This window comes from Pimephales promelas, chromosome 4, assembly GCF_988280905.1.
Source record: "Pimephales promelas chromosome 4, fPimPro1.hap1.1, whole genome shotgun sequence".
NCBI lineage: Eukaryota > Metazoa > Chordata > Actinopteri > Cypriniformes > Leuciscidae > Pimephales > Pimephales promelas.
In genome coordinates, this window is record NC_142772.1 from 32,358,033 (window position 1) to 32,418,980 (window position 60,948).

Here is a 60,948-nt window from a genome sequence, read left to right on the forward strand (position 1 = left end):
AATACAATAGGAACTTGTGTTTGGCACCTAAATAAAGGGTCAGTGGGACCTCTTCCTTAAATTCATCTTACAAACACATTTTTTGTAAATAAATTACAAAAGTTTTTTTTTTTTAAAAAACAGCATGCTTCCCCAGTTTTCGTCTATAATACAGACTATAACAACTGTTTTCATCTGCCCTAATCCACACACTGAATCTTAAAATCACTTGCCTTTTGTCCTTGAGACCAGATGAAATGTTCACTATACCCTTCGATTAAAAAAAAAATGTATTAATACAAATAAAAACACAATTACTTTGAGTACAGACACATAAGTGATGATGTTAAATTCCTGTCAGTCACAATCAGCATAGGCTCTTACCACTTAACTTCTGATGGAACTTCTGAGGTCTCTGCATCTCTTGGTCTACCCTCTTGGCTTTTATAGAAGTTGATCATGCACACTAAGCAGAATCTATACAAGGGTAACCTCATATTTTGATATGATGAGCTTTCTTGGCCCATTTTTTTGACCCATGAACTTTGTTGACACAAGAAATGTATGGACAGACTCACAGACATCCTACCTAATGAAATCAGTTATAAGTCAAACATTTATTTCTTCAAAATATATAGGTCACAGCTTCCATCTCAAAGTTCATGTGTATTATAATTTATTTTTAGCCTATTAATATCTTACTTTGACATATGACACACACTGAAGTAAATAAATCCTTTTTTGGGATGAGGTTACATTAAGTCACCCCTAATTTAAGTCACCAAATTAAAGAACCCCAGTGCACGCCAAAGACCACAGCACATAAAGTTAATACAATATATTGTACCAATTACACAACACACTTTAGCTCAAAATGAACTACATGAATGAAACTAAACCCAAAAGGTCTACAAAATAAAATGTTTCACAATATTATCAAACAAAATAAATCAATTCAAACGAAAAAAATAAACTCAAGACTCAAATTAAGACAGAGAAAGAGAAGCTAAATCAACTAAATTCAAACGATAACCCACTTTCACATTTATAGAAAAACTCAATTACAATACACAAGAAAAAGAATCAATACAAAAGATTTATAACTGATATACAAAATACAAACTGATTTGAATTAAATCAATGGTGAAAAATGAATGGGGAGTCCAAAACAAATTTAACAAGACTAAATACAACACAAAATAAAGCCACTCAAAGCTTTTTAAGAGACAAAACTGAAATTATAAAAACTGATTATTTTTTTCCCCCAAATGCAATAAATCCATGATAATTCTGTTTTCAAAATGCAATTAATCCATTGAATCAATATAAAAATTATTTTTCATATTGAAACTGTTGAAATACACAAAGTAATTTGATCCACATATGACAGCCTCTGAACTAGGTCAATACTAATCTTATATGCAGGCACTGGACTATACATTCAATCAGCCATCGCTACTAAAATGATTTCGGGTCATCTTGTTACGATTGCTATGACAGATTTTTCAATACTTTTAACAATTTTCCAAAACTTTTAACACAGTTAGCATTACATGTTTACTGGCAAATTTACCAATTACAGTTTTTTTCAATTGCTAACAAGCGCTTACCCATACTTCAGATACTTTTTCTAAACTCTTAACACAGACTCACAAATACAAAACACAATTGGCCAAATGGATAATGTTCTTCTCAAAAACATATTTTGTTAAATATACACTAACTCTTCATTTCAAAATAGAACACATCTTTCTCTGCACACACGAACTTTACCAAAACACTGGAAATATGACTCAAAATGAAATTATTCTGTCAAAGAATAACACTAGTTTTCACTTCACAAGGCAAATGCAGTCAATCAAAGAACACCAGGTTTCAAAATACTGGCTATTGTTGACATTACAAAAACTACATTGACGTTGATGTTTCAGTTTTACAAGTATTTGCATGAAAAACATGCAATCCACCTTTTTAACACTACATTTCTTTATCGGGAACTGTCCACATGTACAGTAATGTTCATATTCAAAAGCATTCCAGTAAAAAACAAATCAGTTTTTTTCACCTCTCACTGTATCTCTCACTGCACCTCTCACTCTCACTGCATCTCCCACTGCATCTCTCACTGCATCACTCACTGCATCACTCACTGCATCTCTCACTGCACCTCTCACTCTCACTGCATCACTCACTGCATCACTCACTGCACCTCTCACTGCACCTCTCACTGCATCACTGACTGCATCACTGACTGCATCACTCACTGCACCTCTCACTGCATCACTCACTGCACCTCTCACTGCATCACTGACTGCATCACTGACTGCATCACTCACTGCACCTCTCACTGCATCACTCACTGCACCTCTCACTGCATCACTGACTGCATCACTGACTGCATCACTCACTGCACCTCTCACTGCATCACTCACTGCACCTCTCACTGCATCACTGACTGCATCACTGACTGCATCACTCACTGCACCTCTCACTGCATCACTCACTGCATCTCTCACTGGGGCTGCTCTTCTACCTGGGCCCCTTGCTCTTACTCTTCCTCGTCCAGACGTTACAGTGTTTGTCTTTTTCTGTTTTCAAAAACATTACTCTTTACTGTAAAGTCCTCCTTTTACTGTATAAGTGTCAATGTAATAGAAAAATAAACCCTGCCACTGAATCTAAGCCAGACTGAAAACAGCTGTGGTTGGCCCAATTTACCCAACATAAATAAGCTGTGGGTCAATTATTCAATTGTTTTGTTTATTATCAGCTGAGATATATTGTTTTTGAACTGATATCATTGCAGAAGCAGAGGTTTTTATACTGTATCTAAGGTTTGGAATATTGTTTTTGCTATTTTGGAATGGTGTGTGTTAACATTTGTAAATACTACAAAAACAATCCATAATTTTGTTGGGAGGTATTGCTTGTCTGTTAATAAAATGTAAGCATTGTGGAAATGTGTTCACTGACTGCATATTGTGTGAAAACGACATGAAATGTGTGAATGGTATGGCCACAAATGATCGATGTTGTGCTAATTGTGTTTAGAGTTTTGAAAATGTGACAACTGTTTGGACAAATGCTTGTTAGCGACTGAAAAAAACTGTAACATTTGTAAATACTACAAAAGCAATCTAAACAAAAACAATATTGTTGGGAGGTATAGCTTTTCTGTCAAGAAAATGTAAGCATTGTGGAAATGTGTTCACTGACTGCATATTGTGTGAAAACGACATGAAATGTGTGAATGGTGTGGCCAGAAAAGATTGATGCTGTGCTAATTGTGTTTAGAGTTTTGAAAATGTGACAACTGTTTGGACAAATGCTTGTTATCGACTGAAAAAAATTGTATCTAACACTGTGTGTCCAACCCGATCTCACAGGAATTCGTACGAATTTTACGAGGTGGCTAATTCGTAACAATTCGAACGACCTCACTCATACGAATTAGTGCGATTTTGCTAAATCGTACATATTTTACGAATTAGCCAATTCGTATGAATTCATACGAATGACCTACCCCTGACCCCGCCCCTAAACATAACCGTCACGTGGGTTTAGACAAATCGTACAAATTTGTACGAGTGAGGTCGTATGAATTAGTACGAATTATCCACTTTTGAATCACTCGTACGAATTCATACGAATTGGTCGTGAGATAGCGTAGGTGTGTCAGATAACACCTAACCTTACAGGCTAAAGTCAAGGTAAACAGCTATGTGGGGAAAAGGACGGCCGAGGGACGTGAGAGAATGGCGCAAGGCCGGTGGTGCGATTGCTAATGAGCAACACCTGTGAGCACACGATCTCACACAATGAAGTAGGGGCTGTAGAATCCGGACCAATTCAATTGGTTCCTTACCCGGTTCGCAAGGAACAGCAGTACACAGAACACTACTGAGAGGCTCCGAAGAAATAATCGTCATGCATTGTTTACTTCCGCTTTTTATATCCGTGCTAGTAGGCGGCTTGCGGAATGCAAATCTTGCATGCCAATATTTGTTGGCTCGTTTTTAATTCTCTCGAAGGCAATAGGCTCCCTAGCGTGATCCCAATTAGTCAGGGAACTCCCCAACGACACGTTGGAGTTCACAGGATCAAAGGGAACTGACTTTTTAATACTGATACCAATACCAGATACAATACTGATTTTTTTTTTTTTTACATTATCACGTTTGAAAGCAAACTCTTCAAATTCTAATGTGTTAGGCCTAAGCTACAACATATTGTAGCCTTATATTACATTTAAATGCTATTTTTTGTTGTTGTTGCAGGCTTTTACTTAACTGAATACCATCATTAGTAGCCTAAGCCTAGAGACTGTGAGTAGTTCAATCAATCTTCACCCTCCTCTCTCATGCCTATGGGACTCCCTGATGTGAATGCCAGGTCGGAAAATGGGCGACAGCCATCTATATACGGATTTCCCACTGAGTGCTGAATTGTAGAGATGAAGTAATGTGATGTGATGCACTGCTTTGATGTGTGAAGTGTGAACTTAAACTCGCTGGATGTCCATTACTTACCTGAGTTTTCTATCACGTTCTAAATACATATGAAGAGGCCAACACTGTTGTGCTCCACAGACATTTGAGTATATTATCTGACAGCCCATGGTGAAGAGGGACACATAGGTGAATGCTTAACCAAACCTTCAGCTTTAAGTTCTCTGTCTGTCACATGTTATGATGGTGAAGTTACAAATAATGAAAATCATTAAAGTACATTTTCATTGGAAGTGTCAGTGAGTAAAATAATTTATTTATTTCTGTAGTTGGGAAAATTTTAGTGTAGCAGCAAAACTTGTAAACGTGTAATCAAAAATGTTTTGCATGCAAGCTTAGAGAATGTACACTTAACCAGGAATAAATGGACATCCTCTTATAAATAATGGGTCTGGCTAATAAAAAAACTGCAAATCTAAATGCTATACAGCATAACATTCCAGATAATTTTGGCCTTTCAATATTTAGGCAACTGTTTGGAATATTCTTTATTTAGTGCTCTTCTGGCTATCATAACTATAACTGCTCTTTCTTAAAGGGCTACTTTACATGCACTGGTGCTCTTTCTACATGCACCTTTACTGAAACAGAATTGTACTGAAATGTGGGTTGGCAGTGCCTGTACACAACCATCATGATAAAAATCCATCCAGGGTTTAACTTATGTTTTTGACTGAGTATTAATATTCCACAAGTTCAACATCAGTGCTTTCATGTTTGCACAAATCATTTCTCACCAAACTGCTTTATAAACGAGGGTCAGTAAAAAGCTGGTTTTGCTAAGAAGTTGCTCCTGAAAAAAAGAATCGGTACCAACTATTCGTGTTACTGCTACACCTCCAGAAGAAGTGAGTTTAAAGTTTTATTAACCATTATATTAATCTTTGCCAATCACAAAAAAGGTTTTCATGACCATCAGAACATCAACCTGTTAATCAACTAACATATGATGTTTCATCAGTAATCACAAAGCGTTCATATCTCACTACTCTACCCTGCCAGTACATTACATAAAAATATAGATCAACGTGACATTACATTAACCAACCATTCAGAAACGTCCTGTTCTGACCAACAGTCCTGTTTTCCCGGGACATGTCCTGTTTTCAAGCCCTGATCTGGCTGTCCTGGCTGTTTTTTTTATAAAGTGATAAAAATGTCCTGTTTTTAAAAAAAAAAAAAAAAAAAAAAAAAACTGCTGGAAAAGATATAGATGGGCAAACAAGTAGAATGAGGAAGAAAAACAGGATAAAGAGGAAGAAAACTGAAGATATAAATAAGTTAAGTTTAACTTAAGTTTATCCTAACAGAACTGAATTTTTCCATTATACAGATGATTACAGCAGGGTCCTGCTTGGAGACAGGTGTTTTATGACCCCATTTTCTGACCAGTTAAAATGGCACTCTAGCCAGGACAAGGGCACACAATGAAGTGAACTTTAGCCAACTAAAGTGTCTGAAAAATCTGAGGGTTGCACCTGGCAGGGCCTGTGACTTTGCATGAGCCATATTACACAACATTGCACCATCAGAAAAACTATAATGTTTCTTTTGTTGTGCTGCAGCGCCCGTCAGTTGCTTGGCAACCATTCCACTTCTGAAGAACTACATTGCTTGGCAGAAGAATATTTTGTTTATCAATACGCTGATTTCACACAGCCACCATTTTGAAATCGAAGGCGAGGCTCCAGTGGGAAGTGGGAACCCCAGAAGTACATATAAACAACAATGCCTTGGACTACCAACCTGAAGCTGCTGCCGTGATTTACACTATTGGATGTTTAGATCCAATATAGGATATGTGTGTAGTTTGTTCTTGCTTCTTTTTACGAACTGAATTATAAACAAATTGTTTTATTTATAAATGAATTTTACTGTATATATTTTGATTTCAGAAATCAGTGTATAGCTTTACATTTTTGTGTCTGCGTGTTTATTTTATGAAACATTGCAGGTATGCAAAATAAACGTTCTATAAAGGCTAAAAGCCAATTTAAGCTGTGATTTACAGTGAATTTAGAACAGCTAAGAGTGTTTACGTGTATTTGATAGTTGATGACCCTTAGCTGTTCTAAATTACTGTAAAGCATGGCTTCTTGGGGCTTATTGCTTATAACAATGTATTGATTAATTACACCATTAAGGTCCTTAATAGCACAGTTCAAAACATAATTCTTTATGGGGAAAAAAGGAGTTACAAAAATAGTTATATGTTACACAAAGGCTATGCAACTTTTTCCTAATTGACCTACTTTTTAGATTATAGGAGACACTGATGGTTTGGAGAAGTTTGACTCAAAAACACTGAAACAAATAGTTTCAAATTATAAGGCTGCGCTACAAATATCTGTCAGTTGAAGATGACATGGTGTGATAAAAATATGGCAAGAACTCTTTTATTTTTTTTTTCTCTTTTCTCTTTTTTTCTCTTTCTTTTCAATTTTTTGCACATTTATGATCTGCTCCCCCGATTTATGAAACTAAGAATCTCCACAAATCCTCACATCTCCATTCAGGTTTTTTTTTTTTCACATATGTATTAAAATGTAATTTTCTACCCTTTTCACTTGTGATGTTTATAAGCAGTGTTTACTGTAATGCTTCTCAGGAAACACAATATTCACTGTCAGTTAAAATTATGGAAATCAATTATATTATCACTTAATGTTCAAGTTAATTAATATTTTTGATTAAGGCAACATATGTTGCATTCATTCCAGCACATTCTTGAACAAGCCCCATGCAGTGCATTAAAGCTTTTTGTCATTGTTATCTGTTGGTTTCAAACACCTTTTTGCCACATTTAAATAACTCTTTATTTTTTTTATTTTGTATCAGTCATCAAGTAAACTTGCCAAAATGACATGTAACTTAAGGCAATGCTTGACTATATCACTGACCTGAATAGTTTAACTGAAAACTTCTTACACGTCACATTGATTTCTCATACTCACACATTAACACACAAACTTTTCTCATTTGTTTCTGTTGAACATGTTGTTATTTTATACAAATCAATAACTAAAAAAAATTCAATTTCAAAACAATGGCTATTTAAAACTTTTTTTTTTTTTTTTTTTTTAAATAAATAAACCAGTACAATATACTCCATGAACTTGCAATGATGGAGGGGCCCGGTCTAATGAATCTTGTAGAGACTTTGGGCTAGTTGACTTGGGCCAGAACTTAATAACAGCAATCACCCAGCACATTCTAACAACCACTGAAAACACCTTAGCAACTGGATAGTAACACAATTGGAATCACCCAGAACAAGTTTGCATGGGCTTGCACCACTGACATTTTCTCTGTAGATTTTCCCAAAATTCTAGTCGTATGTTACTTTTTCCATTTTTGACCTTTTACTAAATGTATTCCCACAATATACCTACTTGCTTTTATATATATATATATATATATATATATATATATATAAGCAAGTAGGCTTTTATATATAAATGTAGGCTTTTATATTATAAAAGCAAGTATATATATATATATATATATAGTTAGATAGATTTTTTATATTTACTACCAATTAGTAGTGAAAAAATATATTTTTAGTAATATTTTTTCCAACATGCATTCAATACTAATTGGCTTTGAGTAATTATTAATTACATTTGTCATTCCATGCAAAAGTCTATGTTATTGAAGAAATTAAATCTGCTATGCTTTAAGATCTTTACCGCATTCAAAGCCATTTCCTTAATGTTTCAAAACTTGCTTGGCATCCTATTTGCACGTTCCTGCAAATGTTGCCAAATGCCAACCGTTGTTGTGCCCTGAATCTCAGTCTTGTCTGAGCCAAACAGTCTACAGAAACATGTACTATATATATATACTTGCTCTCTTGCCCATTTCTCTTACAGGACGTGTTATATATGTCTGTGTGATGTAAGTGGCTCAAAAGAAATTCAGAGGGTGGGGTCAATTGATGTTCAATTATGGTAAGTAATGCTAAAGAAAAAAAAAAGAAAAAAAATATTAATTTAAAAATAAAATGCTATTCTGAATGTTATCAATGTTAGTCATGTTTACAACCCTGCCTGAAATTAAAATGTAGGCACTTTTTTTCTTTATATGAGACAAAAAGAGAAGAACTATATGAGACATTATCAATGTATGTTAAAGGCTAGATGTTTGTAAGGGACAGTAGTGGGAATGACCTGTACAGTACATATATGTTAACATTTACATTTATTCATTTAGCTAACGCTTTTATCCAAAGCGACTTACAATTGCTATGTCAAAGGTTGCACGCCTCTGGAGCAACTAGGGGTTACAGTAAGTGTCTTGCTCAGGGACACATTGGTGTCTCAGTGGATTCAAACCTGGGTGTCTCACACCAACGGCATGTGTCTTGTTCACTGCGCCATCACCACCCCATGTATGTAAAATACACTCAGGCCTAAATTTCAATGCACTCAGAGTGAATGAACTGTATGACAGTACTGTCAGTTAGATGCCAAAACGTATTACAGAAGTATGCAGGAAGCTTGGCTTCATAGACGCTTTAACATTTAAAACACTTTGAGATGAGAGGTTGACAACTTCACACCTGCTGTGTTTTAACTGCTTTTGAATAGCTCTCAGTCTGTAACTGTAAATATTACAGCAGCTCATTGAGGCTTCTCTACAGCCACAAACAGCCAACAACTATCAAGCTTCTCATCACTCACAGCCCTAAATGCCTTCAGGGGATAGAGTGTTTAGCTCAGAAAAAAACAGATAAAGCAGAACATGATTTACATTTTTACATTTTACAAATTAAAGAAAAGTGCATTCAATGTTTTAACACGTTAAATGTCAAAACTCATGGAACCGCCCTAATTTAGAGTTGATACATATAAATTATTTAAATTTGTAACAATTTGTTTATTTTTTTTTTTAATCAAAGTTAACATTTTAAATTATCCACAAACTGACAAACTGACTCAGCTGCATACGGTTGCAGTAGAAAGAACAATATTTTCAATCTACAATTTCTTTAAGCAATAAATGTTTATTTTTTGTGTTTATCATGTTTGAAGGAAAGAAATGTTTAATACCTTTTTATCAAGACAGTCATCAAGACATACAAAGTTTGCTTTTATTGGTCGTGTTCCACATACGGTCCTGAATTATGACACTTGGGTACAGTGACCTCAATCAAACGACTCAGGTCCTGACACATGAAAAGCAATGAACCGGACACCCACATTCCTCTATCTAGTTTCCGCTGTCAAAGCTACGTTTATTTCTGACCGTGCCAACTGCTAACATGGACTATAAGGAGTTCGAACAAACAGCTGCAAGCTTAGATCAGCACCAACTAATTAACTGGCATAATTTAGTTAACTGCAGTCCCAAGCTTTGTATATTAAATAATTTCATATATTATTAATAGCAACACGTGTTATGACAAATTAGGTCTGAGAGGCCTTCATAAATTCACTTTCTTGATAACCAACCTAAAGGCAACATATAGTTGAATTTAATGGTCGCTTCTTTTTTGTATATTGGATTAATCAGAAACATATTTCGCTGAATTGCTTATTAGTACACCTCTCTAGTGGAGGACTTTAAAGATTACTCTTCTTTCCAGATTCTAAACTACTGGAGTGTAAATTAATTACTTATTATGACTCATGGGTCATTTGATTTAAAACTGGGTGTATGAATTCCTTACAAATGTCTATATTTTAGACAATTATTCTGTATTTTGAATGCAATCTTTTTTTTCTTCTTTTTTTAACATGAAAATTAAGAAAATGTATTGTAGACTCCAAGGGGAAACAGAAACCAGTCATCCTGTTGACTGATACATTTAGACCACATTTTAGAATAATAGTAAAGGAAATAAAATAGAAGTATTAAAAACAGCTATTATGCAGTGTAATCAGGTCACAAAAGTAATTGGTCCATTATGAATGCTTTTTCTTAACTCTAGTCCAACTTAACCATTTAATTATTTCTTAAATTAATTTTAAATTTGTAATAAGTCTAAATGTTAAGCACTGAACAATACATATTTACTGTAGATCATAGGGTCAGATTATTAGAAATATGCAGTGTATCAGAACTTTTGGCTGGAACTGTAAAAGAGAATCAAACACAACATTTCTTTATTTAGAAATCTTAGCGTGCTCCCTCATGTGGTCAAGTAGGTTAACTGGATGGTGAATGTTACTCATTAGCAACCTTTTCTTATGGGAAGACAAACAAAGTAATAGGAGCTTAAATAGCAACATTCTCGTTTCAAATATCAGGAGGTTTGTTTGTCTCATTGGAAGCATTGCTACAGTGAATTGTAATATGCTACTTTAAATCCTTTAATAATTCCTACACAATGTCGGCACTATAGGCTATACAACCAGTCAGGACCGAGACAAGAAATATTAATGTAAGTCCACCCCAGTAAGAAGAGTTAGATAAATATTCAAAATTGACTTCCAATTACAATAAAGAAATATTGTGCATTCCCTCGTGCATTCAATACTAATTGGCTTTGAGTAATTGTTAATTACATTTGTCATTCCATGCAAAAGTCATATGTTATTGGAGAAATTTAATCTACTATGCTTTGATGCGATGATTTCATTAATGTTTCAAAAAATTCTTTAGTATCCTTTTTGCACGTTCCTGCAAATGTTGCCAAATGCCAACCGTAACGACTGCCCTGTTGTGCCCTGCAAGGGATGGACATGGTCAGAAACAATGCTCAGATAGGTTATGGCATTTAAACAATGCCCAATTGATACTAGGGGGTCTAAAATGTGCCAAAAAAACATCCCCCACCCCATTACACCACCACCAGCCTGCACAGTGGTGACAATGATGGATCCACGTTCTTATTCTGTTTATGCCAAATTCTGACTACCACCTGAATGTCTCAACAGAAATCGAAACTCTTCAGACCAGGCAACATTTTTCCAGTCTTCAACTGTCCAATTTTGGTGAGCTCTTGCAAATTGTACCCTTTTTTTTGTGGAGATGAGTGGTACCCAGTGGGGTCTTCTGCTGTTGTAGCCCATCCACCTCGAGGTTGTGCGTGTTGTGGCTTCACAAATGCTTTGCTGCATTCCTCAGATAATGAGTAGTAACTTCAGTCAAAGTTGCTCTTCTATCAGCTTGAATCAGTCGACCCATTCTCCTCTGATCTCTAGCATCAACAAGGCATTTTCGCCCACAGGACTGCCGCATACTGGATGTTTTTTTCTTTTTCCTTTTCACACCATTCTTTGTAAACCCTAGAAATGGTTGTGCGTGAAAATCCCAGTAACTGAGCAGATTGTGAAATACTGTACTCAGACCGGCCCATCTGGTGCCAACAACCATGCCATGCCAATGGAGCAGAAAAAAAACTCCAAAATTTGGAGTTCAGGAGATTGTCTTGACCAGGACCACACCCCTAAATGCATTGAAGCAATTGCCATGTGTTTGGTTGATTAGATAATTGCATTAATGAGAAATTGAACAGGTGTAACTATAATCCTTTAGGTGAGTGTACATATGTATATTACAGTTTTTCTCGATTACTTAAACATATTTCTTGAAACTATGCCTCTTATTCTCAAAACAGTAACACAAATCCATAACGTCTCACACAGTTTCCCAAACAACCTATTTTCAGGTCAAAATGAAACTACACTCAAAACCATTCACTCTTGCTGAAAAAACAAACTTTGCCCTCAGACAGGACACACAAGCCCTCAAAATAACACCTACTGCAACATAGTCTAACACACTGGTGCAATAAATTCAAAACAACATTTCCAAAACTGGTAAGTTTGTTACTTGTGCGTTCCCCTCCTCACAAACCTTTTCACATGATGAACAAAAGACACAACCAATGGATACATTGGCACAATCTTATTCATACATATACTACACAGTACAACACACACACACACACACACACAGAGACACACAAAAAGAAGAAAAAAAAAGATAATTCCGCCTAAGCCTCCTGTCTTTGGTCTGGGTCAGGCCAGAGAATCACATCCACGTCAAAGGCTATATTAGCCCTAGCCAGGCAGCGGGGGTAAAATCTTCTTGCATGCCTGATCCACCCCTGTTTTCCTGTTGTTGTTTTTTTCATTATGGTTATGAAATTTTTGTTCAAAAGCCTGGTTATAGTGTTTAAGCAATTGAGAAAAACTGTAATATGCATGAATGTACAGTCTTAGAAGAAAAGGTCCTATATAGAACCTTAAAAGGTTCTATCAGCACTACGTATTTGGAACCCCTATAAAAGGTATACAGCACCCTTTTTAAGGGTTCAATAATAAGAACACTTTAGGGTTCTTTGTAACCAGGAAAAAGGTTCTATATTGAACCTTTGGGTTCATTCATAATCGTTTGTTGTTGTTTTTTTTTCCTTTCCGGATTAACATAACATATTATTGAAAAACATCAAGACCCTAAATTGTATTTATGAATGCATGTGAATGATCACAAAATTCAAGATATGGGGGTTAGAAAATGTATATAGCCTATTTATTAAATTTCATGTTGTTAATCAATATCACACGAAGAGTGCCATTTCAGTTTTTCTCCTTCAAAAATCAGCATGATTAAAATGTGATATTAAGTTACTACAACAGTTTAACAAACAATAATTTAATTACAACTACAAAATTTTGCAGGATATTATAAAATTTAAATGAATCTTAGCCTATAAAGAACATTTGTGCCAAAAGGGTTCTTTCTTGTCATTATAGAACCTTTTTAGCATAAAAGGTTCTTTAGAGTTGAGTAAAGAACCCTATGCTTCATATAGAACCCCAAATGAACCCTTTGTTCTAAGAGTATATATACAGTATATATATATATATATATATATGTTTAAAAATCAACAACTATTCTGAATGTTGTCAATGGCAGTGATGGTTACAACCCTGCCTGAAACGAAATAAAATATATATATATATATATATATATATATATATATATATATATCCGAGACAAAAAAGTTGAGAAATACACTGCTGGGCCAAAAGAAAAAAAGAAAAAAAGAAAAAAAAAAAAAAGGTTGGGATCGCGGGAGCATGAAGTAGAATTTTCACACATGAATTGGCATCTCTGAGTCAAGACCTAAATTTATTGAAAGTCTTTGGGATGTGCTGTAGTACTGATGCACCTCTTGATGGAAATAACATATCAGTTATTTCCATCAAGAGGTGCATACATTTTTGGTCAAGATCATGTATTGACAATGCAAAAGTCAAACACTCTGCAAAGTCTAAATCAGGACACCAGTGACATTTTTTGGTCTGGGACCTTTTTGACAGTACTGTCAGTATAACATGTCAAAATGTATTAGAGAAGTATGCAGTCAGGGAGCTTGGCTTCAAAGACCCTTTAACATAAAAAAAAAAAAAAAAAAACAAACAAAAAAAAAAAAACATTAAGAGGTTGACAACTTTACACCTGCATTGTTTTAACTGTTTTGGAATAGCTCTCATTGTGTAACTGTAAATATTACAGCAGCTCATTGAGGCTTCTCTACAGCCACAAACAGCCAACAACTATCAAGCTTCTCATCACTCACAGCCCTAAATACATTCAGGGGATAGAGTGTTTTGCTCAGAAATAAACAGATAAAGCAGAGCATGATTTACAGACAACATGTATTGTGTTTTGGGTTCTAAAAAATACATTTTACAAATTAAAGTGCAATCAATGTTTTAACATGTAAAAATCCAAACACATTGAACTGCCCTCGTTTAGAGTTGATACATATAAATAATTTTGCTTTGTAATAATTTCTAACTTTTTTAATCAAAGTTAACATTTTAAATTATTCACAAACTGAATAATTCAGTTGCATACGGTTGCAGAAAAAAGAACGATCTTTTAAATCTACATTTTCTTTAATCCTTCAATGTTTGATTTTTTTATCATGTTTGAAGGAAAAAAAAACATTTAATACCTTTTTATCAAGACAGTCATCAAGACATAAAAAGTTTGCTTTTATTGGTCGTGTTCCATACAAGGTCCTGAATTATGACACTTGGGTACAGTGATCCCAATCAAACAACTGTCCTGACACATGAAAAGCGATGAACCAGACACCCACATTCCTCTATCTGGTTTCCGCTACCAATGCTACATTTATTTCTGACCGTGCCAACTGCTAACATGGACCATAAGGAGTTCGAACAAACAGCTGCAAGCTTAGATCAGCACAAACTAATTACCTGGCATAATTTAGTTAACTGCAGTCCTGAGATTTGTATATTTGTATATTAATAATTTAATAAAGAATAATTTAATAAATTATTAATAGCAACACATGTTATGACAAATTAGGTCTGAGAGGCCTTCATGAATTCACTTTCTTGATAATCAACCTAAAGGTAACGTATAGTTTAATGGTAGCTTCTTTTTTTGTGTATTGAATTAATCTGAATCATATGTTGCTGAATTTCTTAAAGGAACATTTCACCCATTTGCATTAAGCTTTGTATATTTATAAACCCAGTCATATTTTTGAATGGTCATGGATTATTCCCTTATTTTCCCCTGAGATGGGGGAAATAAGGATTTAAGTGTTTTACTTGCTGCTTATTATGACGTAAAAATCATCATTTGCATCATAATAAGCAGGAAGTCACATTTCATTGAAAAGTGTAGAGACTACAAACATTAGCTCATTATTATTCATGGATGTGGGACCCACTCACCCTACAGGCCATATTACAGATCAGTGGGTGGGACTTCACTTGCAGAAACTGACATCAATATCCGTCATCTTGTTTTTGGAAGCTAAGCTAACAAGCGCTGTGGAGATAGGAAGTATGACAATGACAGAAGAAACTAAACATGATATGGAAGAAGAGGATTTTGAAATTCTGCTGCTCAAATCCGATGTTCGTGGCTATCTTTACAAGCCACAGTATAGTGAAGAGCAGCTGAGGCTGATGGAGGAGCAGGAGGCGGCTGCCTGTCACAGAGCCCAGACTGACTCGAGCTAAGGCTATGGCCTACAGACACAGAGTCCGTCTGCTGCAGAGAACTTCAACAATGGCAATTTCTCCTAGACGAAATCTCTGAATCAGACGAGCACATGGACGTTTGTGTTGTGAACCATTCTAGTTGAACTGACTGAACATCCAGGTCTCATGCAGTAATACACCATATTTAAAGAAATACAAACAAGGAGTAATTCAGTAATGAGTTTGCCAATGTAACAATAACGGGGTTTGTTGTTGTGGGAAGGATGAGGCGGGAATTGGCGAACGTTTAAAAATTTTAATAGTAAATTGAACAAATACAAAATGAAAATATAAGCCAACAGCCCCTAATTGACGACTGATGTCCACACACAACATAAAATCAGACCTGTTTCTCTCTCGATCTGCCATTTATGCTTTCGCTCCTCTGTGAGAGATACGAGACTGGTCGGTGTGTCTCTTGTCTTTCATTATCACTCACGCCACCGGCCCCGCGCCGTCCTCTTATGTCCCTCGCCCTCGCTTGTCCTGCTCGCCACTGCCAGCTAACTATACATTTTGCTTGAAATTAATTTCAAATTGTGGCAGCTCACGTTAGCCTTGTTGACGAAAGAATGATTTCTCTGATGTGCGCGCAGTTCCCTAAACGTGAACAACTGGACCATATTCTCAGGAATTCAAATATATTGACGTATTAGGCCTATCATAAATTTGGCTTAAAGAATAATGCCCTGAAGCTGGTATATTGTTTTTCCTGACTAGCCAATACTGTGTTTTGAAGGGATGGAGTTAAAGGAATAGGTGGGGGTGTATTGCTGTATGTGAAAAATAATTTGAAGTGTTCACAACTAAGTGTGCCAAGTGAGGTCAAAATTTTAAATGTTTCAGTAAAGATGTCACTCTCTGCAGAGATGACTTTTACTTTGGTTTGCCGTCCTCCATCAGCCAAAGTTGACTTCTGTGAACAACTGCAGTTAGCCTACTACTTAAACATCATACAACACACAACAAGTCCAAAGAAATTATTGTAATTGGAGACTTTAGTGATTTTCCATCCTTCTTACAGTCCCAATTCATATTAAACTACATCATGGACAATCTAATTTTTCTCAACATGTTCAGCAACCAACAAGGATTATGAAGCATTCTAAAACTAAAATAGATCTACTTTTCAGCAACAGAACAGACCTGAAAGGATAATTAGATCCTACAATTTTTTGACTGGTCTTCAGACCATATTTTTTTTTTCTAGGAAACTGTCTAGGGTTAAAAAGTCAAGGGTTAATAACAAACAAAAATAACTGATCGCAGTTCTCGCGCATGCATCGTGGAAATCTCTTGAACTCTCGTCTCAGGCCTACAAGGAAGAAATGGAGTAGTCGAATAAAGTCGTTATTTTTGTTTGTTTTGTTTTTTTTTGCACAAAAAGTATTCTCATCGCTTGATAAACTTTTGTACTTGAGCAACTGTTGTCATATGGAATATTTAAACATTTTCTTCATTGACTTTCTGGGCCGTCAAGTTTCGATCCCTTAGGCAGCCTATGTAGCAGTGATCCACCTCTCAAATTTGATAAAAAAAATCCTTCATTTGTGTTCCGAAGATGAACGAAGGTCTTACGGGGTACAGCATGGGGGTCAGTAATTAATGACTTAATTTTCATTTTTGGGTGAACTATCCCGTTAAGTCATATTTAAAAAAGAAAAAAAAAGTAGCACAGGTAGTCAAATTGAATCTTCAATTTTTCCGGTATATTCAAAATAATTTAACCATGGGTGGGGCCAAAACATTTTTATTCAATGTTTATTTCTCATTTTGATTATTGCTTGACTACCTGGGGCCCGTTTCAATATAAAGGTTCAACCAACTCGGAGTTAAAACTTAAAAGTTAAAACTCCCTGAGATGGGAAATGAGTTAGTTAAATCAACTCTAAGTTGACTGACTCTGAGTTAAAGGGACACTTCACCCATTTGTATTAAGCATTGTATCTTTAGAAACCCAGTCATATTTTTGAATGATCATGGTTTATTCCCTTATTTTCCCCTGAGATGGGAGAAATAAAGAAGTAAGTGTTTTACTTCCTGCTTATTATGACGTAAAAATCATCATTTTGCGTCATAAGCAGGAAGTCACATTTCATTGTAGAAACCACAAACTTAGCTCCTCATTATTCAAGGGTGTGGGACCCACTCACCCTACAGGCCTATTACAGATCATGGGTGGTGTCACAGATCAGTGACTTCACTTGTAGATACTGAATCAATATCAGCCATCTTGTTTGGAAGCTAAGCTAACAAGCAAAGATAGAAAGTATAATGACGGAATAAACTAAACCTGATTTGTAAGAAGAGGATTATGAAATTCTGCTGCTCAAATCCGATGTTCGTGGCTGTCTTTACGAGTCGCAGTATAGTGAAGAGCAGCTGAGGCTGATGGAGGAACAGGAGGCGGCTACCTGTCGAGGTCAAGGAGCCCGGACTGGCTCGAGCTGGGCGGACTGCTGGTGCATGTGCTCTTGCTGCGTGCTATGGACACAGATAGAGTCCGTCTGCTGCAGAGAATTTCAACTATAGCAATTTCTCCAGAACGAAATTTCTGAATTAGACGAGCACACGGACGAGCATACATCCAGATATCATGCATAATTCACCATATAGAAATAAATACAAATGAGGAGTAATTCACTAATGAGTTTGCCAATGTAACGTTAACAGGGTTTGTTGTTGTGGGAAGGAGGCTGGAACCGGCGAACATTTTAATAGTAAAATCAACAAATACAAAACGAAAGTATAAGCCAGCAGCCCCTCATTGACGACTGCTGTAACGTTACTCACAACAGAAACAAAACACATAAAATCAGGCCTGTTTCTCTCTCGATCTGCCATCGTTGCTCCTCATTTTATGCTTTCGCTCCTCTGTGAGAGACGTGAGGCCGACGCGCGCCTCACAGGTGTCTTTCACTATCACTCACGCCACTGGCCTCGCGCAGCGCGCCGTCCTCCCTCGCCCTCGATCGTCCTGCTAGCCACAGCCAACTAACTAGAAATTTTGTGTGAAATGAATTTCAAACACTGGTGACAGCTAACGTTAGTGGGAGTTGCATTGTGGGAGTTGTTGTCTTACATACAAATGCGTCCCTCGGTTATTGTCTGTCTTTTCTCGGTCAAGAGGGCACCAACTTCAAAAATTCTTTTACATTTCGACTACATATATGATCCACTTTCAATAAAGATTAATGTTGACATGGGTGAAATGCTCATTTAAGCGCATGCACCACAACTATAAAAAGCCATTATCAATGGATCGCAGATATTATCGCAGAGTCACCATGGTAACAGCGCAAGACCCTAGACTGTAAAAAATGCACCACACAAAAAGAGGTCTGCATATTTCTCACCAGCAGAACTTTTTAAGCTCCGGAGAAAATAGTTGCTGGAGTCAATGCTTAAGTTTACATTTTAATCACGGTTATACAGTGTTGGGTGTAATAAATACCAAGTAATCTAAATACTGTAATTCAATTAAAGGGATTAATAAAATAACTAATAATCAGGAAACAAGATGGGAGTCAACACAATGACAGGAAAGCACATATGGCACAAGGAAAAACACATGACAATCACAAGCCATGTGCTCATACCAAACATGACAAAAACACATGACCAATAAAACAAATTAAAAAGCAATTGTGCTCACACAAAATGAGCACAATCTCATAAGACACGTGTTCACACAGAACATGACAACATGAAAGCACACAGCTAGTGTAAAACACAAGCTACACATGACAAGACAAAACATGACATGAAAGCACGCGGCCGATGTAAACACAAACCATGTGCTACACAACACACTGAACAGAGCGAACACGACAAGACAGAACGCTAATGTTATGCATGAGTACGACCATAAGGTCACCCTGTGCACTCACAACCGAAAACAAACACGCGGAGAATGCATGTCCGAATCCCAACACAAAACTGAAATCAAACTAGACAGATGTGCCGTGATTCAAACACCACGCCCGCACATGTAACAAGACACCTGACATCGACGGAAGAAATGTGGGAATTAGGTTGAACTGTGAAATATCTGATGAAAATTGCAAATACTAAGAAATATGTTACAGCAGTTCGTCTTTCGAGTAAAATACACAAAATCTGCGTGAATGCTGGAGCCTGAATGCTGGAGGGCCAATGGCTGAGGGAATTCCTGGAGGGGCTTCATCAGAGCCAGTCACTCCCCAGGATTAAAGGGCCTTCATAAAATTTAAGAGGTGCTGAGCATATGTGTTATTTTTATATAGGCTATTTTTGAAATTTCCATTTATTTTACTTTGGTTGGGTTGGGTTTTTTGTTAGTCCCAACTGATTCTGATTGTAATATCATTATCATGATTTGACATACCTCCCATTCTGAAATGGAAAACGAATCAGTTACCTAACCTAACCTCGGTTCTATCTAGAGAATGGAAACGAGTATTGCGTGAGCTACAGTAGCTTACGCTACGGGAAAGATGAATCTTTTCAGAGATATTTAAGCCCAAAAATTATCTGTAATTTCTGTATCCATTGTCAATGCAGTACAGCAGCTGCAGACCATGAGCGGGCTAGCTAGCGAGCTCATTGGTTGCTCTGCGGCAAACTGCTGCAGCCTATAGACAATCTGGAGTGAACTCGCGTCCAATGAGAGGCGCTCACGCCATCATTGCATCATAGCCCGCCAGAGTTTATATAAGTGCGGTTCGCAGGCTGCATCACTGCTTTCCATAGAATGAAGCGACAGTCGCTCGTGGCGTGAGTACGGCTGGCTACACAATACTCGTTCCCTCATCTATTATATATAAGTAAGCACTATAATACATAAGCACATAGTGGGAAGGAAAAAACAGAGCAGAAATAAACCAGTCCCCCTGGGGCACGTGCACGAGGAGTTTCTTGACTGCAAGTCTTTTCGCAAGCACTCGGTTCAAAAATCTGAGATCTAATATCGGTTTTCTTGGGGACAAGAAAATAACGGCTGTAAATTAACAAGACCGTCTTTCTTGGGGACAAGAAAATAATGGTGGTCAGTGGCAGCTGTCTGAGCGCGATCTAGGGCGGCCGCCCTGATGACTCTGGGAAGTCTGACTGTGCTGAGCTGGGTGCTGTGTGAGGGCTTGTGCAGGAGGCTAAGATCCCGCAGAGGAGCTAGTGTGACGAGGCAGGAAGAGGTTCATGGCTTGAGTGGCTTTCTGGACTTCTGAGAAACGGTCGACAATGCCACTCACCGCTGAGCCGAAGAGACCGAAAGGAGAAAGCGGCGTGTTGAGAAATGTGGCGCGTTCAGATTCTCCCATGTCGGCTAGTGTAAGCCACAGATGTCTCTCGGTCACAGTCAGTGTGGCCATGCATTTCCCAAGGGCTTGAGCTGCAGATTTCGTGGCGCGAAGGGAGAGATTCGTCACGCTACTTAAATCCGTAACAGCTTTGCGGATGCCTGCCTTTCTCATCCCACTCACAAAGGAGATCTGCTTGGGGGATCTGTAGGACGGCCATAGAGTGCAGAGCGGATGCGGCCACTGACCACTCCTCGCTGTCCGAAGCCATGAGAGAACAGCAGTACTCCTCCTCCGCCTCGTCATCCGAGATGGCAGTAGTGCAGCAGCTCGGCCGCAACTGTGCGCTTCTTCTTGTGTGGCAAGGTGAAATGCGGCACGGTGGCTTCGGCTTTAAACGCATCGAGTCGAGCCCGCAGGGTAGACAACGGAAGCTCTTCGCAGAGGTCACATCCGCTGTCAGCGAGAGCGAGCTTTGCGTGTTCCTTTCCCTTTTTCCCTTTCCCCTTTCCCATGCAGAGAGCTTAGATGAGATGGCGGTCTCCAACGCTGAGAGGGGCGCGGCATGAGCCGCAGGTGGTGCGAGGCATCTTCAAAAAGACACTTGCTTGCTCTTTTGTGAAGTTCACTTGGAACTTATGCTCTAAAAAAGATACGTCAACCAGATGGCTTGGTTCGCAGGATGGCTTAAGGTGGCGAAGACGGCCGGGATCCAATTTTAAAAATAAAAATAAATACATAAAATTAAAATTTAAATGTCTATAAGAAAACCTAAGTTGGGTATGTTGTATTTCACAAGATGTAAACAACACTGGTCCAGAAGCACTTCCTTCAGTTTTTTAACACTACATAAAAGCTGGGATAAAATATAACCAACAGAACATTTAAAACTGAATCAAAAAGTTAAACAAACATCTTTAAGATGTTTTCTTTACATGTGAAATAAAGAAAACAGTTACAAACTGAAACAGGAAGTGTTTCTGGACCAGTGTTGTTTACATCTTGTGAATGAGTGTTTGTGAAGCTGATTGTAAGTTTTATGTGAATATATATAGAACTTTTGAATGATAAATGTACATGTAAATATTTTTTCTGCAATGTTTTGTGACCTAGCTGTGTGTAAGCTTAACTTACACACAGGTAAACTCCAATAGCAGTAATGTATTTGGGCAATCCATACTCACAATCCAGGCAGGGGTCAAAGTCCATGTTATCAATCGAAGACAGAGTCCCTCACCCCCCACATACAGTACACATTATACACGTTCAACCAGTTACACAACCACATCCTTTTCAACATACAAAAATATCAGTCCCACCAGTTAACAATTTATGGAGTTCTGCTTCCCACAGGAAAGAAGAAGTGTAATGGTTTCTATAATTATGGAAACCATTACATACATTCTATTGGATTTAATCATTTTCGTGGGAGTTTTAGTGGCTGTAATGGAAATTAGCTATAGGTCTCAGTGGGTCTACTGATAAGTGTTAGGTTCTATTGCTGGGGCCTGGGGGTATTAAATTCTAATGGAATATAACCCAAACACACTACAAAAAAAATCTATTATGGTTTAAATGATAAAAGCCAATGGTTGGTATTTTAATCGAAACAATTAGAATTTCTGTGATGGTTTCCAACTTTTTTAAGCTTGTCTGATCTTCTGCCCTTGTCTAAAGAAATAGTAGGCTACACACATCATGCCAAATATTTTATTATCAAACTGAACACATGAAATTCATCGGTATCAGTAAGATTCACCAACATAAATAAGTTTCACAGCACTGACACTGTTTCAGCTTTCATCACCTCGGTAACACCTAATAAACGGGGCGTAACCAGGGGCGTAACACACACGCCTGCTTGCATTTTATTGTTGACAGCCTTGTTGTCTTACATTTACTTAACCAGGAGATGGTGCTTCAAGATGGCTTCTATCGAATCAAGCTTGGAGTTATGAACCATTTTCGACACAGTTGTATGAGAAAGCAATTTGCTTCGACAACGCTTCATTTGGCCATCACTAGCCAACAGGTTATTTCCAATAGCAGAAAATTATTTGGGTAATCCGTAGATACTCACAACAATCCAGCAGAGGTCAAAGTCCATTTAATCAATCCAAGACAGAGCAAAACAAGAACAGGCAAAACTTCAAAGTGGTGTGACGAATAACAACGACCCCGTAATTAACTATACACACTGAACATGACGATCATGATGGGAACAGCTCGAGCGCAATTACAGTGATGAGTGGAGCGCAGACAAGGATTGTGGGGAATGTAGTTCCAAAAGTGAATGACTGGGGAAGGAGGACCTCTAGTGGACACCAGGGAATACATAAACCAGACACTGTGACAGCGTGATCTTAATACGTGGGACTACGGATGGAAGTTTACAGCTACTACAATCCATCTGCATTCTATCTTTGTTCATTAACATTAACAAACAAAGAAAAACAACATAAACAATGGATTGTACCAAATCTATTATTCTTAAAATGTCCCCTTCCTGTACCCTACCTCCCTTTCATAAAACATCTTTTGTATGTTCCAGGGAAATATGCTATAGGCCTTGAACATGAATAGTGGAATTTTGGTATTTGATTAGATTGGCTAAGGTAACAAAAGTGAACAGGCTATTATTCGGTATTTTACACTTAGCCCTGTTTTCAGATGAAATAGAACAGTTAGGATTGAAATTTAGACAAATGCTGTTGTCCCGAGAATTTTAGCACATTTACAAACTTAGCCTAAAGATATTTTAAATAGGCTAGTTAAATCTAAATATTAAATGTTACACCTATGTTAGGCTAAATATTAAATCTAAATCTAAATGTTAAATATAAATCTAGAAACTGTATTTTTGCAAGAGTAGGCTACTTTCTTTTATGAAAGGTGCGGGACTTATGACCTGTAGTCATAATCACCACCCACGAGGGGGCTCACTTTGACTGATCTGTTACGTTCGCTTGCAAAAAGTCCAGCAGATCTGCTTTCTGCTCGGCTAAAATGTCGAACTAATTATTATTTTAGGTAGTAATTATCGCGATAATCATAGAGATTAGATGTTTTTTATTCGTTATTTGACACTATAAACCTCCTCAAGCCCACACAAGGCCTACACACACAATAGATCTTGTTCACAATTAATCTGTTTCACTATAAATACTTTTTGGCTACTATAACTATACGTCTTTGGGAAAACAATTACTACATCTGAAATGCAGTCACCACATACCTAATTTCTGTATTTTCAAAAATGTACAGAAGTCAAATGGATTTCAAATTCAATGTCTTTATTAATTACAAAATATAAAACATTCAATTCAGGTTATTAATATAATTACACTACTATATATTCACATAGAAAATAGAAACATAGAAAACAGCTGTTTTACATTATGATAATATTTCACAATTTTAGCCTACTGTTTTTTTTTTGTTTTTGTTTTTTTGTCAAATAAATGCAAGCCGATAAGCAGAATGGACTTCTTCCAAATGTTTCCAAACTTTTGATCGGTATACTGTATATGATTTTATACAAAATAAATAGTTGTTAATAAGATTGACACTGTATTATATCTAGTATTATTGAAGCAAAACAGAGTCCCTATAACAGTGCAATTTGTAGATTTTTAGTCTTTGAGAAAATGTTTTGTGAGTTGCAAAAATCTTTTTCTTTGCTTTCTCTCTCACAAACACAACACACCAGTTACACCTTTTTAAATTATTCATTGCAGGTGCACAAATCCTATTCTACAAATTACCAAACTCATAGGGGTCATATTTTTTGTTGATAAACAGTGACATTTTAGCCAATTTTGCACATTTTATTGTGTATCATTTTGTGAATCATCTATACTAATTGGCTATTCTCATGTGGTCACACTTCACTTTTCATTAACAGTCACAACCCCCTGTGTGGCCACTCCTTAAAGGAGAACTTTGGTCAATTTTAACTATGAGCTAATTTTTTGTACATTTGGAGTGCTGTCAGTACAGAAAAAAAATGACAAAAATTGATGTTGCCTTGTAAAACACGCAATGGTTTGTGGGCAATATCAGCCGTTAGAAGCCGTTTCTCAATATGCGTTCTTGTGTGTAGGCCTACTTGTGTTCTTGTGGACTTGTGAAACATCATCAGTCGCTGCCAAAGTACTGTTCCAATTCAAAGTTCACATCTAAGAGCCCGTCTGGAGAGGCTTGGCACTTCCTATTAGCCCCATTGTCTATCATCTTGGTTGCAGTTCCATTAGAATTCCACTGGAGGTGATCGCGGGTGAGAGCAGAATGGGAGTCTATGGGGCTAAACGGCTAAATGTCTCTTTCACCTGCTTGTCGTTAAATTAACATAGATTTTATTGTTGATTCCGCAAATTCAATATAGATTATAGGCCAAAAGTCGAATCAACGAGTACTTATGTCCTTTTGATTACTTACAGGTTAGGCCATTGTTGGCCGGAACACGCTAGCATTCTGCTATTGTGTGACGTCATCACAGTTTTGAACGGATTTTTAGAACAGAGAAGTGAACTTAAAAATGCAATTTTTAGCTGAGTGTATATCTTAGCCCTCCCTTTTGAATGCAACTTTCAAATTACTTGACAAAAAATTACATCCTGAGAAAAGTGGATTTCTGGGGGTGAAACCCCATTGACTTTTCATTCATTCCCATTCATTCTGCACTCGATCGCGAGCGCCCCCGCATGGACAGAGACGTGTTACTGCAGCCAGTCCAGAACCCGATCCCCGGATGTGTTCTTGATCCGCCCCGTTTACCGAGGATGCATCGAGAGGTGACTTGTGTCAGAGAAAGTCTAATTGAAGAGAATTGACACTGGCTGGTTACTTCTGGCTGGTTACTTCCAGCTGATGGATTACCCCCTTGATCGATACACTTCGGATTCTGACCGGAAATAGTAGACCATCCGGGTCTCTTTGAAACACTCATTTCAACATCCTATTTCGAATGTACTAATTCAATTTTCGAATAGGCCTACTATTTAGGACGGATAGTATATGCGGATTGAAGAAGTCTGAGAAGAACTGAGAAGTTCACACACATCTACATGTGAAATCACTCGCATGAAACTAAAGCATGCATCCACGTTTTATTTTGTATGCGCGAGTGTTTTATGGATGTGTATGCGCGCATCAGATTTATATGTGTGAGTGTTTATAGCTGTAAGTGTAAATGCATGGAAGTTTATATGTATGTGCGAAGTTTATATTTATGTGCGGGTGTGTATTGGTGTGTCTGTGTGCAGCGAGTGTATATGTATGTGCAAATGTTTATAGGTGTATGTGCATGGAAGTTTATATAAGTTATTCACAAGTTTACAGGTCCTTCTCAAAAAATTAGCATATTGTGATAAAGTTAATTATTTTCCATAATGTAATGATAAAAATTAAACTTTCATATATTTTAGATTCATTGCACACCAACTGAAATATTTCAGGTCTTTTATTGTTTTAATGCTGATGATTTTGGCATACAGTTCATGAAAACCCAAAATTCCTACCTAAAAAAAATAGCATATTTCATCCAAACAATAAAAGAAGTGTTTTTCATACAAAAAAATGTCAACCTTCAAATAATTATGTTCAGTTATGCACTCAATACTTGGTCGGGAATCCTTTTGCAGAAATGACTGCTTCAATGCGGCATGGAGGCAATCAGCCTGTGGCACTGCTGAGGTGTTATGGAGGCCCAGGATGCTTCGATAGCGGCCTTAAGCTCATCCAGAGTGTTGGGTTTTATGTCTCTTAACTTTCTCTTCACAATATCCCACATATTCTGTATGGGGTTCAGGTCAGGAGAGTTGGCAGGCCAATTGAGCACAGTAATACCATGGTCAGTAAACCATTTACCAGTGGTTTTGGCACTGTGAGCTGGTGCCAGGTCATGCTGAAAAATGAAATCTTCATCTCCATAAAGCTTTTTAGCAGATGGAAGCATTGAAGTGCTCCAACATCTCCTGACAGCTAGCTGGATTGACCCTGCCCTTGATAAAACACAGTGGACCAACACCAGCAGCTGACATGGCACCCCAGACCATCACTGACTGTGCGTACTTGACACTGGACTTCAGGCATTTTAGCATTTCCTTCTCCCATGACATGCAAAATTTGCTTTCATCTGAAAAAAGTACTTTGGACCACTGAGCAACAGTCCAGTGCTGCTACTCTGAAGCCCTGCAGGTCAGGCCCTTCTGCCGCTGTTTCTGGTTCAAAAGTGGCTTGACCTGGGGAATGCGGCACCTGGCTCTGGATGTTTCTACTTCAGGCTCAGTCCACTGCTTCCGCATGCAGGTCCCCTGGGAATCGGTCCTTCTCCACAATCTTCCTCAGGGTCCGGTCACCTCTTCTCGTTGTGCAGCGTTTTTTGCCACACTTTTTTCTTTCCACAGACTTTCCAATGAGGTGCCTTATATAGCACTCTGGGAACAGCCTATTTGTTCAGAAATTTCTTTCTGTGTCTTACCCTCTTGCTTGAGGGTGTCAATGGCCATGTCCACACTAATAAGTTTTCGTTTGAAAACGTATATTTTTCTCTCCGTTTTGGCCTTCCGTCCACACTGAGACGCCGTTTTAAGTCAACAAAAACGTATCGTTTGGAAAACGCTCTCCAAAGTGGATAAATTTGAAAACGCCGTTTTCGCGTTGTAGTGTGGTCAGTGAAACCGGAGGTATTTCAAAACGATGACGTAAGTTTAGTCATGTGATCCATGTAGTAGCCTACCAATAGATATTCATGTTTATCGGTATTGTGCCTGTTATGTGTTATTCATTTTTACACTATTGCTAAAATGTGTTACTTTCTATGTTACTTAATATGTGCTAGTCTTCATAGCACAGTACCGCAGAGATGACAGATAATGTAGTCTACTCACATTTGCTGTCCTTCGGCAAAACATGAGAGCAGTTGCGTTTTAGACCAAACATATGGTGACTGAATGCGACCTGGAAGCATCCGTGATGGTGAGATATTTTGCTAAATAAAATTATCCTGTTATTGTGCGATGACATTATTATTTATTTTCCCATCTGTATCATCTCAGTTAGCTTTTGTGAAGTTTCACGCATGCGCAGTAAAGTGAATTTAGAAGTTTCTCATCCACACTGAAACGTCGGAAAACACCTGAAAACGCTAGTGTGGACGGAGAGCGTTTTTAAACGAAAACCCGCTTTTTTAAATTTATCCGGATTAATGTGGACGTAGCCAATGATGGCCTTCTGGACAGCAGTCAAGTCGGCAGTCTTACCCATGATTGCAGTTTTGATTAATGAAACAGGCTGGGAGTTTTTAAAAGCCTCAGGAATCTTTTGCAGGTGTTTAGAGTTAATTAGTTGATTCAGATGATTAGGTTAATAGCTCGTTTAGAGAACCTTTTCATGACATGCTAATTTTTTGAGGAATTTTGGGTTTTCATGTGCTGTATGCCATAATCATCAGTATTAAAACAATAAAAGACCTGAAATATTTCAGTTGGTGCAATTAATCTAAAATATATGAAAGTTTAATTTTTATCATTACATTATGGAAAATAATGAACTTTATCACAATATGCACATTTTTTGAGAAGGACCTGTATATGCATTCATTATTAAAATAATGTATTGGTATGGATTTCCTACCCTATCTCATAGTGTTCACGTGTATTTCAAAAATGTATTTTGAACATCCAATATATATGAGAGTAATGTAGGCCTATAGGTATATGCAGGTGTGTTATGTAGGCTGTATTGATAAGCGAAGTTTGATTTAAATCCTACGTGGCGCCCATAATCTTTTCCTAACCTTAACCTAGTAGTTTTGTTGCCTAAACCCAACCAAGTATTTTCTGTGCCTAAACCCAACCAAACTACAACGTTTCATTATTTTTTTATGCTTTTAATGTTAATTTGCGTTTCAGATCTGGGCAGTAGTAAGCTTAATGATAAAATATGATAACTAGACCATAGCCTAAGGATGAATCTGCAAACACTGCAGGATAACACTAAGCATATTTTCTCAAGTGGGTCCAGATCATAGACTGATCACAGCTGAGGGATGTGCAGTGTGACACCTGCTGGTCCTTTTCTGTAAATCCTTTTGGTGAGCTTACTGTTATAGTACAATGCCATCGATCTTTACAATATTGAGAACACGTTACTGTTCACGTTACTGTTGAGAACACGTTAGGCTACTTATTTACTTAAATAAGCCTTAATCTGTGAGGCTAAATAACATAAATACCTTTATTTAATTCATCACAAACATGCTCCAAACTGATCATGGGCCTACTGTTGAATCGACACCTCTTAAAAACTGTTATTCTCTTAATCATGAAGGGGGTTTTATTGCATTATTTAATTCCTTTTTACAAATAAATTGTTATCTAAGTGAGTATTTTGTGGAGACATTGCATCAACTTAAGGCAAGGAGGAGCTCTACTGCAGTAAATGGAAATATTTGGGAGAACCTTAATTTTGAAAAGTAGCCTGAATGAACAACAGACATAACTGATGGAGAACACTATCCAATCAGAAGCGAGGGGTTGATACAGTCCCACCCACCAATGAAAGGAAATATTGAGTAATACTTTTTTTTTTTTGTCAGTAATAACGGGAAACGACATTGCGTTGAATTTTTTTGTTGTTGTTTTGTTTTGATTTTAAAAAAACGAATAATCAAACTGAATGTTGTTTTTTTTCGTTTCAGGTCAAAATTCAAAAGACGGAAAACGGCCCGTTTGTCAGCCTAATTATACCAAAAAATCAAACGGTTAAACGTACTTTGGTCGATACCATGTCATTCCTGACAAAGCTGTTTACTTTTATAACTTTAGAAATATTTCAGTACTTAAATGATAATGTCGTTATTTTGATTAATTCATTATTTTGATTAATTCATTAGTTTTATTTATTTGTGAGTAACATTCCTCTAAAGATCACTCCAAAATAAATGTTTGCACATAGTAAGGACAGATTTATTTCAAAAATAATTTTAAGAAGCAATTCTACTGAACAATCATATTATATGACTTCAGTAGAGGCTCTCTTCGGGTTTCATTCTTCTTTGGCCTAAAACAAAACGAAGCACATTCATAAGTCATAACAAATAATCAGAACATTTTCAGGAATAAGCTGAATACTACATGTTTCTACTCTGTAAATGTGAGAACGCATCTACTGAATACAGACTCTGAAATTATGCAACTGACCTTTCCAGCATCACGGCTCTTGGCTCTAAGCTTGTTGACCTGAGACTCGGAAATGTCAGCACGCTCCTCAGCCTCTTCCAGCTCATGCTGCACCTTCCTCAACTTGGACAGGTGAGCGTTTGCTTGTTCATCCTGCAAAGTCACATACGATTAGATCAGGAATATAAGTTCACAAGATGTTTACAGTTCTCAAGTGAGATACTCACAGCTTCTTCAGCCTGTCTCTTGTAAGCCTTGACCTTCAGCTGAAGCTTGTCAACCAGATCCTGCAGTCTGTTGAGGTTCTTCTTATCCTCCTCACTCTGCAGATAATGAACAAGGATCAGACTAGAACATACTCAGATTATAGTGACCTGAATTTTGATAGACATTGTTTTGTACCTGGTAGGTGAGCTCCTTGACTCTCCTCTCATATTTGCGGACACCTTTAACAGCATCAGCTCCACGTCTCTGCTCTGCCTCAACTTCAGCTTCAAGCTCACGGACCTAAAGTTAATGGGAGATAGTAGTACAATTATTACAGGCGATGAAAACATGTTTAGACTGTCCAAAATATTTCAGAGTATTAATGTAGTACACAATTTATACCTTTCAGATCATAACTATTAACATCAGAATAAAGAAAATCTTACTCTGGACTCCAGTTTCTGGAGTTGTTTCTTTCCTCCCTTCATGGCCAGATTCTCAGCCTCATCCAGACGGTGCTGCAGGTCCTTCACTGTGACCTCCAGATTCTTCTTCATTCTCTCAAGGTGAGAACTGGTGTCCTGTTCCTTCTTCAGCTCTTCTGCCATCATTGCAGCCTTTTGCATTAATACAGAAATCATTAGATCCACATTTTTTCAAGTACACAAGTATCTTTTAAAACATTTGGCAGCTACTGTTGCTCACATCAGTGATGGCCTTCTTGGCCTTCTCCTCTGCATTTCTGGCTTCCTGTACAGTGTCATCAACTTCACTCTGGATCTGAACAAGGTCAGCCTCAAGCTTCTTCTTGGTGTTCAGGAGACTTGTGTTCTACAAAATAGAAAGCAGCAGTTTGGACACTTTAAATAGTGCTCTCAATTTTATTCATTTCATTGTAAAACAAAAAATGCCCTCACCTGAGAGTGCAGCAGCCCACAACGCTCACTGGCGTCCACCAACTCTTGTTCAGCCACTTTGCGGCCTCTATCTGTCTGCTCCAGAGCAGCTCTCAGCTCCTCAATCTCAGACTGCATCAGAGCGTTTCTGCGCTCCACCATGGCCACCTGCTCCTTCATGTCTTCCTGTCCTCTCTGGGCATCATCAAGGTGCAGTTGGGCATCCTGAAAATAACAATAATAGAATAAGCTTTCAATGTGTTTTCTGGTGACCATACCCTAACAAAAGTTAGATTATATAAACATATTAATACATCCCAAAGTCAAACAAAAGTCAAATACCTTGAGTTGTCCCTGAACGTTTCTGAGCTGTTTCTGGGCCTCAGCAGCCTGGCGATTGGCGTGACTCAGCTGAATCTCCATCTCATTAAGGTCTCCCTCCATCTTCTTCTTGATTCTCAGGGCATCATTCCTGCTCCTGACTTCAGAGTCCAGAGTGCCCTGCATGGATTCAATGACTCTCTGGCTATTCCTCTTGATCTGCTCCATCTCCTCATCCTTCTCTGCAATCTTCCTGTCAACCTCTCCCTTGATCTGGTTTAGCTCAAGCTGGACACGAAGAATCTTGGACTCCTCGTGCTCCAGTGTACCCTATGACAAATGAAGCAACATTTAAATACCAGAACAAAATTATTCATTAACAACACAGTATGATGGTTCTAGCAAGATATCCATATTGATCTCCAGATACTCACTTCAGCCTCCTCCAGGGCGGTCTGGATCTCTGCCTTCTCAGTCTCCACTGTCTTCTTGGCCTTTTCCAGCTCATGGATGCTCTTACCAGTCTCACCTATCTGCTCTGTCAGATCCGAAATCTCCTCTATAGAAAGAAAAAATATTATCTGTAATCATAATCACATGCGTTTACTTTTTTACGTAAGAATTAGAACATTGAAGTCTTTTCATTCTTTGTTTCTCAGTCGGTTTTATTCTTACGCTGCAGATTCTTGTTCTCTCTCTTGAGGGTCTCCAGGTGATCCAGACTCTCCTCATAGGAGTTCTTCATCTTGAACAGTTCAGTGCTGAGTGAACGAGCCTCTTTCTGGGCACCCTCCAGCTCTGCCTGACCTTCCTCATATTTCTGCTTCCATTCTGCCAGAACCTTTGGTGGAAATATTTCAGAATCAGGTTAATTTAACTTTTAGCATGCTGAACAAGACCGGACTACATTTAGAAGTTAATATCATGTCACAGAAAGACATGTCCTTTTTTTTTTTTTTTTTACCTTGTCAAAGTTCCTCTGTTTCTTGTCAAGGTTTGCAGCCAAACCATTGGCTCTCTCCACATCAATCATGAGGTCCTCCACCTCACCCTGGAGTCTCTGTTTGGTCTTCTCCAGAGATGCACATTTGGAGTTCACAGCCTCAATTTGTTCCTCTGCCTCTTGCAGACGCTGAGCCAGCTTCTTCCTGTTAGGTAATACATATTATTTTGAATTCAAATCTATAAAATAGCTGTAGAAATTGGAAATATTATACAATAATATACATACTTGGACTCTTCAAGCTCCTCAGTGCGCTGGATGGCATCAGTTTCATATTTGGTTCTCCACTGAGCAACCTCACTGTTAGCCTTTGACATTCCCCGCTGCAGCTCAGCCTTTGCCTCCTGCTCTTCCTCAAACTGCTCACGGAGCAGGTCGCAGTCATGACGGGCTGATTGCACAGCATGGGCCAGTGCGTTCTTAGCCTAGGAGACAGTCACATAATATTAGCTTTTATCTACAGTAAAGTAATTGACAACTATGTGCATGATTGTGCTATATTACCTTAACCTCCTCTTCAATTTGCCTCTTTAACTCCTCAATTTGCTGAGTGAAAGCTTGTTTGCCTCTGGTGAGCTGAGAAACCAGAGCCTCCTTCTCCTCCAGCTGACGGCCAAACTCACCTGTTAAAATGTTCACCATGTCCGTTCAACTCAAAATAGACCATTTAATATTATGAGAAACGCATTTGCTACACAATTAGGCTGAGGAAATTGATTACATGACTTTTAACCCAAAGGTCACGAGTTTGATTCTCAATACCAGCAGGAAACGACGGAGGTACCCTTCAGCAAGGCAACTAACTAAAGCCTCTAATAATTTGCTCCCTGGACGCCGCAGTGAATGGGTGCTCACTGCTCCGGGTATGTGTGTTGCTGTGTTCACTACTCATCGTTCCAAATGTGTGAGCACTAACTCGGATTGGTTAAATGCAGAGGACAAATTCTAAGTATGAGTTACCATACTTGCCACTTACCTTCATTTATTTTATGAAAACATAATTAATGAGCATTGAGAATAAGGTCAAAGGATCATGTGAATATGTAACATGGAGGATGATTTAGTTATACTAATTGTTTATCTGCATTTGTAAGAGGACAAAATAAAATGGTGAATTATTTTGTTTGATATTTTTTTTAGATATTGTGCATTATTTACCATTCTCAGTTTGAAGTCTTGCTCTCTGAGCACTGAGGTCATTTAACTGGCGAAGGTTCTCATCATTCTTGGACTTAATTTCACTAAGTTGGTCCTCAACTGTGCGGCACATCTTCTCAAGATTAGCCTGTAAACACATTTGATTTGATTCTTAAGAATCTTAACCACATTTGTTTTATTTCCATTTTTTTTTTTGAGAAACCATTCTCAAACCTTTGCTTTGGCAACAGCTTCCATGTTGCTGGAAAGATCATCAATCTCCATTTTGTATTCACTCTTCTCTTTCTCAAGCTTCTGCTTGACACGCTGCAGGTTGTCGATTTGCTCTCCCAGCTCGGCCACACTGTCTGCCTGCTTCTTGCGGAGGGCAGCAGCAGTAGCTTCATGCTGGAGGGTGGACTCTTCAAGATCCCGACGCAGCTTCTGGAATTCAGCTTCACGCTTCTTATTCATCTCAATCTGAGCAGCAGTGGCTCCTCCAGCCTCCTCAAGCCTCTCACTGATCTCCTCCAGTTCCCTGGAGAGATCAGCTCTCTGCTTCTCAACCTTGGCACGAGCAGCGCGCTCAGCCTCGATTTCTTCCTCCAGTTCCTCAATACGAGCCTATGGTGGAAAGTTATTCATGAAATCTTACTATTTTTTATTTTACCTCTACCTTCGACAGCATTAAAAAATATATATATCATAAAAAAACCTGAAGCTCTTTGATCTTCTTTTGGAGTTGAGCACCCAAAGATTGTTCATCTTCTATCTTGCTAAGCAGCTGACTTGTTTCAAAATCTTTCCTGGGGGTGTTCAACAAGTGGTTTGTAAAAAAACAATAACACCACAGTAATGTTTTTAAATCTTTTTAAAAGATTTTATGCTTTAATTACTTTTTTATTTTCTCCTCAGATTGCTGCTTGTCATTCTCCAGGTCCATGATGGATTCTTGAGCTAATTTCAGGTCTCCTTCAAGCTTTCTCTTGGCTCTCTCCAGGTCCATGCGGAGCTTCTTCTCTTGTTCAAGGGAACCCTCAAGCTACAGGACAATGACATACAAAATATATCATTTTTGATCAAAGCAAAAGAGATAGTTGATTTAATGAATTAATTACATGTTTAAAAAGAAACTCACATCATCAACTTGCTGCTCAAGCTTTGTCTTGGATTTGGTCAGGGTGTTGACTTTGTCCTCTTCGGCCTGAAGATCATCCAGTGTCTGCTGATGTGACTCTTGGAGGGCTTTCTTCTCCTTCGTAAGCTTGGCAATGCTCTCATCCTGAGCTGCCATTTCCTCAGTTAAGTTCTTGACCTGTATGATTTTTGTTCCAAATAAGCTTATCTTTTTCTATATCAACATATTAAATAGAGATGAAATCAAATCTTAAACCAACTCAATATCTAACCTTATTCTCGGTAGCATGTTTCTCCTTCTCCACTTTAGCCAAGGTGAGCTCCAGGTCATCGATGTCTTTCTTCAGCTCAGAGCACTCATCCTCCAGTTTCCTCTTCTTGGCTGTCAGTTCAGCATTGATTTCTTCCTCATCCTCCAGTCTCTCAGTTGTCTCCTTGAGTTTAGCTTCAAGCTGGATTTTGCTTTTGATCAGACCCTCACACCTCTCCTCAGCATCTGAGAGATTCTCAGATTCCTGTTAGTAAAATAGATTTTTGGAAACCACCTGTTAGTAAAACTTTATTGGAAACCACCCTACTCATGTTTAATGGAGCCAGTATTCAGTTAACTATAAAATATACTCACAGATTGCACTTGCAGCTGCAGATCATTTTTCTCTTGCAACAGTGCTACCATCTTCTCTTCAAGTTCCTTCTTTTTGGCTTCAGCCTTAACCAAAGCCTCTTTGCATTTTACAAAGTCCTCTTTCATGGTTGCCAGCTCCTTTTCAGTCTCGGCACTCTTCAGCAGAGGCTTAATCTTGTAATAAACCTTCATCCATGGCCAGTGTTTGACATTCATGAATGAACGGATGTTGTATTGGATGGTGTAAATGGACTCCCTGTGAATAATTCATCATTAAATGCCATAACCAGTTCACATTTTTACAGTTATTGTGGATGTCACCTTTATTCATGCAATACTCACCTCCTTTCCATCATCTTCACAAACTCCCTCCTCATCAGGTAACCTCGGCAGAGAGCCTGAGTCATTGTGACCAGAGTCGCCAGTTTTTCATCACGCATCTCCTCAAGAACACCCAGAAGACCAGCTTTGAAGAACACCTGAATTCATGTAAAACAGTACATTTACATATATTAATTCACCTGTATAGGTTAAATGATCATGATCACTGATTTTTTGAAAGTTGTAACGCTGAATATTAACCTTTGTGGTTCCAAATCTGTACTCATCATGATTAACATCGATGGATCCCAGGAGTTTCTCACTGGCCTTCTTGTTATCAATAAACTGTCCCTCTGGGATAACACTGGCATTCAGCACCTTGTATCTATGGACGATTTATTAAAATGTTTTATATCTTCTAATAAAGAGCTTCCTACTCTTGTATATGTATATAATGTATATTTTCATATGGTCCAGTTTACCTCTGTTTGAAGTCACCATAGAGGATTCTGCTGGGGAAACCCTTTCTGCAGATTCTGATACCCTCCAATACACCATTACACCTCAGCTGATGGATAACCAGGAAGTTCTCCATGAGACCTAAAATTAACATTGTACATAATAAACTTGTTAAATTAACGTTGTTATTATTACATGCATTAAATATTGCCTTAATGTGATAATATCTGTAAGCCCTTTATTACTTTACCTGGAGTCTTGGACTCATTGGGAATCAGACAACGCACAAAGTGAGGGTGGGTGCTCCTCAAGTTTGTCATGAGCTTGCCCAAGTTCTCCTGTTTAATCATGAAAAGTTTTAGTATTCTTACTTACATTCTCTCAGTTATTGATGAATTATTTTCCTATGGTCAAGAAGCTCATGTACAGGCACTGCTTTCAATTGCATCATTTTTCACATCTGTTCTCTAGCAAACACATACTCTGAACTGAGAAGACACAGTCTGCATGGAGCCACCCTTCTTCTTGCCTCCCTTCTTGGCGCCACCAGTCTCTATTCAAATAAAGAGACAAAAGAACAAATATAATGTAATAACAAGAAAAGAGTGCAACCCTGAATAAAAGTTTGGTTAAATTATGTATATAATCATGTTAACACTTCAGTTTTTTTACCCTCAACGACAGGTGGGTAGAGAGTAGCCAGCAGTTTGACAGAAGACTTCTGGTACAGCTGCACAACAGAGTCATTCAGTGGATCCTTGTTCTTGTCCAACCAGCCTGAGATATTGTAGTCCACAGTTCCAGCGTAGTGAACCAGGGAGAAGTGGGCTTCAGCCTTGCCTTTAGCAGGCTTTGGTTTCTCGAAAGCTTTAGTCTTGCCAAGATGTTGATCATATAGCTTGTTCTTAAAGGTAGTGTCTGAAGCCTTGGGGAACATGCACTCCTCTTCAAGGATGGAGAAGATACCCATGGGCTGTTCATAAAAGAATGTTGTTTAATTATTACAATTTTAAGATTTCAGGCATAAAAAAATAATAAATTCATAAACCAGTTAAAACCTTCTCAATGAGCTCAATGCAAGCAGCCAAGTCCATGCCGAAGTCAATGAACTCCCAAACAATGCCCTCCTTCTTGTACTCCTCTTGCTCCAGTACAAACATGTGGTGGTTGAAAAACTGTTGCAGTTTCTCATTGGTGAAGTTGATGCACAGCTGCTCCATGCTGTTGAACTGGAGGACAAAACAGTACCATTTACTGACTTCTGAATATCACTCAATGTGCCATTAAAAAATTGATAAATTCTTACATCGAAGATCTCAAAGCCAGCAATATCCAGCACACCAATGAAGAAGTTTCTTTGTTGTTTTGTGTCCAACATCTGGTTGATACGAATGACCATCCACAAGAACATCCTCTCATAAATAGATTTGGCCAAGGCGCTAACAGAGTTGTACACCTGTAAGTAAAAATAGAGTACATATATTTTATACAGCTTCTGCAATAATTAGCCTGAATTTTATGTAAAAAAAATGGTATTCTGGAAATGTTACTATACCTGTGGCACGGTTTGACCTTTGGTCACAAACTCATTTCCGACCTTGACTCTGGGGTAGCACAAAGCCTTCAGCATATCAGCAGAGTTCAAACCCAGAAGGTAGGCGATTTTGTCAGCCTCTGCAATTAAACAAGTTGCACAAAAATCCATCCCTTTTCTTGCCTTGAAAACTACCAAAGGCCAACCCCCCCTTGTGAAAATAAAAAATAAGGATCTCTCCATTCAAAGCACTGCATGTCATAACACACAATAGTACAATATAGTCTCACCCTCTGTGCCATCAGGCTCAGCCTGCTCCTCACGCTGCTTCTGCTTGAACTTCATGTTGCCATGATGAAGCACAGCTCCAGTGAACTTGTAGATTCCCATTTTCTCCTCACCACTAAAGCCAAGAATGTCAATAGCATCCTGTAAATCACAGAGAAGAATAAAATATATGATTTGCCATATTTAAATAAAATATGTCAATATTCAAATAGCAATGACTCACATCAGTAGCATCCAGCTCAACTTTATCATCAATGCTGGCCACTGTGATCTGACCCTGACTGCACATGGGGAAGTCATAGGGGTTGGTGGTAATGAGCGTCATTTCTGTAAAATATACATATTTTATGGAACAGTGTCTTACAATATTATCTGGCATTTAACACTGAATGAAATATGTGCACCTACCAATGATCTCAGGCTTATGGTTGGTCATCATCTGGTAGAAGATGTGGTAGCCTCTCTCATCTGGAAGCTGGAATGACACTCTAGACTTCTCCAGCAGATCTGTTGACAGAATGTACTTTAGTCACAATCATCTGAAGAGTGGCAGAGAAAAAACAAATATTCAGAATGGATCAATGAAACCGTGTCCACCTACATGTCTCAATGTCAGCACTAGCCAGTTTTCCAGTTGTACCGAAGTGAATTCGGATAAATTTACCCTGTTTGAAACAAAAAAAACCCCCACAATAAATAAATGATTTCTGTATAGAAAAATCCAACACAATTGACTAACTGTATAAAAAGTGGTTAACTTACAAAACGAGAGGAGTTGTCATTTCTCACAGTCTTGGCATTACCATAAGCCTCAAGCAGAGGGTTGGCAGCAATGATCTGGTCCTCAAGAGAGCCCTGTAATGTTTGAAGGGTTTTCATTTATTAATTTTTTTTATAGTAATTTATTGGCTAAACACTATTTATAGGCATTTCTCAAATTCACATATCATATCAGTTTGTGAGATGAGTGTAAATCAACATCTTTTAAAGTAATATATATGACAGTTTTGTTCCTCGTACCTTTATTTTACTGGCCTCTTTCTTCTTTTCACCACCTGACACTGCAACTGTGGCGAAGTACTGGATGACACGTTTGGTGTTCACAGTCTTTCCAGCACCAGATTCTCCACTGGTTTATGAGATATTATAGAAAACAGAAGTTTAAAAGACATGTTGACTTTTCAAAGTATATTCAGAAGTTCATTCTTAAATTCTATTTTGTAAATATCTCCATATAGATTTGCCATTTACATTATTCTTTATTTTTTGTCATTGTCTGAGATTAAATGAAAATACTTACGTAATCAGGACAGACTGGTTTTCTCTATCTGTTGATTGTAATGTGTAAAATACCCGATAAATATTTCTTATATTAACAGCATCATCTAATTCACCCAAATGAATTCAAATTAATTTCCATAATGTCTTACCAGTCAGCATGAACTGATAGGCGTTGTCAGAGACAGAGAAGATGTGGGGTGGGGCCTCCATACGCTTTTTGCCTCTGTAGGCAGACACCACTTCTGAATCATACACTGGGAGCCACTTGTAGGGGTTCACAGTTGCACAGAAGAGTCCAGAGTAGGTCTGAAATGAGCAGAGAAGTGGTTAGAAAAAATGAATTTAAATGCTTTTTGTGTTGTTTCTTTCTATGTCGTTTCAGAACTTACGTAGATCATCCATGCAGCATAACGCTCTTTGAGGTTATACAGCACAGAGGCTTCATTGAGATGGGTCATCATGGCCATGTCCTCAATCTTGTCATATTTGGGAGGATTCATTGGGTAGACGTCATCCTCCTTTACTGTTCTCTCCTATAAATTTGATAATAATGTTAATAATAATAATTTGATAATAATCTCATAATAATGAGAAACTTTCTTGTAATAATGAGAGGCTTTCTCATAATGACTTAACATCTCATAACAATGAGAATCTTTCTCGTAATAATGACTTAACACATCTAGTAATAATGTCCATCCCAACTTAAGTGCCGGCCTCATCGACACGACAGCCATCGGCACTTATTATCAACAACTCTGGTCTCCATACCGGCGTGATTACTTCGTCTTCCAAACAGATGGAAATGGACAAATACTCTTAATGTTCTGATCCAGATTTGACTTGTAATGTTGCCCGAATCACACACTGTTCCTTCATTTGCCAGAGGAGAACTGCCCCCCGACTGAGCCTGGTTTCTCCCAAGGTTTTTTTCTCCATTCTGTCACCTGATGGAGTTTTGGTTCCTTGCCACTGTTGCCCTGGCTTTTGGCTTGCTTAGTATTTAATATTCAACAATATTATTGATCTGTGTTGTGTTATTTTCATGTTATCACTGTGAAGCTGCTTTGATACAATCTGTATTCTAATAAGCGCAATATTGATGTAAACATCGCTATATAAATAAAGGTGACTTGACTTGACATCTCGTAATAATGAGAAACTTTCTCGTAATAATAACTTATTTTCTCGCACTTCTATGCATTTACACGGCTTTGACCAGCGGATGTCGCTAGCATGACACTTCCTTCTGCTCCGCTGCTTTGCGCATGCATAGAAGTGCGCAACGCATTCTCACCCCAAGGCGTCACCTTTGACCATGCTTCAATATTTGACGTTTTAGGCGCCCTTTAGCGTCACTTACATGACGCGATCCTACGGCGTCATCTAACTGACGCTAAAGGAAAGCGTCAGTTAGAGGACGCGGTTAGGTTTAGGTGTGGGGTGGGGGTAGGGTACACGCGATCCTAGGGCGTCATCTAACTGACGCTAAAGGGCGCCTAAAGCGTCAGATATTGAAGCATGTCCAAATTGCATGTCAGTTAAGTGACGCCTTGGGGGTGAGAATGGGCTGAAGTGCGAGGAAATAAGTCATTATTACGAGAAAGTTCTCATTATTATTAGATGTTGAGTCATTATTATGAGAAACTTTCTTATTATCATGAGAAACTTTCTCAATTAGAAACTAAGTCATAATTATAAGAAACTTTCTCAGTTACAGAATTATATTTTTTACTCAACTGTGGCGGAAATGGGCTTCCATAGATTACTCTTGTCACTGACCGCAAAATATGTTACAGGAATCACCAACCCGTTTAAGTCTATCGCGAAGAGTTTTCAAAATCAGAGAAAAAAGCCTTATTGTGTGTAGTAAATTGTGTCTAGGGGATACGGAGGTGCATGCGTTGTTACAATCATGTCATTTTTGCCACGCGCACCTTTGGGCTCATGCGGACGCGTCGAGTTTAAACAAGGCATTACCCTTTCACCAGCTCAGCCACAGTAACGGCTCATATTTTAGCCAGACTTTTAAACTTTTACTGCTATGTTATATAAAAATATATATTGTTGCATAGTTTCTTGTGGTTCTTCTCCCTCGCTGTATTATGGGTTTGCTATGTGGGGAGAAATGTGCTGGTTACGTTTGTGAGACAAACAGCTGATTACTATTATTATATTATATATTAAGAAAGACCCTTGATCCTCACCTGACTATGGCTTTGTAAAATGTATCCATGATGTGGTTTATAATGGACTGTGGTACATAAACAGTGACAATGTTACACACTCTTGGCTTACTTTGGCTATTCTCTGCTGTCTCAGGCGACGGAATGTTTGTCCCGTTTTAGCCACCGTAGCTTCTTTGACCGTAGCTTCCCTTAGTACAACTCGCAATCGAACCAGATGTCACTAAAAATCACACACACTGTACCTTTAAATCTCACCTCTTGAGTATCAAGCAAAATAACTGTGGCTTTGCCACCGTCTTTGCTCTTGATTGTTCCCTTGAGGTACAACTCTTTGGCATCAGCCACATAGCAGGCAGTCTTGGCATCGAATGGTTTGCTCTGAGCCTCAATTCTCTCCTTCTCAGGCTTACGAAGGTAAATGGCAGCCTTGCCATAAATGGCCATCTCTGCGTCTGTACTCATGGTGGCAGCTTACTAAAATTTGGAAAATAAATATTGACATGCTTTTTGAATAAAAATAAATAAATATTGATAATCATACATACTGTCCACAAACAGTATTCATAGAAGGTCTCGTATAGTTAAGGTAGTCACAATAGTCCTTAATTTATGGTGTCACTGATTAAATCTTAATTAATTAATAAATAAAAACAGCACATCTACGATGACAGCACATCTACGATAAGTCCACATGGATCTGAAAACATGCTAATATTCAACCACATCTTTTTAATGTCTTGCTACCACCTACCTCCCAGCTCTTGAAGACCAGATGGAATTGTAACACCCTGTAAAGGAATTCAGTTAAACAAAGTACGTTTAGGCATACAGTATATGGTAATAATATCTTTTTAGTTTTTCTGTCATGTCAGTTCACTTTGTATGATCTCATACAAATAACAATATCAAATGCAAAGTGTCAGCTTCTTACCACAAGCAGCAACTCCTCTAGGCTCCTTTGAGACTGGCAGTGCTTTCATCAAAACTTATATTGAGGTCAATTTGCACACTAAGCAGATGCTATAAATGGATAAGCTTTAGAGTCATAACTTATGGTAAGAAGCTACACCTATTCTCAGTCATCACCAGATATCATCATTTTACACATCAGTTATTGGTATGACGTACATTTGACAATGCAATAGTTTGATAATGTGTCCATATTTTGAATAAATTACATAATAATCATAAATCTTTTTACATTTATACTACATAAATATTTCAGTTTTAATAGACTAACAAGAAAAAAAATCCTTTTACAAAATCTGCATCTACTGATTTTTTGTTTTTGTGGGAAATTATTTTCAGTTATTATTATTAAATTGGAATAATAAAACAAACACATAAAATGTATATTTGATATCTAATATTATTCTCAAAGACAAGCACTTATAAATGCCCATATAAGCGACTGACTGCATGGAAGACTGCCATCGAAGCTGTCTCATAAAAAAATACCATGATAGTTCACTCCCAGTGTATGAGTCCAAGAGTGTCTATTTATACCAAATGCTTTTTATGATTGGAATGGGTAGACTATATTACTCGATGAGAGGAAAGATTCAGTGATTTTTTTCCATTTGCTTTGTCGTGAACACTGCAATAAACAGGAATAAAAATGGAAACAGTAATGTTTCCATATTTTATTGTTAGACATATTTAAACTTAATTAGAAGTGGTACAACAATATGGACTAAAAGTTTATACTTTTACATGAATATTAAGTTAACATGGAAAAAATTACAAAATATTGTTGCAATTACTCATCACAACAGTAAAGAACGTCGGTAACACTTTACTTGAAGGGGTGTGCATAAGACTGACATGACACCTTCATAATCATGACATGAAACATGTCATGAATATGAATTAAGTTATATGCATGTTTATGACAACGGTCATTAACCCATTTAAGCCCACCGGCAATAGTTGTCGCAGTGTATAGTTGTCATTTTCCTTGTGTAAGTATTTTTCTAGATGTTATCCATGTTGTATGTCACAATGTCATGCAAGGAAACAACCAAATAAAGGATTTCAAGGAAAAAAAAAAAACTGTCAACTTCCTACCCCTACTTCCAGGAAGCATGGCGAAATAAAAACCCTTCCAAAGCTAATTTTCATATTACTAATAAGTATTTTTTTGTTGACATATATATATCTAGATAATCATGAAGGTCTCTAGAATCCTCTAAACAAAACAAATCTTACAATAGATCTATAGTTTTTTGTAAACTTATTCAAAAGTCCAAGTGGCAACTATAGTTGCCGGTGGGCAAATGCCTTGTAAGTACATACATCATGGGGAAATGGGGTATACTGTGTCAACCCGGTCTCATCCCAAGACGTCATATAACTGACGTTTTGGGACGTCTTTTGACCATACGTCAATATTCGCCTTTTTAGGGCCCCCTTAAACGTCGGTAGATGAGGTTATGGGATCCTAACTCTACCCCATACCTAAACCTAACCCTAAACCTAACCCGTCACCTAACTGACGTTAAAGGTAAAGTGTCAGTTGTATGACGGCCCGGGATCGCCATCTACCGACGTTTGAGGGGGCCCTAAAAGGCGGATATTGACGTATGGTCAAAATATGTCCCAAAACGTCAGTTATATGACTTTTTAGGATGAGACTGTGTTAACTGTGTTAATAGGTTAATAGTTCAAGGTTATTGGACTCATTTAATAACTTTACCCTTGTGCACTGTTATTTTAGTTTTTTGCCATTTGTTTTTTGTGTTATATATATATATATATATATATATATATATGAAGAGTTCAGATGCAAAAGCCTCTAAGTGCCATTTGAAATTTTCTTCTAGAATGATCATTTTTATCAAGCTTGTATATTTAAGTTCAGTAATTTCACTTAAATGGCAATGATAATTACCCATTAATTGTTATTTAAGTGAAATTACTGAACTTAAATATACAAGTTTGATAAAAATCATCATTAAAGAAGAAAATTTCAAATGGCATTTAGAGGCTTTTGCATCTGAACTCTTCATATATATATATATATATATATATATATATATATATATATATATACACATTTTTACTTCATTCTATTTATTTGTATTTATTTATTTTAATTTAACTTTTTGATACACAATGCCCTGTTATGGCTGCACTTTGTTCTGCACTCTACCACTTTAACCCTTGTGCGCTGTTCATTTGAGGTTTACAGTCAGGCTGTTTGTGGTCTCAGAGACCCCAGGCAACAAAATATATTTTTGTAACAACTTTTGTACAAATTTTGTACAAATGTAATTTGTTACATTTTGTAACAAATTACATTTTTGATATATGCATATCTACATATTATGAAATCATAATTATAACAATACAAGTTACTTTTTGTCAAAGTTTAGCAGTTTTTGTACTGAAAAAAAAACAGTTTTTCAATAATGTTACATTATGATTAGAATCAAACTGATCAGGATGTTACAAAGAGAAAAGTTGGAGTCTTTAAAGTTCATAATTTATTTCAAACATCTGTTTTTCATATAATTCAAAAAATTGTGTAAAGTGTGCCACCAAATTTCTGTGTTCTTTCTGATTTTGAGGATGAATTTTGTCCATTGACAAAAATAATTTGATTCTATAACATTATTGAAAAACAGATGTTTTTTCCTGTACAGAAAATGCCTAAACTTCGACAAAAAGTTACTTTTATTGTTATAATTGTGATTTCATAATATCTAGATATGAATACAACTGGAAAAACTTGTGAAAATATGTCTTTTATTTAGTCAAATAGCAAATCGCAAATAGTGGAGCTCTGCAGCCATCTACTGGTTGAAGTGATAATTTGTTATTTTTAAAACGGCATTTTCCAAAAGATTGGCAAAAATCTTACACTAAACCATGTCAAATTATCCATGTTATCCCCATAAATGAAAGTTAGAAATGTGGGTCAAACAGACCCCAAACAGCACACAAGGTTTAAGACAAATGGATTTGTTGTTTGTTGTGTTTTTATATTCAAGACATTATAAGCTACTGTATAGATTCCACTTTTTTTTGGGTTCGCATCAAACATTCTTCGACTTTTATACACAATAAATTTGTTTATGAATAAAGATTGATCTGTTGAAAGCAGTTATTTTGAGATAGATGCCAAATGTTCTCCTCCTATTCATATTTAACATTGATGGGGTGCATAACATATTTGCCCACCGGCAACTATAGTTGCTGCACATTCAAATACAATTTTCAAGAAGAAAAAAAAAACCTCAGGAAATAAATGCGGAACATGTTCACATAGGACATTATTAACACGACTATATGCATGAAACCATTCAGAAAAATTTGGGCACAAATGGGTCAATTGTCATCCGCTCAATTATGACATTTTTCATGCAAATATGACATTGTTTGAGATGTCTTTATTATGACAACTTGACATAAACCAATACATCATAACCTGTCAGTGTCTTTTTGAACAGTGAAAATTTTTGAATATGCTGTTAAGTAAAATAATACCCTAGGTTAAATTTATTCAAAATCATTTCTTGATCATTCTACGGAAATGCCTATTTTCTGTCACTAGGCTATACAGATATATCACTCTTGAAAAACACTTTTGGGTTACAATTTCTTTACAATTTAAAATAAAACACAAATACCCCTTGTGACAATATTTGACAATAATAATTAGCTAAATATATAAATAAGTGCTCAGTCCCACAGAGGAAAAATGCTTTAATTTAACACCAATAACTAGTAAAATACAATAATGCTTAACTATCAAATATAGTATGTAAATTATATAAAAATATAAAATTATATAATACAACTAATAATAAACTATAATACTATTTATAATAATAAACCAGAATACTTAAAGGGGTGGTTTACTGCTTTTTTTCTTTGCATGATTGTGTTTAACATGACATTCGTGTTTTTTTTTTTTTTTTTAAGTCTTATTTTTCTTATTATTGTAACCCGCTTTCTCCCCTTTCATTTGAACAACGTTGACTTTCTGAGTCTATGAAACCCCTCCCTCAGAAACAGGAAATGGGCTCAGATTGGTTAGTTTGGGCAAGCATGTTCTGATTGGCTAAACTGTAGTGCACGTTGTCCGGAAAATTCACGCCCATTACCTTTACGGGTGAAATTGCATGTGTTGTTCATGTCAAATGTAAGTAATGGTGTCGATACATTTACAACATTAGTACATTGTAACCCAATGGCTGGGTTTGTCCATATTTTACCCAAAATTGGGTTAAAACAACCCAGCATTTTTTAGAGTGTAAAGTAGTTTAAATGTTTATTCTAGTTAATAAAATATTGTTCATGTCACATGTAAAGTTTGTCTCAAGCTCATATCTGGAGTCACTAATCATAGATCTTGACTACTTTCTCTTATAAGTACTTAGTAAGAAAGACATTTATCATGCCCCGGAAATGTATTTCTATTAATTAAGTAATTAATAACCAATATTGAGTGTTCACGGAATGAACCGAGTAATTGGTTGATGTTAATGTACATCAAGTTAACCTGATTAACTGATCCAAATACTCATAATCAATTATATCAAGCTAAGATTGATTATTAATATTTCATAGAGCTAATTTACTACACACTTTACCATTTGTTCATCCGTATTATATCTATTATTTTATTTTAAAAAGCTACACTGCATCAAAGCAGGTGAGTGAATTACACGCTTTGTCTGTACATTCTCATTGTATGCGGTGTTCAGTGGGTGGACCAAAAGTTACACTGAAAACTCTTCTTGTTCCTATAAGTCAATGAGACATCAGAAGCACACCTTTTTCTACATCAAAGACGAGTGGTTAAACTATCTGTGCCCGTACTTACGTGCAGATGATGAGTTTGTCACGAAAGAGCAGTTAGCTCTTTGTCTCTAGTTCTGACAACTATAAGGGGTGGCCCAATTCGTTTTACCACTCTCTCACTGAGTGGTTGTCACAGTTGTGTTTTGTTTAGTTTGTTTTCTTTTATCTTGTCTGCCTGTCATCACGTCACGTGCTGTCTTCACTGTCATGATCAGTTCATCTGTTTCACCTGTGTAGTTAATCACCATCATCATCATCATCATCATCATCATCATCATCATCACCACCACCACCATCATCATCATTATCATCTGTATCAACTGTTCTGTTAATTAGTGTCATCTGTGCACAGAATGAATGCTGAATTATTATTATCAAAGGTAAGTTTCATTGTATTTACTGCTGAAGTAATCAACTGTACTGCACAAACAAACAAAAGAACAGAGAAATTGAAAATCATTATATAAATCACACTTAGACAGTAAATTCCCCAGTGTTAAATTAACACCGCTCGGTGTTCATATGGGAACCACCAGCAGGTTGTTAAAAGTAACACTGAGGCAGTGTTAGAGTTAATGAGATAATTAAGTGATTAATTGAGTGATGATTGAGCATTATTGAAGACACCTAAAGCAGAATTACAAGGAGAAAACCTAACTTTCAGGTCACCGTTATGGAGGTTAAATGAGTGTTTGCTTTAGTTGGGCTCTTGATCCTTTCATTATTAATGTGTAAATTAAAGTGCTCAATATAAAAATGTCTGTCTTAAAAGGCATTAAAATAACATTTATTGGGGTTTCTTCAAAGGTAGCATGTTTTTACAGTAACTAGGTGATGACATCATAAGAGGGAGCGCGGGTGGTAATTTACTCACTCTGTCTATACATTTTTATTCATCTGTTGTAGAAAAGCAACAAGAACAACTATAAACAAAATAGAAACGATTTACAGGCCAGAGTTTCTATTTATAACATGTTTGCAGTGTTGAGCCATGTAGCCAATCACAGACAAATATGTTTAACCTAACCTAACCCTAACCCTCACCCTTACCAAGATGATACACAATGGGGCTAATAGGAAGTGCCAAGGTTCTCCGTTAGACAGGCTCTGGATGAACTCAGACATGGCCCACAGCAGCCGCATCCTGGTGTGATGGAAATTAGAGTCTGGGCAGGAGCAGAGTATTTATGTTATTGGTTCTGCCTGGATATACCATTCGCTGGGAGTTGGCCAGGGGGAGGAAGAAACATTAATGTGTTGTTCATTGATTACTTTACTTGTACATTTATGTTATTGACAATTTTGCTTTGCTTTGCTTATCTTTATTTACTATACATCTTTGTTTGGCTTGATTTTGAATTGCTTCAGGTTGTATGGTGTAGTTATTCTACATGACTGCCGCATACTGGATGTTTTCCTTTTTCATACCATTCTTTGTAAACCCTAGAAATAGGTTGTGTGTGAAAATCCCAGTAACTGAGTAGATTGTGAAATACTCAGACCGGCCTGTCTGGCACCAACAACCATGCCACGCTCAAAATTGCTTAAATCACTTTATTTCCAATTCTGACATTCAGTTTGGAGTTCAGGAGATTGTCTTGACCAGGACCACACCCCTAAATACATTGAAGCAACAGCCATGTGATTGGTTGATTGGATAATTGCATTAATGAGAAATTGAACAGGTGTTCTTACTAATCCTTTAGGTGAGTGTAGATCAGATATTAGTGTTGTAATAGTGTATGTTGTTGAAAAATCACACAAAGGCTAATTATTTGCTGAAATAAACAGGTTTATTAAGAAAGGTACTTTTACAATAAACATTCATATTATATGACTTCAGTAAATGCTCCTTTCAAGTGTAAAAGATTCATTCTTCTTTGGCCTGGGAAAGGGAGAGGCAAACAGTATTATTAACAAAAATGTTCTTTACTTTACAAAATGAAGAGAATACGGATGTGCAAATGTCATACAGGATATGTAACATCAGCAAAATGCAATTGTTATAGTTCCACTACTACATCTAAGAGGTAGTTCATGTATTTGGATAAACAAGTTTAATAAATAATACAAAACAAATAAAATAAATCATCTACTTAGTCTTACCTTTCCAGAATCTCGGCTCTTCACTCTGAGCTTGTTGACCTGAGACTCAGAAATGTCAGCACGCTCCTCAGCCTCCTCAAGCTCATGCTGCACCTTCCTCAACTTGGACAGGTGACCATTGGCTTGCTCCTCCTAAAGGTTTTTTTTATTTTTATATATGGTTCATGTATCACGTTTCTCCAAATTAGCATTCCAATATAATTATTACAGTGTCAAAATGTTCTATTAGATTTTACATACCGCCTCTTCAGACTGCCTCTTGTAGACTTTGACCTTCAGCTGCAGTTTGTCAACCAAATCCTGAAGTCTGGCGATGTTCTTCTTATCCTCGTCAGTCTTCAGAAAATACACATTTACAAAATTAAGCATTACTACTGTACTAAAAATAGGCATTGTTAGTAGTACATACACATAATCTTTTGTCTGAACAAACTTGTGAGGAATATGGTCATACCTGATAAGTGAGCTCTTTTACTCTCCTCTCATATTTGCGGACACCTTTAACAGCGTCAGCTCCACGTCTCTGCTCTGCTTCAACTTCAGCCTCAAGCTCACGGACCTAAAGAAAATATTGTTTTTATTCAAACATTTCATAATATAACGTACTTCACTTTGCCCATACCAAACTATAAAGAGGCTTACTCTGGACTCCAACTTTTGGAGTTGTTTCTTTCCTCCCTTCATGGCCAGATTCTCAGCCTCATCCAGACGGTGCTGCAGGTCCTTCACTGTGACCTCCAGATTCTTCTTCATTCTCTCAAGGTGAGAACTGGTGTCCTGCTCCTTCTTCAGCTCTTCTGCCATCATTGCAGCCTTTTGCATTAATACAGAAAGTCATTAGATCCACATTTTTTTTTCATAAGATGTAAGCGTCTTTTGAAACATTTGGCAGCTACTGTTGCTCACATCAGTGATGGCCTTCTTGGCCTTCTCCTCTGCATTTCTGGCTTCCTGTACAGTGTCATCAACTTCACTTTGGACATGAACAAGGTCCGCCTCAAGCTTCTTCTTGGTGTTCAGGAGACTTGTGTTCTACAAAATGGAAAGCAACAGTTTGAACATTTTGAATAATGCTCTCAATTCCAGGGAAAATTTTCAGAGAAAACAATATGTCCTCACCTGAGAGTGCAGAAGCCCAACACGCTCACTGATATCCACCAACTCTTGTTCAGCCACTTTGCGGCCTCTCTCTGTCTGCTCCAGAGCAGCTCTCAGCTCCTCAATCTCAGACTGCATCAGAGTGTTTCTGCGCTCCACCATGGCCACCTGCTCCTTCATGTCTTCCTGTCCTCTCTGGGCATCATCAAGGTGCAGTTGGGCATCCTGAACATAACAATAATAGAATAAGCTTTCAATGTGTTTTCTGGTGACCATAACCTAACAAAAGTTAGATTATACAAACATATTAATACATCCCAAAGTCGAACAAAAGTCAAATACCTTGAGTTGACCCTGAATGTTCCTGAGCTGTTTCTGGGCCTCAGCAGCCTGGCGATTGGCGTGACTCAACTGAATCTCCATCTCATTAAGGTCTCCCTCCATTTTCTTCTTGATTCTCAGGGCATCATTCCTGCTCCTGACTTCAGAGTCCAGAGTGCCCTGCATGGATTCAATGACTCTCTGGCTGTTCCTCTTGATCTGCTCCATCTCCTCATCCTTCTCTGCAATCTTCCTGTCAACCTCTCCCTTGATCTGGTTTAGCTCAAGCTGGACACGAAGAATTTTGGACTCCTCATGCTCCAGTGTACCCTATGAAAAATAAAACAACATTTAAATATAAGACACACAATAAATACACACAATGTATTAATGAATACAACAATACAGTATGATGGTTCTAGAAAGATATCCATATTGATCTCCAGATACTCACTTCAGCCTCCTCCAGGGCGGTCTGGATCTCTGCCTTCTCAGTCTCCACTGTCTTCTTGGCCTTTTCCAGCTCATGGATGCTCTTACCAGTCTCACCTAACTGCTCTGTCAGATCCGAAATTTCCTCTATAGAGAGAAAAACATGTAATATTTATCATAATGCACATCTATCAATCATAGGGGCTTACTTTTTAATTATCACTGAGAATTAGAACATTTAAAGGGAGAGTTCACCCAAAAGTGAAAATGTCATTAATTAATTACTCACCCTCATGCCATTACAAACCCGTAAGACTTTCGTTCATCTTTGGAACACAAATGAAGCTCTTTTTTGATGAAATTTGAATGCTTTCTGTCCCTCCATGGACAGCTACACAACTGATTCTTTGAAAGGTTATAAAGAGATCATAAAACTAATCCATATGAGCTCTCAGATTTCATCAAAAAGATCTTAATTTGTGTTCCGAAAATGAACAAAAGTCTCACGAGTTTGGAATAACATCAGGGTCAGTAATTAGTAAAATAATTTAAAAATTATTTTTCTAATTTTCATTCTCACGCTGCAGATTCTTGTTCTCTCTCTTGAGGGTCTCCAGCTGATCCAGACTCTCCTCATAGGAGTTCTTCATCTTGAACAGTTCAGTGCTGAGTGAACGAGCCTCTTTCTGGGCACCTTCCAGCTCTGCCTGACCTTCCTCATATTTCTGCTTCCATTCTGCCAGGACCTTTGGTGGAGATATTTTAGGATAGAGTTTGTTTAAAAAATTTTGAACAAAGCTTGTTCCACCAATACTTTACAAAGAGAATACAATATGACTAAAACCGTTTACCTTGTCAAAGTTCTTCTGCTTCTTGTCAAGGTTAGCTGCCAAACCATTGGCTCTCTCCACATCAATCATGAGGTCCTCCACCTCACCCTGGAGTCTCTGTTTGGTCTTCTCCAGAGATGCACATTTGGAGTTCACAGCCTCAACTTGTTCCTCTGCCTCTTGCAGACGCTGAGCCAGCTTCTTCCTGTTGCGTAATTCATATTATTTTGAATTCTAATCTATAAAATAGCTGTCAGAATTGGGAAATATTATACAATAATATACATACTTGGACTCTTCAAGCTCTTCGGTGCGCTGGATGGCATCAGTTTCATATTTGGTTCTCCACTGAGCAACCTCACTGTTGGCCTTTGACATTCCCCGCTGCAGCTCAGCCTTTGCCTCCTGCTCTTCCTCAAACTGCTCACGGAGCAGGTCGCAGTCATGACGGGCTGATTGCACAGCATGGGCCAGTGCGTTCTTGGCCTAAGGGACAAAGTCGCATAATATTAGCTTGTCTCTACATTAAACTAATTGACAAGTTTTTGCATGAATTGATTATGCTGTATTACCTTAACCTCTTCTTCAATATGCCTCTTAAGCTCCTCAATTTGTTGAGTGGAAGCTTGTTTACCTCTGGTGAGCTGAGAAACTAGAGCCTCCTTCTCCTCCAGCTGACGGCCAAACTCACCTGTATAGATTTAGATTCACTGTCAGACTTTTCTATGTCTCAATCAGTTTATTTTAAAAAAATGGATGTAAGATTTTATCAGTGTTACAGTCAGAAATGTACAGCTGAATATTCTTAATACACTATTATTTATAATTAATTATTGTTGATAATTATTATTGATTATTGTTGATAATTATTGTTAATTGTTGACATTAATTACTTTTGATATAAAATTGATGTTCATGAGTTACCATTTTCAGTTTGAAATCTTGCCCTTTGAGTACTGAGATCATTTAACTGACGAATGTTCTCGTCATTCTTGGACTTAATTTCACTAAGTTGGTCCTCAAGTGTGCGGCACATCTTCTCAAGATTGCCCTGCAAACACAAAAATCATTAGATATTTGAAAGAACTTCAAGAATTTTTGTATGCGACTCGTGCTGGCAAAATGAGTCACAAATAAGCACATTTTTAAAAATGAGTTATTGTTATTTACTTGTATTGTTATTAGAAAAAAACCTTCATGTATGATGTATGATTTGTCTGAATCAAACAAAAAGGACTGCGCTACACCTATTTAAAATCAATCGAGTCAGCAAAGTAAATTTTGAGAAAAATCTAGTTAAATGGTTAGTTCAGCCAAAAATGAAAATTAAGTCATTAATTACTCACCCCCATGCTGTACCAACCCCGTAAGACCTTCGTTCAACTTCGGAACACAAATGAAGATGTTTTTGATTAAATTTGAAAGCTGTATCACTACCACATAGGCTCCCTAATGGATTGAAACTTGACGGCCCAGAAAGTCATTGAAGAAAATGTTTAAATATTCCATGTGACTACAGTGGCAACTACTGCAATTCTGTGTACTGTGAGAGGTGTTTTTGTGCGCACTTTGTACTTTGTGTTGATCTGCCAGTCAGTGCGAGTAAGATCGTTTTGTTTACATCAGCAGAGTTTAACAATCATATTTCATTGGTTCAGAGAATTTCAGACTTATGCCATTAAGAATTTGCTGTTAATATTAAAATTGGTGCTGAGGGGAAGCACCAGTCGTTGAGAATCGAGCAAAGAAAAATGTCAATTTTTCATGGATTATTAAAACAAAGGAAAGATTTAGGAAGGTAGAAAACGTAAAAAATAAAGATAAATTTAGATGTTAATTACTATTTGGAGCCCTGGGGTTGCTAGAAGAGGGCTTAATGGACACATTTTTGTGAATGAAAATGAACTTCAACCAAAATGTACGTTTCCCGTAGCTTGTAATTATTACATGCATACTGTAATTATATAATTATACATATGCGTATTACGACTCATTTTGCCAGCATGGGTCACACATTTTCTTCATAATATTTCCCAACCTTTGCTTTGGCAACAGCTTCCATGTTGCTGGAAAGATCATCAATCTCCATTTTGTATTCGCTCTTCTCTTTCTCAAGCTTCTGCTTGACACGCTGCAGGTTGTCGATTTGCTCTCCCAGCTCGGCCACACTGTCTGCCTGCTTCTTGCGGAGGGCAGCAGCAGTAGCTTCATGCTGGAGGGTGGACTCTTCAAGATCACGACGCAGCTTCTGGAATTCAGCTTCACGCTTCTTATTCATCTCAATCTGAGCAGAAGTGGCTCCACCAGCCTCCTCAAGCCTCTCACTGATCTCCTCCAGTTCCCTGGAGAGATCAGCTCTCTGCTTCTCAACCTTGGCACGAGCAGCGCGCTCAGCCTCAATCTCTTCCTCCAGTTCCTCAATGCGAGCCTATGGTGGAAAATAGTTAATTCGATTTTTGGTGATCTGCATTTGATCACAATGATGTAATGTTAGAAAAAAATCTGAAAATACCTGAAGCTCCTTGATTTTCTTCTGGAGTTGAGCACCTAGAGATTGTTCATCTTCAATTTTGCTGAGCAGCTGACTTGTTTCAAAGTCTTTCCTGTTCAACAATAAGTAGATGTATAAAAAAACATAACACAACAATAATAGTTTTTAATGTTTTCAAAGATTTCCTCCTTTAATTACTTTTTTATTTTCTCATCAGATTGCTGCTTGTCATTCTCCAGGTCCATGATGGATTCTTGAGCTAATTTCAGGTCTCCTTCAAGCTTTCTCTTGGCTCTCTCCAGGTCCATGCGGAGCTTCTTCTCTTGTTCAAGGGAACCCTCAAGCTACAAGACAATGATATGTCAAATTTGTTCACAGCAGAAAACAGCTGATTTGATTAATTCATGTAGTTAAATAATCAACTCACATCATCAACTTGCTGCTCAAGCTTTGTCTTGGATTTGGTCAGGGTGTTGACTTTGTCCTCCTCGGCCTGAAGATCATCCAGTGTCTGCTGATGTGACTCTTGGAGGGCTTTCTTCTCCTTTGTAAGCTTGGCAATGCTCTCATCCTGAGCTGCCATTTCCTCAGTCAAGTTCTTGACCTGTAGGATTTTTTGTTCCAAATAAGCTTAAATATTACAATTCATTTTCTATATCAATATAAAAGACAGATATTAAATCTAATCTTAAACTGACTCAATCTCTAACCTTATTCTCAGTGGCATGTTTCTCCTTCTCCACTTTAGCCAAGGTGAGCTCCAGGTCATCGATGTCTTTCTTCAGCTCAGAGCACTCATCCTCCAGTTTCCTCTTCTTGGCTGTCAGTTCAGCATTGATTTCTTCCTCATCCTCCAGTCTCTCAGTTGTCTCCTTGAGTTTAGCTTCAAGCTGGATTTTGCTTTTGATCAGACCCTCACACCTCTCCTCAGCATCTGAGAGACCCTCAGATTCCTGTTAGTAAAATACAGTAGATTGCTATTCCATTGGAAACAACCTTGCTCATTTTTAGTGCAGCCAAAATTCAGTTAAATATAAAATATACTCACAGATTGCACTTGCAGCTGCAGATCATTTTTCTCTTGCAACAGTGCTACCATCTTCTCTTCAAGTTCCTTCTTTTTGGCTTCAGCCTTAACCAAAGCCTCTTTGCATTTTGTAAAGTCCTCTTTCATGTTTGCCAGCTCCTTCTCAGTCTCTGCACTCTGAAGCAGAGGCTTAATCTTGTAATAAACCTTCATCCATGGCCAGTGTTTGACATTCATGAATGAGCGGATGTTGTATTGGATGGTGTAAATCGACTCCCTGTGAATGATTAATCGTTAAATGGCATAATCATATCATTGATGCCATTTTTACCCATGACAATAGTCACCTCCTCTCCATCATTTTCACAAACTCCCTCCTCATCAGGTAACCACGGGCGAGAGCCTGAGTCATTGTGACTAGAGTAGCCAGTTTTTCATCACGCATCTCCTCAAGAACACCCAGAAGACCAGCTTTGAAGAACACCTGAATTTATGTAAAACAGTACATTTAAATATGTTGATTTAAACTGTATTAAGCTTAATGACCATGATCACTGAATCTTGGAAATCTGTAAAGCTAAATATGAACCTTTGTATTTCCAAATCTGTAGTCGTCATGATTAATGTCAATGGATCCCAGGAGTTTCTCACTGGCCTTCTTGTTATCCATAAACTGTCCCTCTGGGATGACACCGGCATTCAGCACCTTGTATCTGTGGAAAATGTATCAAAATACTTCATATCTTTTAATCCACAAGTTTACACTTACATCAATTAGAGTAAAGATTATGCATATTTGGCATACTGTCCGGGGGAAGGCTCCGAGCTTTCGGATCTTTGCCAGAGAACCCAGAGTTAATAAAACATAATTTAGTAGCCTCCTAGGAAATGTTGTTTTCATGTGGTCCCATTTACCTCTGCTTAAAGTCACCATATTGGATTCTGCTGGGGAAACCCTTTGTGCAGATTCTGATACCCTCCAGAACACCGTTACACCTCAGCTGGTGGATGACCAGGAAGTTCTCCATGAGACCTATAACGAACAGTTTACACCATGAACTTCGTAAATTAACTTAATCATATATTTTGAGAACCAATATATATATATATATATATATATACACTTTACCTGGAGTCTTGGACTCATTAGGAATCAGGCAACGCACAAAGTGAGGGTGAGTAGCCCTTAAGTTGGTCATGAGTTTGCCTAAGTTCTCCTGTGGAGAATAAAAAAAGGTTGACATGCTTTGTATTTCTTTCTTCTTCTTTTTTTTCCAGTGAAGTCTCATCCCAAGACGTCATACAACTGACACTTTTGACCATACGCCAACATCCGCCGTTTTAGGGTACCCTTAAACATCGGTTAGATGACTAACCCTATCTAATCCTAACCCTACCCCAGACCTAAACCTACCCCATCACCTAACTGACGTTAAAGGTAAAGCGTCAGTTGGATGACGCCCCAGGATTGTCATCTAACTGACGTTAAAGGGTACCCTAAACCGACGGGTGTTGACGTATGGTCAAAAGCATCAGTTGTATGACATCTTGGGATGAGACTGTGTTATTTTTTCTCAAATAGAGCAATATTGCTGTGATATCATCTCTATACATACCCTGAACTGGGAGGACACAGTTTGCATGGAGCCACCCTTCTTCTTGCCTCCCTTTTTAGTATTATCTATTGAGATAAAGATACAAAAGAACATGTATAAATGCAAAAACAAGAAAAAAAAGTTCAAAACTGAATCAAAGTGATTTTTTTTTTCTTTACCCTCAACAACAGGTGGGTAGAGAGTAGCCAGCAGTTTGACAGAAGACTTCTGGTACAGCAGCAAAACAGAATCATTCAGTGGATCCTTGTTCTTGTCCAACCAGCCTGTGATATTGTAGTCCACAGTTCCAGCGTAGTGAACCAGGGAGAAGTGGGCTTCAGCCTTGCCTTTAGCAGGCTTTGGTTTCTCGAAAGCTTTACTCTTGCCAAGATGTTGATCATATAGCTTGTTCTTGAAGGAAGTGTCTGAAGCCTTGGGGAACATGCACTCCTCTTCAAGGATGGAGAAGATACCCATGGGCTGTTTATAAAAGAATGTTGTTTATAATCAAAAATAAGAGATTTTAAGAATAGAATCAATGGAAATGTAAAAAATTCATAAACCACTGATAACCTTCTCAATGAGCTCAATGCAAGAAGCCAAGTCCATGCCGAAGTCAATGAACTCCCAAACAATGCCCTCCTTCTTGTACTCCTCTTGCTCCAGCACAAACATGGTGTGGTTGAAAAACTGTTGCAGTTTCTCATTGGTGAAGTTGATGCACAGCTGCTCCATGCTGTTGTACTGGAGGACAAACAATGACAGAAACATTTGCTACCTTCTGAATATCATTCATTTTGACATAAAAAGATAAAATAATCATTCTTACATCAAAGATCTCAAAGCCAGCAATGTCCAGCACACCAATGTAGAAGTTTCTTTGTTGTTTCGTGTCCAACATCTGGTTGATACGAATGACCATCCACAAGAACATCCTCTCATAAATAGATTTGGCCAAGGCGCTAACAGAGTTGTACACCTGTAAGTAGGATAGAGAGGATATTGTATTCTGGTTCTGCAATAATTAGCCTGAATTTTAGGTCAAACACATGGCATGCTTGAAACGGTACTATACCTGTGGCACGGTCTGGCCTTTGGTCACATACTCATTTCCGACCTTGACTCTGGGGTAGCACAAACCCTTCAGCATTTCAGCAGAGTTCAAACCCAGAAGGTAGGCAATTTTGTCAGCCTCTGCAATTAAACAAGTTGCACACACACAAAATAAAAATCCATATCCTTTCTTGCCTTGAAAACTAAACTAAAACCATCCTTTTTTTCTTGTCAAAATAGAAATACCGATCTCTCAATTCAAAGCACGGCATTTCATGACACACAATAGTACAATATAGTCTCACCCTCTGTGCCATCAGGCTCAGCCTGCTCCTCACGCTGCTTCTGCTTGAACTTCATGTTGCCATGATGAAGCACAGCTCCAGTGAACTTGTAGATTCCCATTTTCTCCTCACCACTAAAGCCAAGAATGTCAATAGCATCCTGTAAATCACAGAGAAGAATAAAATATATGATTTGCCATATTTAAATAAAATATGTCAATATTCAAATAGCAATGACTCACATCAGTAGCATCCAGCTCAACTTTATCATCAATGCTGGCCACTGTGATCTGACCCTGACTGCACATGGGGAAGTCATAGGGGTTGGTGGTGAGGAGCGACATTTCTGTAAAATACACAGCATTTAAGAAAGAGCATCTTACAATATTATCTGAAACATTGAATGAATTAAATATGTGCACCTACCAACGATCTCAGGCTTATGGTTGGTCATCATCTGGAAGAAGATGTGGTAGCCTCTCTCATCTGGAAGCTGGAATGACACTCTAGACTTCTCCAGCAGATCTGTTGACAGAATGTACTTGAGTCACAATCATCTGAAGAATGACGGATAAAGACAAATGTTCAGGATGGAGCCGTGAAATGATGTCCACCTACATGTCTCAATGTCAGCACTAGCCAGTTTTCCAGTTGTGCCGAAATGAATTCTGATGAATTTACCCTGTTTAAATCATAATAGCATAACACATAAATAATAATTATATTTCTTTAGAGTTCTATTCTGTAGAGTAAAATGTAACACAACTGACCATCTGTACTGTAAATAAACAGTGGTTAACTTACAAAACGAGAAGAGTTGTCATTTCTCACAGTCTTGGCATTGCCATAAGACTCAAGCAGAGGGTTGGCAGCAATGATTTGGTCCTCAAGAGAGCCCTGTAATGTTTGAAGGGTTTTCATTTATTTTCAATTGTTTTTCTATTTCACGACTAAACACAATTTAAAGGCATTTCACAAATTCACATATCGTATAGTTTGTGAGATGAGTGTAAATCATCATCCATCATCCGTTTTGTATCTCATACCTTTATTTTACTGGCCTCTTTCTTGACACCTGACACTGCAACTGTGGCAAAGTACTGGATGACACGTTTGGTGTTCACAGTCTTTCCAGCACCAGATTCTCCACTGGTTTATGAGAGATTAGAAGACAGAAGATTGAAAGAAATGTAGACTTTTCAAAGTACATTCAACCTGTGTTCAATTTTAAATTATATTTTGTAAATATCACCATAAATTTTCCATCTATGTTATACTTTTATTTTTGTCATGGTCTGAAATTAAATTTAAATACTTACGTGATTAGGACAGACTGGTTTTCTCTATCTGTTGATTGAAATTAGTAAAATATCCAGTAAATATTTATTGTATTAATAGCAACATCTAATTCATCTTAATGAATTCTATAGAATTCAATTCCATAATGTCTTACCAGTCTGCATGAACTGATAGGCGTTGTCAGAGACAGAGAAGATGTGGGGTGGGGCCTCCATACGCTTTTTGCCTCTGTAGGCAGACACCACTTCTGCATCATAAACTGGGAGCCACTTGTAGGGGTTCACAGTTGCGCAGAAGAGTCCAGAGTAGGTCTGAAATGAGCAGAGAAGTGGTCAGATTCCAGCAACACAGAAAAAATAATAATTAAATGCTTTTTATGTTGTTTCAGAACTTACGTAGATCATCCATGCAGCATAACGCTCTTTGAGGTTATACAGCACAGAGGCTTCATTGAGATGGGTCATCATGGCCATGTCCTCAATCTTGTCATACTTGGGAGGATTCATTGGGTAGACATCTTCTTCCTTAGCAACTCTCTCCTATAAAATTGATAAATTAGATTATAAATTAAAAGAAAACAATGTAATAAGTAATTTAATGAGCATCTACATGAAATGGAAATTCTAAATTACCTCCTTAGTATCAAGCAATTCAACTGTGACTTTGCCACCGTCTTTGCTCTTGATTGTTCCCTTGAGGTACAACTCTTTGACATCAGCCACATAGCAGGCAGACTTGGCATCAAAAGGTTTGGCCTGAGCCTCCATTCTCTCCCTCTCAGGCTTACGAAGGTAAATGGCAGCTTTGCCATAAATGGCCATCTCCGCGTCCGTACTCATGGTGGCGGCTTACTAAAGAGAGAACATTTCAACTTACTTGAGGCAAGACATAAAATATTAAACACTTGAATTGTGTTAGGAAAGAGGCATATTCCTAAGTTTAGGCTTACACATGAATACAAACACATAAAACAATATGAGATAAACATTTAGAAGCAAGCGGTAGGTAAGGGGCGATATATCGATTGAAAATCTTTCTGCTGATGAAATCAGGCAATGAAGCTGGTGTCAGCTTGTGTCAAATATGTAAAGTTTGATCATCTCTTCCTTTCAGTTAATTTATAGCATCAAAAAAACATGAATGAACATAAGAAGGAATGTTGTTTTAACCACGGAAAGACGTCAGTAGCCTACACGTTTTTCAAGTTCAAATCCTCCAAAGTTAATCTACTAACTCTGCTGACTGCTTTGTCGGACAAAAATGGCGGATTAGGAGAATG

General features: G+C 37.7%; 2 protein-coding genes across 2 annotated transcripts; both read right to left on the reverse strand.

The window, feature by feature from the left end:
* Positions 1-29,688: 29,688 nt before the first annotated feature.
* LOC148981729 (myosin heavy chain, fast skeletal muscle-like) lies at positions 29,689-34,115 on the reverse strand. Its single transcript, XM_089130283.1, has 15 exons — positions 33,726-34,115; positions 33,513-33,639; positions 32,859-32,977; positions 32,583-32,779; positions 32,316-32,499; positions 32,027-32,192; positions 31,786-31,910; positions 31,373-31,681; positions 31,052-31,255; positions 30,840-30,965; positions 30,581-30,751; positions 30,330-30,434; positions 30,155-30,250; positions 29,949-30,080; positions 29,689-29,808 (listed from the first exon to the last, which is right to left on the reverse strand). The coding sequence occupies exons 1-15, from the start codon at positions 33,963-33,965 to the stop codon at positions 29,794-29,796; spliced, it is 2,316 nt and encodes a 771-aa protein (XP_088986409.1). The 5' UTR covers positions 33,966-34,115; the 3' UTR covers positions 29,689-29,793.
* A 268-nt stretch (positions 34,116-34,383) lies between these two features.
* On the reverse strand, positions 34,384-60,552 carry LOC120469713 (myosin heavy chain, fast skeletal muscle). The gene is made up of 62 exons (XM_089130700.1): positions 60,302-60,552; positions 60,065-60,208; positions 59,824-59,980; positions 59,690-59,717; positions 59,417-59,519; positions 59,175-59,267; positions 58,989-59,052; positions 58,797-58,895; positions 58,613-58,716; positions 58,392-58,530; positions 58,109-58,227; positions 57,863-58,012; positions 57,607-57,777; positions 57,213-57,513; positions 57,055-57,119; positions 56,568-56,655; positions 56,354-56,471; positions 56,028-56,151; positions 55,786-55,922; positions 55,460-55,715; positions 55,122-55,364; positions 54,839-55,015; positions 54,610-54,755; positions 54,433-54,523; positions 53,959-54,348; positions 52,845-52,971; positions 52,493-52,611; positions 52,210-52,406; positions 51,942-52,125; positions 51,671-51,836; positions 51,113-51,237; positions 50,680-50,988; positions 50,359-50,562; positions 50,146-50,271; positions 49,882-50,052; positions 49,694-49,798; positions 49,480-49,575; positions 49,240-49,371; positions 42,077-42,113; positions 41,561-41,795; positions 39,526-39,664; positions 39,286-39,442; positions 39,156-39,183; positions 38,876-38,984; positions 38,618-38,710; positions 38,457-38,520; positions 38,264-38,362; positions 38,079-38,182; positions 37,858-37,996; positions 37,589-37,707; positions 37,340-37,489; positions 37,092-37,262; positions 36,706-37,006; positions 36,516-36,586; positions 36,284-36,371; positions 36,057-36,174; positions 35,836-35,959; positions 35,596-35,732; positions 35,254-35,509; positions 34,901-35,143; positions 34,630-34,806; positions 34,384-34,533 (listed from the first exon to the last, which is right to left on the reverse strand). Exons 1-62 carry the CDS (start codon positions 60,506-60,508, stop codon positions 34,384-34,386), a joined length of 9,084 nt encoding a protein of 3,027 aa, XP_088986826.1. The 5' UTR covers positions 60,509-60,552.
* Between the last annotated feature and the right edge of the window lie 396 nt (positions 60,553-60,948).

What these genes read in the sequence shown, in the direction of transcription:
- LOC148981729 (XM_089130283.1), bottom strand. Translation starts at nt 33,965, where the DNA reads ATGAATAAGAAGCGTGAAGCTGAATTCCAGAAGCTGCGTCGGGATCTT. An exon ending in AAGCTGTTGCCAAAGCAAAG is followed by an intron (nt 33,640 to 33,725) that starts GTTTGAGAATGG and finishes ATGTGTTTACAG; the next exon opens with GCTAATCTTGAGAAGATGTG. An exon ending in CCGCCCTGGAGGAGGCTGAA is followed by an intron (nt 31,682 to 31,785) that starts GTGAGTATCTGG and finishes CATTTGTCATAG; the next exon opens with GGTACACTGGAGCACGAGGA.
- LOC120469713 (XM_089130700.1), bottom strand. Translation starts at nt 60,508, where the DNA reads ATGAGTACGGACGCGGAGATGGCCATTTATGGCAAAGCTGCCATTTAC. An exon ending in AAGAGGCCAGTAAAATAAAG is followed by an intron (nt 38,711 to 38,875) that starts GTACGAGGAACA and finishes CAAACATTACAG; the next exon opens with GGCTCTCTTGAGGACCAGAT. An exon ending in GTGAAGATGATGGAAAGGAG is followed by an intron (nt 35,510 to 35,595) that starts GTGAGTATTGCA and finishes AATTATTCACAG; the next exon opens with GGAGTCCATTTACACCATCC.